This window comes from Mesoplodon densirostris, chromosome X (genome assembly GCF_025265405.1).
Source record: "Mesoplodon densirostris isolate mMesDen1 chromosome X, mMesDen1 primary haplotype, whole genome shotgun sequence".
Lineage (NCBI taxonomy): Eukaryota > Metazoa > Chordata > Mammalia > Artiodactyla > Ziphiidae > Mesoplodon > Mesoplodon densirostris.
Window position 1 is genome coordinate 45531102 of NC_082681.1, and position 72089 is coordinate 45603190.

The window sequence follows — 72089 nt, forward strand, 5'->3', positions numbered from 1 at the left end:
TGCTATTCCAAGAGACTTCATTTCTGTGGCCAGGTGATGAAGGTACAGCTAGTGCACAGCTTAGTCGCTTTAGCTGCTTCTCCTGGTGACCAGTCTCTAAAACTATAGGTCTCTATATTTTAGACCTCTAAAAAAATATAGGTCTCTATTTCCAGGTCTGATAAATTTCCCATCTGCAGTAGACTTAAAGCTCCAGGACAATGGACTTGTGGCTGTAAATGAAATACATTTCAGAACACACTTCTTTCCATACCATCTAGAATACAAGTACATTATTAACATTAAACTGTTTTTCCAAAACTAAATTTCAACAATTTTTTTCTTATTTACTTTACAAAAATAAAAAATAAAAACATGATAGATAGCCAGTGGGAAGCAGCTGTGTAGCACAGGGAGATCAGCGCGGAGCTCTGTGACCACCTAGACGGGTGGGATAGGGAGGGTGGGAGGGAGACGCAAGTGGGAAGAGAAATGGGGATATAGGTATACTATAGGTGATTCACGTTGTTATAAAGCAGAAACTAACACACCCCTGTAAAGCAATTATACTCCCATAAAGATGTTAAAAAGATAAACAAGAAATAGATTAAGGATGTAAACAAAACAAAACATAAAGCTGTCAGTAACAGGTATATGTCAGGACAGGTTGCACTATACAATAATACCTTGTATTCTCCAGAGCTGCCCTCTGCTGAGACCATATCCAGCTTCGGTCCTTCTTCTGCTTTTTCATTTCCATCCTCTTTCTCTTCCTCAGCATTTTCATAATGATATTCACTCTCTTCTTTAGTGTCGAATGATACAGTCTTTGGCATCCCAAGGTGGTGGGAAACATTTCCCGATTTAAAATCAGCAGCAGAATCTAGTTCTCTGCTCTCAGGAGGATCTGGAGAAGAGAAATATGTCAGAAAATAAATAAATAAATAAGAAGACTCGCTGGTCATGTTCCTACTGGTTGATACAGCACTTCCTTGGCCCTCACACTTCTGCTGCTTGACAGTTTTCACAACATTTTCCCCCTCTTTCCAGGAGATCTCACACACACTGTGCTGCTGATTATTTCTGGCCCTTTGGAGAAGGGATCGAAATCATTTGATCCTGAGAGCAATTTTGTATGTTTCTGCCAAAACGTCACTGGAAAACATTCACCCCATTTCAAGACAAATTCTACCGCAAACCTCATTGATTCCTCAACCACTGAAAAGTGCCGCTGTGCCATTTCATCATTTTCTCAGGTCATCCTACTAAGAATCTTAACATTTTTAGAAGCCCGTCAACCAAAAGTGAGGTACGCCATTCGTTTGCCCTTCAGTTCACAGAAGGCAGCATACTTTTTCTCAAGATCCTAAAGTTCTTTAGAGAATTGGGCTTCTATTTGTGCATATCGTGCCCGAAGGTTTTTGAGAGCTTTGACCCGCTGCTTAACCGCCAGAGGCCAGCGCTGAGTGCACCCTGGCTTTGAGGCCGATGCCCAGTCAGGGGCTGCAAGGGACAGGGGACTGGGCCGCCCCTCGCCAGCCTCGGCCCCGTCGTCGGGTCCACACGCCCCAGCCTCCCAGGACTCGGAGGCATCAGCCAGGACCTCGCACACCCACAACTCAGCCTCCACTACCGCCGCCGCAGGTTCCTCTGCCTTCTGGGATGCCGCCCCCTCTGCAGGTTCCCGCAGCTCCCAGGGCGGGGGGCCCTCTGCCTGGTACTCGCCCCCCCAGACCTCACCTGTCTCTCCCAGGTCTTCCTGACCCTGAGGAGTCGCGGCATCCTCTGCAGGGTCCGAGGGCCGTCGCGAGCAGTGACTGACCATCACGAATTCGCCGTGGGGCCTGGCCACGACACGGACGTGGTAGTGGCCGTGGGGCACAAGGCCATGGGCCACATCCCGGCGCAGGGGCTGAAACTGCGCCGCGGGCGCCCCATGGCCCGCGACCACTCCCGCGTCTCCCTGCCCATGCTCGTCCTCCTCTTCTGTCTCTTCCTCCTCCTCGACCTCTTCCTCAGTTTCCTCCCCCTATTCTGACTGGTACTCAGCCTCCTCCTGGTCCTCGATGTCTAATTCAAGCTCTTCCTCCTCCTCCTCCTCCTCCACCAGCTCTGCATTCCAGTCTTCTTCCACTGCGGCCTGGGCGGCCTCCTGCCCACCATCCTCCCCGTCAAGGGCTCTGGAGAGCCCCAGGGAAGTCAGAAGGGCTGCGTCCCCCTCGACTCCATCCATCCCTCCCGAAGGGGAGGCACGGACCCCGAGGGGACTGGGGTCGCCACCCGCCCCGCCTCCAGCTCTGTCCTGGCCACCTGGGATCGGCCCACGCTCCTCGGTGTCAGACATGGCAGGAGGGACACGCCACACACGGATCGGGCTGCAGTGATGACCACGGGGAAGATGGCGGCCACCGGGCTGGGTGTCGCTGAGGGAGGGGACACTGTTGGTAGCGGGGCCTCCGGGACGGGGTGGGGGCTGCAGAGAAGCCAGCTGCCCAGGGCACCAGAGTCGGAGAAAATGCCTCTGGGAGCCCAGCTACAGGAAGAGCGGACGGCCTGCCCGCCGAGCGCCCGGGCGAGACTGGGCCCAGGCCACTGCGCACAGGGTGGGAAAGAGCTTGATTGGCTGGTGACGGGAGGCGAAACTTAGAAGGGCCAACGAGGGGCCACTTCCTCCAGCACCGACTCTAAGCTCATTTGCCAGCAGCCAAGGATTGACAGCACCACCGTCCAATGAGTGATCAAGGTCTTCAGTTTCCCTGGAGGCCTTAAAGACCCAGCTCACCCTCAGCCTCTGTGAGCGCACAGGAATCCCTTCCTTTTCATTCCACCACTGCAAGAGCAAAACTACAATGCGCCTAAAGGGCGGCACCCTGGGGTATGGGAACCTGCATGTGTTCCCCAATTGCCACCCTGGGGCAGCTCACGCTGATACAGACACACTTAGTTCAAAAACGAGAGAGAGACAGAAGGTGTATAGATCAAATCTCAGCAACGCTTAAAACCTCCCACAGGAGACAGCAAGAGAATTTGGAGGTTTTCATGCTGTTAAGGCTCCTTAGAAAAGGACATACAGAGTCGATATGGATGCAGTGAGAATGGAGAGTGGAAGAAGCAGTAAAGACAGGAGCTGGAGAGTGTTTCATCAGGGCTCCCCAATTCAGTTGCAGCCTCCAAGAAATGAAGACAGAGAGAGGGAGGGAAGAGAGACAGAGAGAGAGAGAGAGAGAGAGAGAGAGAGAGAGAGAGAGAGAGAGAGAGAGAGAATTTCTTTTAAAGACTGGGCTGAGCACCTGCTCTGCACTGGATTCTGCACACCCCTTGCCTCCCAAATTCATACGAGAAGCCCGTCCCCAGCCCCACCCCACCCCCAGGAGATGGTATTTGGAGACTGGGTCTTTGGTAGGTCATTCAGTTTTGGTAAGGTCAGGAGGCTGGGGTCCACACATTGGGATTATTGCCCTTACAGGAAGAGACCATAGATGGTACTCTCCTCCCACCACCCCAACGTGAAGCCACAGGAAGAAGGCGGCTATCTTCAAGCCAAAACGAGGGCCCTCACCAAGAACTCCACCATGCTGGCACCCTGACTTTGGGCTTCCTAGCCTCCAGAACTGTGAGAGAATAAACTTCGGTTGTTTTAAGCCACCTGCTTTGTGGTAATTTGTTACGGTAAACCTAGGAACCTAACACCTCCCTCCGGGAGGTCTTTGTGTCTCAGGCCCCTGAGAATTCTAGTACCTTCCTCAGTCCAGATCTTACCATCCTGTTCAGTTTACCTGCAATAGTACCAAGTCAGTGAATTAAGGCTAGTTCTACTGTAGGTGTAGTTAAACGTTTCCCCCACTGCTCTAAAGCAGTGGTTCTCAAACTTTAGTGTGCTTCAGTAGCACTTGGAGGACTTGTAAAAACCTGATGGCTAGCAGCCTACCTTCAGAATATCCAATCCAGTAGGTCTGGGGCAGGGTCTGAGAATTTGCATTTCAAACAAGTTCCCAGTTGATGCTGATGCTGATGCTGATGCTGCTGCTCCATGGCAGGCCAATAGCACCATCTGGTCCCCAGGCAAGCTAGGTCATCCATCAGTTTCTTTCAATAACATATACTAGAGGCTGGGCCACCATCTCTATCATCACACAAGTTGTTTATAATCTAATATTTTAATTTATTTGAGGCTGCTATAAAAGGATGTCAAACAGGCTTACCAAATACTTGAAAGAAATCCCTTTCAATGACAGTAAGGTGGGCCGAAATAAATAGAACAAAAATACATTGGAGTCAGTGTTATTTATGTTAAAAAAATAAACCTCTGCAGCTTATTCATGTCAAACAAGCTTTTATTTTCAATGTGAACAATACTGTCAAATTTATATGTAAAAGGTAAGAATAAAGTCAGATAGCAGTTAATATCATTTTGGGATGTTGAACTTTGAAACAAAATCTGTGTTGTGGGCTAATGAAAACTAGAATCTCCGTGAAGGACAAATTCTTCTTTTCTTTCGCTGTCCACTTCTTTTTATGTCTTCCAACTGTAGGATGGGATAAGAGTCAATTAACAATTGTACACCAATAACATGCACCAGGGACTTTCTAAATATGAGTCAATACTATGTACATCTCCTGGCTCTCCAAGGAGAAAACAAAATGTTTTCTTCTTGTAACCCAGACCCTTGGTTGTCAGGGTGCACATCATTTCATCACACCAACCACATCTCTCTCTTGCCAACCACTATATATGTTAGTTTTGTTCTTGAAAGGCCTCTCTGTGATTTAAATGTCTTTCCACCTTAAGAGCCTATGCTCCTTACCAAATCATAAATCCCTTATAATCCCAGACCTTCAGTTTCCGTATCTGTATAATGAGAATGAGGCTGTTATCAAACATCCACAGGTGTGAAAATTAAGAAAGGGAGAAAGAAAGAGTGTGATACTGAGAGAGAGAGAGATGAGAGAAAGGAAAAGATGAATGGGTAGCGGAAAGAGAAACTACGATTGAATTACCAACTCAGTGATAGCCAATAATAATACTGTGGCTAATTTTCTTTCCTTTTGAATAAAACATCTAAATTGAACTAATATTTGTGAATTACTCATGAAATGCAGTCTTATTTGAAATCCTTAACTTTTTACTACTTTGTAAGGAGTCACCGTCTCAAAGGCATTGCTATTCCAAGAGACTTCATTTCTGTGGCCAGGTGATGAAGGTACAGCTAGTGCACAGCTTAGTCGCTTTAGCTGCTTCTCCTGGTGACCAGTCTCTAAAACTATAGGTCTCTATATTTTAGACCTCTAAAAAAATATAGGTCTCTATTTCCAGGTCTGATAAATTTCCCATCTGCAGTAGACTTAAAGCTCCAGGACAATGGACTTGTGGCTGTAAATGAAATACATTTCAGAACACACTTCTTTCCATACCATCTAGAATACAAGTACATTATTAACATTAAACTGTTTTTCCAAAACTAAATTTCAACAATTTTTTTCTTATTTACTTTACAAAAATAAAAAATAAAAACATGATAGATAGCCAGTGGGAAGCAGCTGTGTAGCACAGGGAGATCAGCGCGGAGCTCTGTGACCACCTAGACGGGTGGGATAGGGAGGGTGGGAGGGAGACGCAAGTGGGAAGAGAAATGGGGATATAGGTATACTATAGGTGATTCACGTTGTTATAAAGCAGAAACTAACACACCCCTGTAAAGCAATTATACTCCCATAAAGATGTTAAAAAGATAAACAAAAAATAGATTAAGGATGTAAACAAAACAAAACATAAAGCTGTCAGTAACAGGTATATGTCAGGACCGGTTGCACTATACAATAATACCTTGTATTCTCCAGAGCTGCCCTCTGCTGAGACCATATCCAGCTTCGGTCCTTCTTCTGCTTTTTCATTTCCATCCTCTTTCTCTTCCTCAGCATTTTCATAATGATATTCACTCTCTTCTTTAGTGTCGAATGATACAGTCTTTGGCATCCCAAGGTGGTGGGAAATATTTCCCGATTTAAAATCAGCAGCAGAATCTTGTTCTCTGCTCTCAGGAGGATCTGGAGAAGAGAAATATGTCAGAAAATAAATAAATAAATAAGAAGACTCGCTGGTCATGTTCCTACTGGTTGATACAGCACTTCCTTGGCCCTCACACTTCTGCTGCTTGACAGTTTTCACAACATTTTCCCCCTCTTTCCAGGAGATCTCACACACACTGTGCTGCTGAGTATTTCTGGCCCTTTGGAGAAGGGATCGAAATCATTTGATCCTGAGAGCAATTTTGTATGTTTCTGCCAAAACGTCACTGGAAAACATTCACCCCATTTCAAGACAAATTCTACCGCAAACCTCATTGATTCCTCAACCACTGAAAAGTGCCGCTGTGCCATTTCATCATTTTCTCAGGTCATCCTACTAAGAATCTTAACATTTTTAGAAGCCTGTCAACCAAAAGTGAGGTACGCCATTCGTTTGCCCTTCAGTTCACAGAAGGCAGCATACTTTTTCTCAAGATCCTAAAGTTCTTTAGAGAATTGGGCTTCTACTTGTGCATATCGTGCCTGAAGGTTTTTGAGAGCTTTGACCCGCTGCTTAACCGCCAGAGGCCAGCGCTGAGTGCACCCTGCCTTTGAGGCCGATGCCCAGTCAGGGGCTGCAAGGGACAGGGGACTGGGCCGCCCCTCGCCAGCCTCGGCCCCGTCGTCGGGTCCACACGCCCCAGCCTCCCAGGACTCGGAGGCATCAGCCAGGACCTCGCACACCCACAACTCAGCCTCCACTACCGCCGCCGCAGGTTCCTCTGCCTTCTGGGATGCCGCCCCCTCTGCAGGTTCCCGCAGCTCCCAGGGCGGGGGGCCCTCTGCCTGGTACTCGCCCCCCCAGACCTCACCTGTCTCTCCCAGGTTTTCCTGACCCTGAGGAGTCGTGGCATTCTCTTCAGGGTCCGAGGGCCGTCGCGAGCAGTGACTGACCATCACGAATTCGCCGTGGGGCCTGGCCACGACACGGACGTGGTAGTGGCCGTGGGGCACAAGGCAATGGGCCACATCCCGGCGCAGGGGCTGAAACTGCGCCGCGGGCGCCCCATGGCCCGCGACCACTCCCGCGTCTCCCTGCCCATGCTCGTCCTCCTCTTCTGTCTCTTCCTCCTCCTCGACCTCTTCCTCAGTTTCCTCCCCCTATTCTGACTGGTACTCAGCCTCCTCCTGGTCCTCGATGTCTAATTCAAGCTCTTCGTCCTCCTCCTCCTCCTCCACCAGCTCTGCATCCCAGTCTTCTTCCACTGCGGCCTGGGCGGCCTCCTGCCCACCATCCTCCCCGTCAAGGGCTCTGGAGAGCCCCAGGGAAGTCAGAAGGGCTGCGTCCCCCTCGACTCCATCCATCCCTCCCGAAGGGGAGGCACGGACCCCGAGGGGACTGGGGTCGCCACCCGCCCCACCTCCAGCTCTGTCCTGGCCACCTGGGATCGGCCCACGCTCCTCGGTGTCAGACATGGCAGGAGGGACACGCCACACACGGATCGGGCTGCAGTGATGACCACGGGGAAGATGGCGGCCACCGGGCTGGGTGTCGCTGAGGGAGGGGACACTGTTGGTAGCGGGGCCTCCGGGACGGGGTGGGGGCTGCAGAGAAGCCAGCTGCCCAGGGCACCAGAGTCGGAGAAAATGCCTCTGGGAGCCCCGCTACAGGAAGAGAGGACGGCCTGCCCGCCGAGCGCCCCGTCGAGACTGGGCCCAGGCCACTGCGCACAGGGTGGGAAAGAGCTTGATTGGCTGGTGACGGGAGGCGAAACTTAGAAGGGCCAACGAGGGGCCACTTCCTCCAGCACCGACTCTAAGCTCATTTGCCAGCAGCCAAGGATTGACAGCACCACCGTCCAATGAGTGATCAAGGTCTTCAGTTTCCCTGGAGGCCTTAAAGACCCAGCTCACCCTCAGCCTCTGTGAGCGCACAGGAATCCCTTCCTTTTCATTCCACCACTGCAAGAGCAAAACTACAATGCGCCTAAAGGGCGGCACCCTGGGGTATGGGAACCTGCATGTGTTCCCCAATTGCCACCCTGGGGCAGCTCACGCTGATACAGACACACTTAGAGAGAGAGACAGAAGGTGTATAGATCAAATCTCAGCAACGCTTAAAACCTCCCACAGGAGACAGCAAGAGAATTTGGAGGTTTTCATGCTGTTAAGGCTCCTTAGAAAAGGACATACAGAGTCGATATGGATGCAGTGAGAATGGAGAGTGGAAGAAGCAGTAAAGACAGGAGCTGGAGAGTGTTTCATCAGGGCTCCCCAATTCAGTTGCAGCCTCCAAGAAATGAAGACAGAGAGAGGGAGGGAAGAGAGACAGAGAGAGAGAGAGAGAGAGAGAGAGAGAGAGAGAGAGAGAGAGAGAGAGAGAGAGATAATTTCTTTTAAAGACTGGGCTGAGCACCTGCTCTGCACTGGATTCTGCACACCCCTTTCCTCCCAAATTCATACGAGAAGCCCGTCCCCAGCCCCACCCCACCCCCAGGAGATGGTATTTGGAGACTGGGTCTTTGGTAGGTCATTCAGTTTTGGTAAGGTCAGGAGGCTGGGGTCCACACATTGGGATTATTGCCCTTACAGGAAGAGACCATAGATGGTACTCTCCTCCCACCACCCCAACGTGAAGCCACAGGAAGAAGGCGGCTATCTTCAAGCCAAAACGAGGGCCCTCACCAAGAACTCCACCATGCTGGCACCCTGACTTTGGGCTTCCTAGCCTCCAGAACTGCGAGAGAATAAATTTCGGTTGTTTTAAGCCACCTGCTTTGTGGTAATTTGTTACGGTAAACCTAGGAAACTAACACCTCCCTCCGGGAGGTCTTTGTGTCTCAGGCCCCTGAGAATTCTAGTACCTTCCTCAGTCCAGATCTTACCATCCTGTTCAGTTTACTTGCAATAGTACCAAGTCAGTGAATTAAGGCTAGTTCTACTGTAGGTGTAGTTAAACGTTTCCCCCACTGCTCTAAAGCAGTGGTTCTCAAACTTTAGTGTGCTTCAGTAGCACTTGGAGGACTTGTAAAAACCTGATGGCTAGCAGCCTACCTTCAGAATATCCAATCCAGTAGGTCTGGGGCAGGGTCTGAGAATTTGCATTTCAAACAAGTTCCCAGTTGATGCTGATGCTGATGCTGATGCTGCTGCTCCATGGCAGGCCAATAGCACCATCTGGTCCCCAGGCAAGCTAGGTCATCCATCAGTTTCTTTCAATAACATATACTAGAGGCTGGGCCACCATCTCTATCATCACACAAGTTGTTTATAATCTAATATTTTAATTTATTTGAGGCTGCTATAAAAGGATGTCAAACAGGCTTACCAAATACTTGAAAGAAATCCCTTTCAATGACAGTAAGGTGGGCCGAAATAAATAGAACAAAGATACATTGGAGTCAGTGTTATTTATGTTAAAAAAATAAACCTCTGCAGCTTATTCATGTCAAACAAGCTTTTATTTTCAATGTGAACAATACTGTCAAATTTATATGTAAAAGGTAAGAATAAAGTCAGATAGCAGTTAATATCATTTTGGGATGTTGAACTTTGAAACAAAATCTGTGTTGTGGGCTAATGAAAACTAGAATCTCCGTGAAGGACAAATTCTTCTTTTCTTTCGCTGTCCACTTCTTTTTATGTCTTCCAACTGTAGGATGGGATAGGAGTCAATTAACAATTGTACACCAATAACATGCACCAGGGACTTTCTAAATATGAGTCAATACTATGTACATCTCCTGGCTCTCCAAGGAGAAAACAAAATGTTTTCTTCTTGTAACCCAGACCCTTGGTTGTCAGGGTGCACATCATTTCATCACACCAACCACATCTCTCTCTTGCCAACCACTATATATGTTAGTTTTTTTCTTGAAAGGCCTCTCTGTGATTTAAATGTCTTTCCACCTGAAGAGCCTATGCTCCTTACCAAATCATAAATCCCTTATAATCCCAGACCTTCAGTTTCCGTATCTGTATAATGAGAATGAGGCTGTTATCAAACATCCACAGGTGTGAAAATTAAGAAAGGGAGAAAGAAAGAGTGTGATACTGAGAGAGAGAGAGAGATGAGAGAGAGAAAGGAAAAGATGAATGGGTAGCAGAAAGAGAAACTACGATTGAATTACCAACTCAGTGATAGCCAATAATAATACTGTGGCTAATTTTCTTTCCTTTTGAATAAAACATCTAAATTGAACTAATATTTGTGAATTACTCATGAAATGCAGTCTTATTTGAAATCCTTAACTTTTTACTACTTTGTAAGGAGTCACCGTCTCAAAGGCATTGCTATTCCAAGAGACTTCATTTCTGTGGCCAGGTGATGAAGGTACAGCTAGTGCACAGCTTAGTCGCTTTAGCTGCTTCTCCTGGTGACCAGTCTCTAAAACTATAGGTCTCTATATTTTAGACCCCTAAAAAAATATAGGTCTCTATTTCCAGGTCTGATAAATTTCCCATCTGCAGTAGACTTAAAGCTCCAGGACAATGGACTTGTGGCTGTAAATGAAATACATTTCAGAACACACTTCTTTCCATACCATCTAGAATACAAGTACATTATTAACATTAAACTGTTTTTCCAAAACTAAATTGCAACAAGTTTTTTCTTATTTACTTTACAAAAAAAAATAAAAACATGATAGATAGCTAGTGGGAAGCAGCTGCGTAGCACAGGGAGATCAGCTCGGAGCTCTGTGACCACCTAGACGGGTGGGATAGGGAGGGTGGGAGGGAGACGCAAGTGGGAAGAGAAATGGGGATATAGGTATACTATAGGTGATTCACGTTGTTATAAAGCAGAAACTAACACACCCCTGTAAAGCAATTATACTCCCATAAAGATGTTAAAAAGATAAACAAAAAATAGATTAAGGATGTAAACAAAACAAAACATAAAGCTGTCAGTAACAGGTATATGTCACGACCAGTTGCACTATACAATAATACCTTGTATTCTCCAGAGCTGCCCTCTGCTGAGACCATATCCAGCTTCGGTCCTTCTTCTGCTTTTTCATTTCCATCCTCTTTCTCTTCCTCAGCATTTTCATAATGATATTCACTCTCTTCTTTAGTGTCGAATGATACGGACTTTGGCATCCCAAGGTGGTGGGAAACATTTCCCGATTTAAAATCAGCAGCAGAATCTAGTTCTCTGCTCTCAGGAGGATCTGGAGAAGAGAAATATGTCAGAAAATAAATAAATAAATAAGAAGACTCGCTGGTCATGTTCCTACTGGTTGATACAGCACTTCCTTGGCCCTCACACTTCTGCTGCTTGACAGTTTTCACAACATTTTCCCCCTCTTTCCAGGAGATCTCACACACACTGTGCTGCTGATTATTTCTGGCCCTTTGGAGAAGGGATTGAAATCATTTGATCCTGAGAGCAATTTTGTACGTTTCTGCCAGAACGTCACTGGAAAATGTTCACCCCATTTCAAGACAAACTCTACCGCAAACCTCATTGATTCCTCAACCACTGAAAAGTGCCCCTGTGCCATTTCATCATTTTCTCAGGTCATCCTACTAAGAATCTTAACATTTTTACAAGCCCGTCAACCAAAAGTGAGGTATGCCATTCGTTTGCCCTTCAGTTCGTAGAAGGCAGAATACTTTTTCTCAAGATCCTAAAGTTCTTTAGAGAATTGGGCTTCTACTTGTGCATATCGTGCCTGAAGGTTTTTGAGAGCTTTGACCCACTGCTTAACCGCCAGAGGCCAGCGCTGATTGCACCCTGCCTTTGAGGCCGATGCCCAGTCAGGGGCTGCAATGGACAGGGGACTGGGCCGCCCCTCGCCAGCCTCGGCCCCGTCGTCGGGTCCACACGCCCCAGCCTCCCAGGACTCGGAGGCATCAGCCAGGACCTCGCACGCCCACAACTCGGCCTCCACTACCACCGCCGCAGGTTCCTCTGCCTTCTGGGATGCCGCCCCTTCTGCAGGTTCCTGCAGCTCCCAGGGCGGGGGGCCCTCTGCCTGGTACTCGCCCCCCCAGACCTCACCTGTCTCTCCCAGGTCTTTCGGACCCTGAGGAGGCGCGGCATCCTCTGCAGGGTCCGAGGGCCGTCGCGAGCAGCGACTGACCATCACGAATTCGCCGTGGGGCCTGGCCACGACACGGACGTGGTAGTGGCCGTGGGGCACAAGGCAATGGGCCACATCCCGGCGCAGGGACTGAAACTGCGCCGCGGGTGCCCCATGGCCCGCGACCACTCCCGCGCCTCCCTGCCCATGCTCGTCCTCCTCTTCTGTCTCTTCCTCCTCCTCGACCTCTTCCTCAGTTTCCTCCCCCTCTTCTGACTGGTACTCAGCCTCCTCGTGGTCCTCGATGTCTAATTCAAGCTCTTCCTCCTCCTCCTCCTCCTCCACCAGCTCTGCATCCCAGTCTTCTTCCACTGTGGCCTGGGCGGCCTCCTGCCCACCATCCTCCCCGTGAAGGGCTCTGGAGAGGCCCAGGGAAGTCAGAAGGGCCGCGTCCCCCTCGACTCCATCCATCCCTCCCGAAGGGGAGGCACGGACCCCGAGGGGACTGGGGTCGCCACCCGCCCCGCCTCCAGCTCTGTGCTGGCCACCTGGGATCGGCCCACGCTCCTCGGTGTCAGATATGGCAGGAGGGACACGCCACACACGGATCGGGCTGCAGTGATGACCACGGGGAAGATGGCGGCCACCGGGCTGGGTGTCGCTGAGGGAGGGGACACTGTTGGTAGCGGGGCCTCCGGGACGGGGTGGGGGCTGCAGAGAAGCCAGCTGCCCAGGGCACCAGAGTCGGAGAAAATGCCTCTGGGAGCCCCGCTACAGGAAGAGCGGACGGCCTGCCCGCCGAGCGCCCGGGCGAGACTGGGCCCAGGCCACTGCGCACAGGGTGGGAAAGAGCTTGATTGGCTGGTGACGGGAGGCGAAACTTAGAAGGGCCAACGAGGGGCCACTTCCTCCAGCACCGACTCTAAGCTCATTTGCCAGCAGCCAAGGATTGACAGCACCACCGTCCAATGAGTGATCAAGGTCTTCAGTTTCCCTGGAGGCCTTAAAGACCCAGCTCACCCTCAGCCTCTGTGAGCGCACAGGAATCCCTTCCTTTTCATTCCACCACTGCAAGAGCAAAACTACAATGCGCCTAAAGGGCGGCACCCTGGGGTATGGGAACCTGCATGTGTTCCCCAATTGCCACCCTGGGGCAGCTCACGCTGATACAGACACACTTAGAGAGAGAGACAGAAGGTGTATAGATCAAATCTCAGCAACGCTTAAAACCTCCCACAGGAGACAGCAAGAGAATTTGGAGGTTTTCATGCTGTTAAGGCTCCTTAGAAAAGGACATACAGAGTCGATATGGATGCAGTGAGAATGGAGAGTGGAAGAAGCAGTAAAGACAGGAGCTGGAGAGTGTTTCATCAGGGCTCCCCAATTCAGTTGCAGCCTCCAAGAAATGAAGACAGAGAGAGGGAGGGAAGAGAGACAGAGAGAGAGAGAGAGAGAGAGAGAGAGAGAGAGAGAGAATTTCTTTTAAAGACTGGGCTGAGCACCTGCTCTGCACTGGATTCTGCACACCCCTTTCCTCCCAAATTCATACGAGAAGCCCGTCCCCAGCCCCACCCCACCCCCAGGAGATGGTATTTGGAGACTGGGTCTTTGGTAGGTCATTCAGTTTTGGTAAGGTCAGGAGGCTGGGGTCCACACATTGGGATTATTGCCCTTACAGGAAGAGACCATAGATGGTACTCTCCTCCCACCACCCCAACGTGAAGCCACAGGAAGAAGGCGGCTATCTTCAAGCCAAAACGAGGGCCCTCACCAAGAACTCCACCATGCTGGCACCCTGACTTTGGGCTTCCTAGCCTCCAGAACTGCGAGAGAATAAATTTCGGTTGTTTTAAGCCACCTGCTTTGTGGTAATTTGTTACGGTAAACCTAGGAAACTAACACCTCCCTCCGGGAGGTCTTTGTGTCTCAGGCCCCTGAGAATTCTAGTACCTTCCTCAGTCCAGATCTTACCATCCTGTTCAGTTTACTTGCAATAGTACCAAGTCAGTGAATTAAGGCTAGTTCTACTGTAGGTGTAGTTAAACGTTTCCCCCACTGCTCTAAAGCAGTGGTTCTCAAACTTTAGTGTGCTTCAGTAGCACTTGGAGGACTTGTAAAAACCTGATGGCTAGCAGCCTACCTTCAGAATATCCAATCCAGTAGGTCTGGGGCAGGGTCTGAGAATTTGCATTTCAAACAAGTTCCCAGTTGATGCTGATGCTGATGCTGATGCTGCTGCTCCATGGCAGGCCAATAGCACCATCTGGTCCCCAGGCAAGCTAGGTCATCCATCAGTTTCTTTCAATAACATATACTAGAGGCTGGGCCACCATCTCTATCATCACACAAGTTGTTTATAATCTAATATTTTATTTGAGGCTGCTATAAAAGGATGTCAAACAGGCTTACCAAATACTTGAAAGAAATCCCTTTCAATGACAGTAAGGTGGGCCGAAATAAATAGAACAAAGATACATTGGAGTCAGTGTTATTTATGTTAAAAAAATAAACCTCTGCAGCTTATTCATGTCAAACAAGCTTTTATTTTCAATGTGAACAATACTGTCAAATTTATATGTAAAAGGTAAGAATAAAGTCAGATAGCAGTTAATATCATTTTGGGATGTTGAACTTTGAAACAAAATCTGTGTTGTGGGCTAATGAAAACTAGAATCTCCGTGAAGGACAAATTCTTCTTTTCTTTCGCTGTCCACTTCTTTTTATGTCTTCCAACTGTAGGATGGGATAGGAGTCAATTAACAATTGTACACCAATAACATGCACCAGGGACTTTCTAAATATGAGTCAATACTATGTACATCTCCTGGCTCTCCAAGGAGAAAACAAAATGTTTTCTTCTTGTAACCCAGACCCTTGGTTGTCAGGGTGCACATCATTTCATCACACCAACCACATCTCTCTCTTGCCAACCACTATATATGTTAGTTTTTTTCTTGAAAGGCCTCTCTGTGATTTAAATGTCTTTCCACCTGAAGAGCCTATGCTCCTTACCAAATCATAAATCCCTTATAATCCCAGACCTTCAGTTTCCGTATCTGTATAATGAGAATGAGGCTGTTATCAAACATCCACAGGTGTGAAAATTAAGAAAGGGAGAAAGAAAGAGTGTGATACTGAGAGAGAGAGAGAGATGAGAGAGAGAAAGGAAAAGATGAATGGGTAGCAGAAAGAGAAACTACGATTGAATTACCAACTCAGTGATAGCCAATAATAATACTGTGGCTAATTTTCTTTCCTTTTGAATAAAACATCTAAATTGAACTAATATTTGTGAATTACTCATGAAATGCAGTCTTATTTGAAATCCTTAACTTTTTACTACTTTGTAAGGAGTCACCGTCTCAAAGGCATTGCTATTCCAAGAGACTTCATTTCTGTGGCCAGGTGATGAAGGTACAGCTAGTGCACAGCTTAGTCGCTTTAGCTGCTTCTCCTGGTGACCAGTCTCTAAAACTATAGGTCTCTATATTTTAGACCCCTAAAAAAATATAGGTCTCTATTTCCAGGTCTGATAAATTTCCCATCTGCAGTAGACTTAAAGCTCCAGGACAATGGACTTGTGGCTGTAAATGAAATACATTTCAGAACACACTTCTTTCCATACCATCTAGAATACAAGTACATTATTAACATTAAACTGTTTTTCCAAAACTAAATTGCAACAAGTTTTTTCTTATTTACTTTACAAAAAAAAATAAAAACATGATAGATAGCTAGTGGGAAGCAGCTGCGTAGCACAGGGAGATCAGCTCGGAGCTCTGTGACCACCTAGACGGGTGGGATAGGGAGGGTGGGAGGGAGACGCAAGTGGGAAGAGAAATGGGGATATAGGTATACTATAGGTGATTCACGTTGTTATAAAGCAGAAACTAACACACCCCTGTAAAGCAATTATACTCCCATAAAGATGTTAAAAAGATAAACAAAAAATAGATTAAGGATGTAAACAAAACAAAACATAAAGCTGTCAGTAACAGGTATATGTCACGACCAGTTGCACTATACAATAATACCTTGTATTCTCCAGAGCTGCCCTCTGCTGAGACCATATCCAGCTTCGGTCCTTCTTCTGCTTTTTCATTTCCATCCTCTTTCTCTTCCTCAGCATTTTCATAATGATATTCACTCTCTTCTTTAGTGTCGAATGATACGGACTTTGGCATCCCAAGGTGGTGGGAAACATTTCCCGATTTAAAATCAGCAGCAGAATCTAGTTCTCTGCTCTCAGGAGGATCTGGAGAAGAGAAATATGTCAGAAAATAAATAAATAAATAAGAAGACTCGCTGGTCATGTTCCTACTGGTTGATACAGCACTTCCTTGGCCCTCACACTTCTGCTGCTTGACAGTTTTCACAACATTTTCCCCCTCTTTCCAGGAGATCTCACACACACTGTGCTGCTGATTATTTCTGGCCCTTTGGAGAAGGGATTGAAATCATTTGATCCTGAGAGCAATTTTGTACGTTTCTGCCAGAACGTCACTGGAAAATGTTCACCCCATTTCAAGACAAACTCTACCGCAAACCTCATTGATTCCTCAACCACTGAAAAGTGCCCCTGTGCCATTTCATCATTTTCTCAGGTCATCCTACTAAGAATCTTAACATTTTTACAAGCCCGTCAACCAAAAGTGAGGTATGCCATTCGTTTGCCCTTCAGTTCGTAGAAGGCAGAATACTTTTTCTCAAGATCCTAAAGTTCTTTAGAGAATTGGGCTTCTACTTGTGCATATCGTGCCTGAAGGTTTTTGAGAGCTTTGACCCACTGCTTAACCGCCAGAGGCCAGCGCTGATTGCACCCTGCCTTTGAGGCCGATGCCCAGTCAGGGGCTGCAAGGGACAGGGGACTGGGCCGCCCCTCGCCAGCCTCGGCCCCGTCGTCGGGTCCACACGCCCCAGCCTCCCAGGACTCGGAGGCATCAGCCAGGACCTCGCACGCCCACAACTCGGCCTCCACTACCACCGCCGCAGGTTCCTCTGCCTTCTGGGATGCCGCCCCTTCTGCAGGTTCCTGCAGCTCCCAGGGCGGGGGGCCCTCTGCCTGGTACTCGCCCCCCCAGACCTCACCTGTCTCTCCCAGGTCTTTCTGACCCTGAGGAGGCGCGGCATCCTCTGCAGGGTCCGAGGGCCGTCGCGAGCAGCGACTGACCATCACGAATTCGCCGTGGGGCCTGGCCACGACACGGACGTGGTAGTGGCCGTGGGGCACAAGGCAATGGGCCACATCCCGGCGCAGGGACTGAAACTGCGCCGCGAGTGCCCCATGGCCCGCGACCACTCCCGCGCCTCCCTGCCCATGCTCGTCCTCCTCTTCTGTCTCTTCCTCCTCCTCGACCGCTTCCTCAGGTTCCTCCCCCTCTTCTGACTGGTACTCAGCCTCCTCGTGGTCCTCGATGTCTAATTCAAGCTCTTCCTCCTCCTCCTCCTCCTCCACCAGCTCTGCATCCCAGTCTTCTTCCACTGTGGCCTGGGCGGCCTCCTGCCCACCATCCTCCCCGTGAAGGGCTCTGGAGAGGCCCAGGGAAGTCAGAAGGGCCGCGTCCCCCTCGACTCCATCCATCCCTCCCGAAGGGGAGGCACGGACCCCGAGGGGACTGGGGTCGCCACCCGCCCCGCCTCCAGCTCTGTGCTGGCCACCTGGGATCGGCCCACGCTCCTCGGTGTCAGATATGGCAGGAGGGACACGCCACACACGGATCGGGCTGCAGTGATGACCACGGGGAAGATGGCGGCCACCGGGCTGGGTGTCGCTGAGGGAGGGGACACTGTTGGTAGCGGGGCCTCCGGGACGGGGTGGGGGCTGCAGAGAAGCCAGCTGCCCAGGGCACCAGAGTCGGAGAAAATGCCTCTGGGAGCCCCGCTACAGGAAGAGCGGACGGCCTGCCCGCCGAGCGCCCGGGCGAGACTGGGCCCAGGCCACTGCGCACAGGGTGGGAAAGAGCTTGATTGGCTGGTGACGGGAGGCGAAACTTAGAAGGGCCAACGAGGGGCCACTTCCTCCAGCACCGACTCTAAGCTCATTTGCCAGCAGCCAAGGATTGACAGCACCACCGTCCAATGAGTGATCAAGGTCTTCAGTTTCCCTGGAGGCCTTAAAGACCCAGCTCACCCTCAGCCTCTGTGAGCGCACAGGAATCCCTTCCTTTTCATTCCACCACTGCAAGAGCAAAACTACAATGCGCCTAAAGGGCGGCACCCTGGGGTATGGGAACCTGCATGTGTTCCCCAATTGCCACCCTGGGGCAGCTCACGCTGATACAGACACACTTAGAGAGAGAGACAGAAGGTGTATAGATCAAATCTCAGCAACGCTTAAAACCTCCCACAGGAGACAGCAAGAGAATTTGGAGGTTTTCATGCTGTTAAGGCTCCTTAGAAAAGGACATACAGAGTCGATATGGATGCAGTGAGAATGGAGAGTGGAAGAAGCAGTAAAGACAGGAGCTGGAGAGTGTTTCATCAGGGCTCCCCAATTCAGTTGCAGCCTCCAAGAAATGAAGACAGAGAGAGGGAGGGAAGAGAGACAGAGAGAGAGAGAGAGAGAGAGAGAGAGAATTTCTTTTAAAGACTGGGCTGAGCACCTGCTCTGCACTGGATTCTGCACACCCCTTGCCTCCCAAATTCATACGAGAAGCCCGTCCCCAGCCCCACCCCACCCCCAGGAGATGGTATTTGGAGACTGGGTCTTTGGTAGGTCATTCAGTTTTGGTAAGGTCAGGAGGCTGGGGTCCACACATTGGGATTATTGCCCTTACAGGAAGAGACCATAGATGGTACTCTCCTCCCACCACCCCAACGTGAAGCCACAGGAAGAAGGCGGCTATCTTCAAGCCAAAACGAGGGCCCTCACCAAGAACTCCACCATGCTGGCACCCTGACTTTGGGCTTCCTAGCCTCCAGAACTGCGAGAGAATAAATTTCGGTTGTTTTAAGCCACCTGCTTTGTGGTAATTTGTTACGGTAAACCTAGGAAACTAACACCTCCCTCCGGGAGGTCTTTGTGTCTCAGGCCCCTGAGAATTCTAGTACCTTCCTCAGTCCAGATCTTACCATCCTGTTCAGTTTACTTGCAATAGTACCAAGTCAGTGAATTAAGGCTAGTTCTACTGTAGGTGTAGTTAAACGTTTCCCCCACTGCTCTAAAGCAGTGGTTCTCAAACTTTAGTGTGCTTCAGTAGCACTTGGAGGACTTGTAAAAACCTGATGGCTAGCAGCCTACCTTCAGAATATCCAATCCAGTAGGTCTGGGGCAGGGTCTGAGAATTTGCATTTCAAACAAGTTCCCAGTTGATGCTGATGCTGATGCTGATGCTGCTGCTCCATGGCAGGCCAATAGCACCATCTGGTCCCCAGGCAAGCTAGGTCATCCATCAGTTTCTTTCAATAACATATACTAGAGGCTGGGCCACCATCTCTATCATCACACAAGTTGTTTATAATCTAATATTTTATTTGAGGCTGCTATAAAAGGATGTCAAACAGGCTTACCAAATACTTGAAAGAAATCCCTTTCAATGACAGTAAGGTGGGCCGAAATAAATAGAACAAAGATACATTGGAGTCAGTGTTATTTATGTTAAAAAAATAAACCTCTGCAGCTTATTCATGTCAAACAAGCTTTTATTTTCAATGTGAACAATACTGTCAAATTTATATGTAAAAGGTAAGAATAAAGTCAGATAGCAGTTAATATCATTTTGGGATGTTGAACTTTGAAACAAAATCTGTGTTGTGGGCTAATGAAAACTAGAATCTCCGTGAAGGACAAATTCTTCTTTTCTTTCGCTGTCCACTTCTTTTTATGTCTTCCAACTGTAGGATGGGATAGGAGTCAATTAACAATTGTACACCAATAACATGCACCAGGGACTTTCTAAATATGAGTCAATACTATGTACATCTCCTGGCTCTCCAAGGAGAAAACAAAATGTTTTCTTCTTGTAACCCAGACCCTTGGTTGTCAGGGTGCACATCATTTCATCACACCAACCACATCTCTCTCTTGCCAACCACTATATATGTTAGTTTTTTTCTTGAAAGGCCTCTCTGTGATTTAAATGTCTTTCCACCTGAAGAGCCTATGCTCCTTACCAAATCATAAATCCCTTATAATCCCAGACCTTCAGTTTCCGTATCTGTATAATGAGAATGAGGCTGTTATCAAACATCCACAGGTGTGAAAATTAAGAAAGGGAGAAAGAAAGAGTGTGATACTGAGAGAGAGAGAGAGATGAGAGAGAGAAAGGAAAAGATGAATGGGTAGCAGAAAGAGAAACTACGATTGAATTACCAACTCAGTGATAGCCAATAATAATACTGTGGCTAATTTTCTTTCCTTTTGAATAAAACATCTAAATTGAACTAATATTTGTGAATTACTCATGAAATGCAGTCTTATTTGAAATCCTTAACTTTTTACTACTTTGTAAGGAGTCACCGTCTCAAAGGCATTGCTATTCCAAGAGACTTCATTTCTGTGGCCAGGTGATGAAGGTACAGCTAGTGCACAGCTTAGTCGCTTTAGCTGCTTCTCCTGGTGACCAGTCTCTAAAACTATAGGTCTCTATATTTTAGACCCCTAAAAAAATATAGGTCTCTATTTCCAGGTCTGATAAATTTCCCATCTGCAGTAGACTTAAAGCTCCAGGACAATGGACTTGTGGCTGTAAATGAAATACATTTCAGAACACACTTCTTTCCATACCATCTAGAATACAAGTACATTATTAACATTAAACTGTTTTTCCAAAACTAAATTGCAACAAGTTTTTTCTTATTTACTTTACAAAAAAAAAATAAAAACATGATAGATAGCTAGTGGGAAGCAGCTGCGTAGCACAGGGAGATCAGCTCGGAGCTCTGTGACCACCTAGACGGGTGGGATAGGGAGGGTGGGAGGGAGACGCAAGTGGGAAGAGAAATGGGGATATAGGTATACTATAGGTGATTCACTTTGTTATAAAGCAGAAACTAACACACCCCTGTAAAGCAATTATACTCCCATAAAGATGTTAAAAAGATAAACAAAAAATAGATTAAGGATGTAAACAAAACAAAACATAAAGCTGTCAGTAACAGGTATATGTCACGACCAGTTGCACTATACAATAATACCTTGTATTCTCCAGAGCTGCCCTCTGCTGAGACCATATCCAGCTTCGGTCCTTCTTCTGCTTTTTCATTTCCATCCTCTTTCTCTTCCTCAGCATTTTCATAATGATATTCACTCTCTTCTTTAGTGTCGAATGATACGGACTTTGGCATCCCAAGGTGGTGGGAAACATTTCCCGATTTAAAATCAACAGCAGAATCTAGTTCTCTGCTCTCAGGAGGATCTGGAGAAGAGAAATATGTCAGAAAATAAATAAATAAATAAGAAGACTCGCTGGTCATGTTCCTACTGGTTGATACAGCACTTCCTTGGCCCTCACACTTCTGCTGCTTGACAGTTTTCACAACATTTTCCCCCTCTTTCCAGGAGATCTCACACACACTGTGCTGCTGATTATTTCTGGCCCTTTGGAGAAGGGATCGAAATCATTTGATCCTGAGAGCAATTTTGTACGTTTCTGCCAGAACGTCACTGGAAAATGTTCACCCCATTTCAAGACAAACTCTACCGCAAACCTCATTGATTCCTCAACCACTGAAAAGTGCCCCTGTGCCATTTCATCATTTTCTCAGGTCATCCTACTAAGAATCTTAACATTTTTAGAAGCCCGTCAACCAAAAGTGAGGTATGCCATTCGTTTGCCCTTCAGTTCGTAGAAGGCAGAATACTTTTTCTCAAGATCCTAAAGTTCTTTAGAGAATTGGGCTTCTACTTGTGCATATCGTGCCTGAAGGTTTTTGAGAGCTTTGACCCACTGCTTAACCACCAGAGGCCAGCGCTGATTGCACCCTGCCTTTGAGGCCGATGCCCAGTCAGGGGCTGCAAGGGACAGGGGACTGGGCCGCCCCTCGCCAGCCTCGGCCCCGTCGTCGGGTCCACACGCCCCAGCCTCCCAGGACTCGGAGGCATCAGCCAGGACCTCGCACGCCCACAACTCGGCCTCCACTACCACCGCCGCAGGTTCCTCTGCCTTCTGGGATGCCGCCCCTTCTGCAGGTTCCTGCAGCTCCCAGGGCGGGGGGCCCTCTGCCTGGTACTCGCCCCCCCAGACCTCACCTGTCTCTCCCAGGTCTTTCGGACCCTGAGGAGGCGCGGCATCCTCTGCAGGGTCCGAGGGCCGTCGCGAGCAGCGACTGACCATCACGAATTCGCCGTGGGGCCTGGCCACGACACGGACGTGGTAGTGGCCGTGGGGCACAAGGCAATGGGCCACATCCCGGCGCAGGGACTGAAACTGCGCCGCGGGCGCCCCATGGCCCGCGACCACTCCCGCGCCTCCCTGCCCATGCTCGTCCTCCTCTTCTGTCTCTTCCTCCTCCTCGACCGCTTCCTCAGGTTCCTCCCCCTCTTCTGACTGGTACTCAGCCTCCTTGTGGTCCTCGATGTCTAATTCAAGCTCTTCCTCCTCCTCCTCCTCCTCCACCAGCTCTGCATCCCAGTCTTCTTCCACTGTGGCCTGGGCGGCCTCCTGCCCACCATCCTCCCCGTCAAGGGCTCTGGAGAGGCCCAGGGAAGTCAGAAGGGCCGCGTCCCCCTCGACTCCATCCATCCCTTCCGAAGGGGAGGCACGGACCCCGAGGGGACTGGGGTCGCCACCCGCCCCGCCTCCAGCTCTGTCCTGGCCACCTGGGATCGGTCCACCCTCCTCGGTGTCAGATATGGCAGGAGGGACACGCCACACACGGATCGGGCTGCAGTGATGACCACGGGGAAGATGGCGGCCACCGGGCTGGGTGTCGCTGAGGGAGGGGACACTGTTGGTAGCGGGGTCTCCGGGACGGGGTGGGGGCTGCAGAGAAGCCAGCTGCCCAGGGCACCAGAGTCGGAGAAAATGCCTCTGGGAGCCCCGCTACAGGAAGAGCGGACGGCCTGCCCGCCGAGCGCCCGGGCGAGACTGGGCCCAGGCCACTGCGCACAGGGTGGGAAAGAGCTTGATTGGCTGGTGACGGGAGGCGAAACTTAGAAGGGCCAACGAGGGGCCACTTCCTCCAGCACCGACTCTAAGCTCATTTGCCAGCAGCCAAGGATTGACAGCACCACCGTCCAATGAGTGATCAAGGTCTTCAGTTTCCCTGGAGGCCTTAAAGACCCAGCTCACCCTCAGCCTCTGTGAGCGCACAGGAATCCCTTCCTTTTCATTCCACCACTGCAAGAGCAAAACTACAATGCGCCTAAAGGGCGGCACCCTGGGGTATGGGAACCTGCATGTGTTCCCCAATTGCCACCCTGGGGCAGCTCACGCTGATACAGACACACTTAGTTCAAAAACGAGAGAGAGACAGAAGGTGTATAGATCAAATCTCAGCAACGCTTAAAACCTCCCACAGGAGACAGCAAGAGAATTTGGAGGTTTTCATGCTGTTAAGGCTCCTTAGAAAAGGACATACAGAGTCGATATGGATGCAGTGAGAATGGAGAGTGGAAGAAGCAGTAAAGACAGGAGCTGGAGAGTGTTTCATCAGGGCTCCCCAATTCAGTTGCAGCCTCCAAGAAATGAAGACAGAGAGAGGGAGGGAAGAGAGACAGAGAGAGAGAGAGAGAGAGAGAGAGAGAGAGAGAGAGAGAGAGAGAGAGAGAATTTCTTTTAAAGACTGGGCTGAGCACCTGCTCTGCACTGGATTCTGCACACCCCTTTCCTCCCAAATTCATATGAGAAGCCCGTCCCCAGCCCCACCCCACCCCCAGGAGATGGTATTTGGAGACTGGGTCTTTGGTAGGTCATTCAGTTTTGGTAAGGTCAGGAGGCTGGGGTCCACACATTGGGATTATTGCCCTTACAGGAAGAGACCATAGATGGTACTCTCCTCCCACCACCCCAACGTGAAGCCACAGGAAGAAGGCGGCTATCTTCAAGCCAAAACGAGGGCCCTCACCAAGAACTCCACCATGCTGGCACCCTGACTTTGGGCTTCCTAGCCTCCAGAACTGCGAGAGAATAAATTTCGGTTGTTTTAAGCCACCTGCTTTGTGGTAATTTGTTACGGTAAACCTAGGAAACTAACACCTCCCTCCGGGAGGTCTTTGTGTCTCAGGCCCCTGAGAATTCTAGTACCTTCCTCAGTCCAGATCTTACCATCCTGTTCAGTTTACTTGCAATAGTACCAAGTCAGTGAATTAAGGCTAGTTCTACTGTAGGTGTAGTTAAACGTTTCCCCCACTGCTCTAAAGCAGTGGTTCTCAAACTTTAGTGTGCTTCAGTAGCACTTGGAGGACTTGTAAAAACCTGATGGCTAGCAGCCTACCTTCAGAATATCCAGTCCAGTAGGTCTGGGGCAGGGTCTGAGAATTTGCATTTCAAACAAGTTCCCAGTTGATGCTGATGCTGATGCTGATGCTGCTGCTCCATGGCAGGCCAATAGCACCATCTGGTCCCCAGGCAAGCTAGGTCATCCATCAGTTTCTTTCAATAACATATACTAGAGGCTGGGCCACCATCTCTATCATCACACAAGTTGTTTATAATCTAATATTTTATTTGAGGCTGCTATAAAAGGATGTCAAACAGGCTTACCAAATACTTGAAAGAAATCCCTTTCAATGACAGTAAGGTGGGCCGAAATAAATAGAACAAAGATACATTGGAGTCAGTGTTATTTATGTTAAAAAAAATAAACCTCTGCAGCTTATTCATGTCAAACAAGCTTTTATTTTCAATGTGAACAATACTGTCAAATTTATATGTAAAAGGTAAGAATAAAGTCAGATAGCAGTTAATATCATTTTGGGATGTTGAACTTTGAAACAAAATCTGTGTTGTGGGCTAATGAAAACTAGAATCTCCGTGAAGGACAAATTCTTCTTTTCTTTCGCTGTCCACTTCTTTTTATGTCTTCCAACTGTAGGATGGGATAGGAGTCAATTAACAATTGTACACCAATAACATGCACCAGGGACTTTCTAAATATGAGTCAATACTATGTACATCTCCTGGCTCTCCAAGGAGAAAACAAAATGTTTTCTTCTTGTAACCCAGACCCTTGGTTGTCAGGGTGCACATCATTTCATCACACCAACCACATCTCTCTCTTGCCAACCACTATATATGTTAGTTTTTTTTCTTGAAAGGCCTCTCTGTGATTTAAATGTCTTTCCACCTGAAGAGCCTATGCTCCTTACCAAATCATAAATCCCTTATAATCCCAGACCTTCAGTTTCCGTATCTGTATAATGAGAATGAGGCTGTTATCAAACATCCACAGGTGTGAAAATTAAGAAAGGGAGAAAGAAAGAGTGTGATACTGAGAGAGAGAGAGAGATGAGAGAGAGAAAGGAAAAGATGAATGGGTAGCAGAAAGAGAAACTACGATTGAATTACCAACTCAGTGATAGCCAATAATAATACTGTGGCTAATTTTCTTTCCTTTTGAATAAAACATCTAAATTGAACTAATATTTGTGAATTACTCATGAAATGCAGTCTTATTTGAAATCCTTAACTTTTTACTACTTTGTAAGGAGTCACCGTCTCAAAGGCATTGCTATTCCAAGAGACTTCATTTCTGTGGCCAGGTGATGAAGGTACAGCTAGTGCACAGCTTAGTCGCTTTAGCTGCTTCTCCTGGTGACCAGTCTCTAAAACTATAGGTCTCTATATTTTAGACCCCTAAAAAATATAGGTCTCTATTTCCAGGTCTGATAAATTTCCCATCTGCAGTAGACTTAAAGCTCCAGGACAATGGACTTGTGGCTGTAAATGAAATACATTTCAGAACACACTTCTTTCCATACCATCTAGAATACAAGTACATTATTAACATTAAACTGTTTTTCCAAAACTAAATTGCAACAAGTTTTTTCTTATTTACTTTACAAAAAAAAAATAAAAACATGATAGATAGCTAGTGGGAAGCAGCTGCGTAGCACAGGGAGATCAGCTCGGAGCTCTGTGACCACCTAGACGGGTGGGATAGGGAGGGTGGGAGGGAGACGCAAGTGGGAAGAGAAATGGGGATATAGGTATACTATAGGTGATTCACTTTGTTATAAAGCAGAAACTAACACACCCCTGTAAAGCAATTATACTCCCATAAAGATGTTAAAAAGATAAACAAAAAATAGATTAAGGATGTAAACAAAACAAAACATAAAGCTGTCAGTAACAGGTATATGTCACGACCAGTTGCACTATACAATAATACCTTGTATTCTCCAGAGCTGCCCTCTGCTGAGACCATATCCAGCTTCGGTCCTTCTTCTGCCTTTTCATTTCCATCCTCTTTCTCTTCCTCAGCATTTTCATAATGATATTCACTCTCTTCTTTAGTGTCGAATGATACGGACTTTGGCATCCCAAGGTGGTGGGAAACATTTCCCGATTTAAAATCAGCAGCAGAATCTAGTTCTCTGCTCTCAGGAGGATCTGGAGAAGAGAAATATGTCAGAAAATAAATAAATAAATAAGAAGACTCGCTGGTCATGTTCCTACTGGTTGATACAGCACTTCCTTGGCCCTCACACTTCTGCTGCTTGACAGTTTTCACAACATTTTCCCCCTCTTTCCAGGAGATCTCACACACACTGTGCTGCTGATTATTTCTGGCCCTTTGGAGAAGGGATTGAAATCATTTGATCCTGAGAGCAATTTTGTACGTTTCTGCCAGAACGTCACTGGAAAATGTTCACCCCATTTCAAGACAAACTCTACCGCAAACCTCATTGATTCCTCAACCACTGAAAAGTGCCCCTGTGCCATTTCATCATTTTCTCAGGTCATCCTACTAAGAATCTTAACATTTTTAGAAGCCCGTCAACCAAAAGTGAGGTATGCCATTCGTTTGCCCTTCAGTTCGTAGAAGGCAGAATACTTTTTCTCAAGATCCTAAAGTTCTTTAGAGAATTGGGCTTCTACTTGTGCATATCGTGCCTGAAGGTTTTTGAGAGCTTTGACCCACTGCTTAACCGCCAGAGGCCAGCGCTGATTGCACCCTGCCTTTGAGGCCGATGCCCAGTCAGGGGCTGCAAGGGACAGGGGACTGGGCCGCCCCTCGCCAGCCTCGGCCCCGTCGTCGGGTCCACACGCCCCAGCCTCCCAGGACTCGGAGGCATCAGCCAGGACCTCGCACGCCCACAACTCGGCCTCCACTACCACCGCCGCAGGTTCCTCTGCCTTCTGGGATGCCGCCCCTTCTGCAGGTTCCTGCAGCTCCCAGGGCGGGGGGCCCTCTGCCTGGTACTCGCCCCCCCAGACCTCACCTGTCTCTCCCAGGTCTTTCTGACCCTGAGGAGGCACGGCATCCTCTGCAGGGTCCGAGGGCCGTCGCGAGCAGCGACTGACCATCACGAATTCGCCGTGGGGCCTGGCCACGACACGGACGTGGTAGTGGCCGTGGGGCACAAGGCAATGGGCCACATCCCGGCGCAGGGACTGAAACTGCGCCGCGGGCGCCCCATGGCCCACGACCACTCCCGCGCCTCCCTGCCCATGCTCGTCCTCCTCTTCTGTCCCTTCCTCCTCCTCGACCTCTTCCTCAGTTTCCTCCCACTCTTCTGACTGGTACTCAGCCTCCTCGTGGTCCTCGATGTCTAATTCAAGCTCTTCCTCCTCCTCCTCCTCCTCCACCAGCTCTGCATCCCAGTCTTCTTCCACTGTGGCCTGGGCGGCCTCCTGCCCACCATCCTCCCCGTGAAGGGCTCTGGAGAGGCCCAGGGAAGTCAGAAGAGCCGCGTCCCCCTCGACTCCATCCATCCCTCCCGAAGGGGAGGCACGGACCCCGAGGGGACTGGGGTCGCCACCCGCCCCGCCTCCAGCTCTGTCCTGGCCACCTGGGATCGGCCCACGCTCCTCGGTGTCAGATATGGCAGGAGGGACACGCCACACACGGATCGGGCTGCAGTGATGACCACGGGGAAGATGGCGGCCACCGGGCTGGGTGTCGCTGAGGGAGGGGACACTGTTGGTAGCGGGGCCTCCGGGACGGGATGGGGGCTGCAGAGAAGCCAGCTGCCCAGGGCACCAGAGTCGGAGAAAATGCCTCTGGGAGCCCCGCTACAGGAAGAGCGGACGGCCTGCCCGCCGAGCGCCTGGGCGAGACTGGGCCCAGGCCACTGCGCACAGGGTGGGAAAGAGCTTGATTGGCTGGTGACGGCAGGCGAAACTTAGAAGGGCCAACGAGGGGCCACTTCCTCCAGCACCGACTCTAAGCTCATTTGCCAGCAGCCAAGGATTGACAGCACCACCGTCCAATGAGTGATCAAGGTCTTCAGTTTCCCTGGAGGCCTTAAAGACCCAGCTCACCCTCAGCCTCTGTGAGCGCACAGGAATCCCTTCCTTTTCATTCCACCACTGCAAGAGCAAAACTACAATGCGCCTAAAGGGTGGCACCCTGGGGTATGGGAACCTGCATGTGTTCCCCAATTGCCACCCTGGGGCAGCTCACGCTGATACAGACACACTTAGTTCAAAAACGAGAGAGAGACAGAAGGTGTATAGATCAAATCTCAGCAACGCTTAAAACCTCCCACAGGAGACAGCAAGAGAATTTGGAAGTTTTCATGCTGTTAAGGCTCCTTAGAAAAGGACATACAGAGTCGATATGGATGCAGTGAGAATGGAGAGTGGAAGAAGCAGTAAAGACAGGAGCTGGAGAGTGTTTCATCAGGGCTCCCCAATTCAGTTGCAGCCTCCAAGAAATGAAGACAGAGAGAGGGAGGGAAGAGAGACAGAGAGAGAGAGAGAGAGAGAGAGAGAGAGAGAGAGAGAGAGAGAGAGAGAGAGAGAGAATTTCTTTTAAAGACTGGGCTGAGCACCTGCTCTGCACTGGATTCTGCACACCCCTTTCCTCCCAAATTCATACGAGAAGCCCGTCCCCAGCCCCACCCCACCCCCAGGAGATGGTATTTGGAGACTGGGTCTTTGGTAGGTCATTCAGTTTTGGTAAGGTCAGGAGGCTGGGGTCCACACATTGGGATTATTGCCCTTACAGGAAGAGACCATAGATGGTACTCTCCTCCCACCACCCCAACGTGAAGCCACAGGAAGAAAGCGGCTATCTTCAAGCCAAAACGAGGGCCCTCACCAAGAACTCCACCATGCTGGCACCCTGACTTTGGGCTTCCTAGCCTCCAGAACTGCGAGAGAATAAATTTCGGTTGTTTTAAGCCACCTGCTTTGTGGTAATTTGTTACGGTAAACCTAGGAAACTAACACCTCCCTCCGGGAGGTCTTTGTGTCTCAGGCCCCTGAGAATTCTAGTACCTTCCTCAGTCCAGATCTTACCATCCTGTTCAGTTTACTTGCAATAGTACCAAGTCAGTGAATTAAGGCTAGTTCTACTGTAGGTGTAGTTAAACGTTTCCCCCACTGCTCTAAAGCAGTGGTTCTCAAACTTTAGTGTGCTTCAGTAGCACTTGGAGGACTTGTAAAAACCTGATGGCTAGCAGCCTACCTTCAGAATATCCAATCCAGTAGGTCTGGGGCAGGGTCTGAGAATTTGCATTTCAAACAAGTTCCCAGTTGATGCTGATGCTGATGCTCCATGGCAGGCCAATAGCACCATCTGGTCCCCAGGCAAGCTAGGTCATCCATCAGTTTCTTTCAATAACATATACTAGAGGCTGGGCCACCATCTCTATCATCACACAAGTTGTTTATAATCTAATATTTTATTTGAGGCTGCTATAAAAGGATGTCAAACAGGCTTACCAAATACTTGAAAGAAATCCCTTTCAATGACAGTAAGGTGGGCCGAAATAAATAGAACAAAGATACATTGGAGTCAGTGTTATTTATGTTAAAAAAATAAACCTCTGCAGCTTATTCATGTCAAACAAGCTTTTATTTTCAATGTGAACAATACTGTCAAATTTATATGTAAAAGGTAAGAATAAAGTCAGATAGCAGTTAATATCATTTTGGGATGTTGAACTTTGAAACAAAATCTGTGTTGTGGGCTAATGAAAACTAGAATCTCCGTGAAGGACAAATTCTTCTTTTCTTTCGCTGTCCACTTCTTTTTATGTCTTCCAACTGTAGGATGGGATAGGAGTCAATTAACAATTGTACACCAATAACATGCACCAGGGACTTTCTAAATATGAGTCAATACTATGTACATCTCCTGGCTCTCCAAGGAGAAAACAAAATGTTTTCTTCTTGTAACCCAGACCCTTGGTTGTCAGGGTGCACATCATTTCATCACACCAACCACATCTCTCTCTTGCCAACCACTATATATGTTAGTTTTTTTTCTTGAAAGGCCTCTCTGTGATTTAAATGTCTTTCCACCTGAAGAGCCTATGCTCCTTACCAAATCATAAATCCCTTATAATCCCAGACCTTCAGTTTCCGTATCTGTATAATGAGAATGAGGCTGTTATCAAACATCCACAGGTGTGAAAATTAAGAAAGGGAGAAAGAAAGAGTGTGATACTGAGAGAGAGAGAGAGATGAGAGAGAGAAAGGAAAAGATGAATGGGTAGCAGAAAGAGAAACTACGATTGAATTACCAACTCAGTGATAGCCAATAATAATACTGTGGCTAATTTTCTTTCCTTTTGAATAAAACATCTAAATTGAACTAATATTTGTGAATTACTCATGAAATGCAGTCTTATTTGAAATCCTTAACTTTTTACTACTTTGTAAGGAGTCACCGTCTCAAAGGCATTGCTATTCCAAGAGACTTCATTTCTGTGGCCAGGTGATGAAGGTACAGCTAGTGCACAGCTTAGTCGCTTTAGCTGCTTCTCCTGGTGACCAGTCTCTAAAACTATAGGTCTCTATATTTTAGACCCCTAAAAAATATAGGTCTCTATTTCCAGGTCTGATAAATTTCCCATCTGCAGTAGACTTAAAGCTCCAGGACAATGGACTTGTGGCTGTAAATGAAATACATTTCAGAACACACTTCTTTCCATACCATCTAGAATACAAGTACATTATTAACATTAAACTGTTTTTCCAAAACTAAATTGCAACAAGTTTTTTCTTATTTACTTTACAAAAAAAAAAATAAAAACATGATAGATAGCTAGTGGGAAGCAGCTGCGTAGCACAGGGAGATCAGCTCGGAGCTCTGTGACCACCTAGACGGGTGGGATAGGGAGGGTGGGAGGGAGACGCAAGTGGGAAGAGAAATGGGGATATAGGTATACTATAGGTGATTCACTTTGTTATAAAGCAGAAACTAACACACCCCTGTAAAGCAATTATACTCCCATAAAGATGTTAAAAAGATAAACAAAAAATAGATTAAGGATGTAAACAAAACATAACATAAAGCTGTCAGTAACAGGTATATGTCACGACCAGTTGCACTATACAATAATACCTTGTATTCTCCAGAGCTGCCCTCTGCTGAGACCATATCCAGCTTCGGTCCTTCTTCTGCTTTTTCATTTCCATCCTCTTTCTCTTCCTCAGCATTTTCATAATGATATTCACTCTCTTCTTTAGTGTCGAATGATACGGACTTTGGCATCCCAAGGTGGTGGGAAACATTTCCCGATTTAAAATCAGCAGCAGAATCTAGTTCTCTGCTCTCAGGAGGATCTGGAGAAGAGAAATATGTCAGAAAATAAATAAATAAATAAGAAGACTCGCTGGTCATGTTCCTACTGGTTGATACAGCACTTCCTTGGCCCTCACACTTCTGCTGCTTGACAGTTTTCACAACATTTTCCCCCTCTTTCCAGGAGATCTCACACACACTGTGCTGCTGATTATTTCTGGCCCTTTGGAGAAGGGATTGAAATCATTTGATCCTGAGAGCAATTTTGTACGTTTCTGCCAGAACGTCACTGGAAAATGTTCACCCCATTTCAAGACAAACTCTACCGCAAACCTCATTGATTCCTCAACCACTGAAAAGTGCCCCTGTGCCATTTCATCATTTTCTCAGGTCATCCTACTAAGAATCTTAACATTTTTAGAAGCCCGTCAACCAAAAGTGAGGTATGCCATTCGTTTGCCCTTCAGTTCGTAGAAGGCAGAATACTTTTTCTCAAGATCCTAAAGTTCTTTAGAGAATTGGGCTTCTACTTGTGCATATCGTGCCTGAAGGTTTTTGAGAGCTTTGACCCACTGCTTAACCGCCAGAGGCCAGCGCTGATTGCACCCTGCCTTTGAGGCCGATGCCCAGTCAGGGGCTGCAAGGGACAGGGGACTGGGCCGCCCCTCGCCAGCCTCGGCCCCGTCGTCGGGTCCACACGCCCCAGCCTCCCAGGACTCGGAGGCATCAGCCAGGACCTCGCACGCCCACAACTCGGCCTCCACTACCACCGCCGCAGGTTCCTCTGCCTTCTGGGATGCCGCCCCTTCTGCAGGTTCCTGCAGCTCCCAGGGCGGGGGGCCCTCTGCCTGGTACTCGCCCCCCCAGACCTCACCTGTCTCTCCCAGGTCTTTCTGACCCTGAGGAGGCGCGGCATCCTCTGCAGGGTCCGAGGGCCGTCGCGAGCAGCGACTGACCATCACGAATTCGCCGTGGGGCCTGGCCACGACACGGACGTGGTAGTGGCCATGGGGCACAAGGCAATGGGCCACATCCCGGCGCAGGGACTGAAACTGCGCCGCGGGCGCCCCATGGCCCGCGACCACTCCCGCGCCTCCCTGCCCATGCTCGTCCTCCTCTTCTGTCTCTTCCTCCTCCTCGACCTCTTCCTCAGTTTCCTCCCACTCTTCTGACTGGTACTCAGCCTCCTCGTGGTCCTCGATGTCTAATTCAAGCTCTTCCTCCTCCTCCTCCTCCTCCACCAGCTCTGCATCCCAGTCTTCTTCCACTGTGGCCTGGGCGGCCTCCTGCCCACCATCCTCCCCGTGAAGGGCTCTGGAGAGGCCCAGGGAAGTCAGAAGAGCCGCGTCCCCCTCGACTCCATCCATCCCTCCCGAAGGGGAGGCACGGACCCCGAGGGGACTGGGGTCGCCACCCGCCCCGCCTCCAGCTCTGTCCTGGCCACCTGGGATCGGCCCACGCTCCTGGGTGTCAGATATGGCAGGAGGGACACGCCACACACGGATCGGGCTGCAGTGATGACCACGGGGAAGATGGCGGCCACCGGGCTGGGTGTCGCTGAGGGAGGGGACACTGTTGGTAGCGGGGCCTCCGGGACGGGTTGGGGGCTGCAGAGAAGCCAGCTGCCCAGGGCACCAGAGTCGGAGAAAATGCCTCTGGGAGCCCCGCTACAGGAAGAGCGGACGGCCTGCCCGCCGAGCGCCTGGGCGAGACTGGGCCCAGGCCACTGCGCACAGGGTGGGAAAGAGCATGATTGGCTGGTGACGGGAGGCGAAACTTAGAAGGGCCAACGAGGGGCCACTTCCTCCAGCACCGACTCTAAGCTCATTTGCCAGCAGCCAAGGATTGACAGCACCACCGTCCAATGAGTGATCAAGGTCTTCAGTTTCCCTGGAGGCCTTAAAGACCCAGCTCACCCTCAGCCTCTGTGAGCGCACAGGAATCCCTTCCTTTTCATTCCACCACTGCAAGAGCAAAACTACAATGCGCCTAAAGGGTGGCACCCTGGGGTATGGGAACCTGCATGTGTTCCCCAATTGCCACCCTGGGGCAGCTCACGCTGATACAGACACACTTAGTTCAAAAACGAGAGAGAGACAGAAGGTGTATAGATCAAATCTCAGCAACGCTTAAAACCTCCCACAGGAGACAGCAAGAGAATTTGGAAGTTTTCATGCTGTTAAGGCTCCTTAGAAAAGGACATACAGAGTCGATATGGATGCAGTGAGAATGGAGAGTGGAAGAAGCAGTAAAGACAGGAGCTGGAGAGTGTTTCATCAGGGCTCCCCAATTCAGTTGCAGCCTCCAAGAAATGAAGACAGAGAGAGGGAGGGAAGAGAGACAGAGAGAGAGAGAGAGAGAGAGAGAGAGAATTTCTTTTAAAGACTGGGCTGAGCACCTGCTCTGCACTGGATTCTGCACACCCCTTTCCTCCCAAATTCATACGAGAAGCCCGTCCCCAGCCCCACCCCACCCCCAGGAGATGGTATTTGGAGACTGGGTCTTTGGTAGGTCATTCAGTTTTGGTAAGGTCAGGAGGCTGGGGTCCACACATTGGGATTATTGCCCTTACAGGAAGAGACCATAGATGGTACTCTCCTCCCACCACCCCAACGTGAAGCCACAGGAAGAAAGCGGCTATCTTCAAGCCAAAACGAGGGCCCTCACCAAGAACTCCACCATGCTGGCACCCTGACTTTGGGCTTCCTAGCCTCCAGAACTGCGAGAGAATAAATTTCGGTTGTTTTAAGCCACCTGCTTTGTGGTAATTTGTTAAGGTAAACCTAGGAAACTAACACCTCCCTCCGGGAGGTCTTTGTGTCTCAGGCCCCTGAGAATTCTAGTACCTTCCTCAGTCCAGATCTTACCATCCTGTTCAGTTTACTTGCAATAGTACCAAGTCAGTGAATTAAGGCTAGTTCTACTGTAGGTGTAGTTAAACGTTTCCCCCACTGCTCTAAAGCAGTGGTTCTCAAACTTTAGTGTGCTTCAGTAGCACTTGGAGGACTTGTAAAAACCTGATGGCTAGCAGCCTACCTTCAGAATATCCAATCCAGTAGGTCTGGGGCAGGGTCTGAGAATTTGCATTTCAAACAAGTTCCCAGTTGATGCTGATGCTGATGCTCCATGGCAGGCCAATAGCACCATCTGGTCCCCAGGCAAGCTAGGTCATCCATCAGTTTCTTTCAATAACATATACTAGAGGCTGGGCCACCATCTCTATCATCACACAAGTTGTTTATAATCTAATATTTTATTTGAGGCTGCTATAAAAGGATGTCAAACAGGCTTACCAAATACTTGAAAGAAATCCCTTTCAATGACAGTAAGGTGGGCCGAAATAAATAGAACAAAGATACATTGGAGTCAGTGTTATTTATGTTAAAAAAATAAACCTCTGCAGCTTATTCATGTCAAACAAGCTTTTATTTTCAATGTGAACAATACTGTCAAATTTATATGTAAAAGGTAAGAATAAAGTCAGATAGCAGTTAATATCATTTTGGGATGTTGAACTTTGAAACAAAATCTGTGTTGTGGGCTAATGAAAACTAGAATCTCCGTGAAGGACAAATTCTTCTTTTCTTTCGCTGTCCACTTCTTTTTATGTCTTCCAACTGTAGGATGGGATAGGAGTCAATTAACAATTGTACACCAATAACATGCACCAGGGACTTTCTAAATATGAGTCAATACTATGTACATCTCCTGGCTCTCCAAGGAGAAAACAAAATGTTTTCTTCTTGTAACCCAGACCCTTGGTTGTCAGGGTGCACATCATTTCATACACCAACCACATCTCTCTCTTGCCAACCACTATATATGTTAGTTTTTTTCTTGAAAGGCCTCTCTGTGATTTAAATGTCTTTCCACCTGAAGAGCCTATGCTCCTTACCAAATCATAAATCCCTTATAATCCCAGACCTTCAGTTTCCGTATCTGTATAATGAGAATGAGGCTGTTATCAAACATCCACAGGTGTGAAAATTAAGAAAGGGAGAAAGAAAGAGTGTGATACTGAGAGAGAGAGAGAGATGAGAGAGAGAAAGGAAAAGATGAATGGGTAGCAGAAAGAGAAACTACGATTGAATTACCAACTCAGTGATAGCCAATAATAATACTGTGGCTAATTTTCTTTCCTTTTGAATAAAACATCTAAATTGAACTAATATTTGTGAATTACTCATGAAATGCAGTCTTATTTGAAATCCTTAACTTTTTACTACTTTGTAAGGAGTCACCGTCTCAAAGGCATTGCTATTCCAAGAGACTTCATTTCTGTGGCCAGGTGATGAAGGTACAGCTAGTGCACAGCTTAGTCGCTTTAGCTGCTTCTCCTGGTGACCAGTCTCTAAAACTATAGGTCTCTATATTTTAGACCCCTAAAAAATATAGGTCTCTATTTCTAGGTCTGATAAATTTCCCATCTGCAGTAGACTTAAAGCTCCAGGACAATGGACTTGTGGCTGTAAATGAAATACATTTCAGAACACACTTCTTTCCATACCATCTAGAATACAAGTACATTATTAACATTAAACTGTTTTTCCAAAACTAAATTGCAACAAGTTTTTTCTTATTTACTTTACAAAAAAAAAATAAAAACATGATAGATAGCTAGTGGGAAGCAGCTGCGTAGCACAGGGAGATCAGCTCGGAGCTCTGTGACCACCTAGACGGGTGGGATAGGGAGGGTGGGAGGGAGACGCAAGTGGGAAGAGAAATGGGGATATAGGTATACTATAGGTGATTCACTTTGTTATAAAGCAGAAACTAACACACCCCTGTAAAGCAATTATACTCCCATAAAGATGTTAAAAAGATAAACAAAAAATAGATTAAGGATGTAAACAAAACAAAACATAAAGCTGTCAGTAACAGGTATATGTCACGACCAGTTGCACTATACAATAATACCTTGTATTCTCCAGAGCTGCCCTCTGCTGAGACCATATCCAACTTCGGTCCTTCTTCTGCTTTTTCATTTCCATCCTCTTTCTCTTCCTCAGCATTTTCATAATGATATTCACTCTCTTCTTTAGTGTCGAATGATACGGACTTTGGCATCCCAAGGTGGTGGGAAACATTTCCCGATTTAAAATCAGCAGCAGAATCTAGTTCTCTGCTCTCAGGAGGATCTGGAGAAGAGAAATATGTCAGAAAATAAATAAATAAATAAGAAGACTCGCTGGTCATGTTCCTACTGGTTGATACAGCACTTCCTTGGCCCTCACACTTCTGCTGCTTGACAGTTTTCACAACATTTTCCCCCTCTTTCCAGGAGATCTCACACACACTGTGCTGCTGATTATTTCTGGCCCTTTGGAGAAGGGATTGAAATCATTTGATCCTGAGAGCAATTTTGTACGTTTCTGCCAGAACGTCACTGGAAAATATTCACCCCATTTCAAGACAAACTCTACCGCAAACCTCATTGATTCCTCAACCACTGAAAAGTGCCCCTGTGCCATTTCATCATTTTCTCAGGTCATCCTACTAAGAATCTTAACATTTTTACAAGGCCGTCAACCAAAAGTGAGGTATGCCATTCGTTTGCCCTTCAGTTCGTAGAAGGCAGAATACTTTTTCTCAAGATCCTAAAGTTCTTTAGAGAATTGGGCTTCTACTTGTGCATATCGTGCCTGAAGGTTTTTGAGAGCTTTGACCCACTGCTTAACCGCCAGAGGCCAGCGCTGATTGCACCCTGCCTTTGAGGCCGATGCCCAGTCAGGGGCTGCAAGGGACAGGGGACTGGGCCGCCCCTCGCCAGCCTCGGCCCCGTCATCGGGTCCACACGCCCCAGCCTCCCAGGACTCGGAGGCATCAGCCAGGACCTCGCACGCCCACAACTCGGCCTCCACTACCACCGCCGCAGGTTCCTCTGCCTTCTGGGATGCCGCCCCTTCTGCAGGTTCCTGCAGCTCCCAGGGCGGGGGGCCCTCTGCCTGGTACTCGCCCCCCCAGACCTCACCTGTCTCTCCCAGGTCTTTCGGACCCTGAGGAGGCGCGGCATCCTCTGCAGGGTCCGAGGGCCGTCGCGAGCAGCGACTGACCATCACGAATTCGCCGTGGGGCCTGGCCACGACACGGACGTGGTAGTGGCCGTGGGGCACAAGGCAATGGGCCACATCCCGGCGCAGGGACTGAAACTGCGCCGCGGGCGCCCCATGGCCCGCGACCACTCCCGCGCCTCCCTGCCCATGCTCGTCCTCCTCTTCTGTCTCTTCCTCCTCCTCGACCTCTTCCTCAGTTTCCTCCCCCTCTTCTGACTGGTACTCAGCCTCCTCGTGGTCCTCGATGTCTAATTCAAGCTCTTCCTCCTCCTCCTCCTCCTCCACCAGCTCTGCATCCCAGTCTTCTTCCACTGTGGCCTGGGCGGCCTCCTGCCCACCATCCTCCCCGTGAAGGGCTCTGGAGAGGCCCAGGGAAGTCAGAAGGGCCGCGTCCCCCTCGACTCCATCCATCCCTCCCGAAGGGGAGGCACGGACCCCGAGGGGACTGGGGTCGCCACACGCCCCGCCTCCAGCTCTGTGCTGGCCACCTGGGATCGGCCCACGCTCCTCGGTGTCAGATATGGCAGGAGGGACACGCCACACACGGATCGGGCTGCAGTGATGACCACGGGGAAGATGGCGGCCACCGGGCTGGGTGTCGCTGAGGGAGGGGACACTGTTGGTAGCGGGGCCTCCGGGACGGGGTGGGGGCTGCAGAGAAGCCAGCTGCCCAGGGCACCAGAGTCGGAGAAAATGCCTCTGGGAGCCCCGCTACAGGAAGAGCGGACGGCCTGCCCGCCGAGCGCCCGGGCGAGACTGGGCCCAGGCCACTGCGCACAGGGTGGGAAAGAGCTTGATTGGCTGGTGACGGGAGGCGAAACTTAGAAGGGCCAACGAGGGGCCACTTCCTCCAGCACCGACTCTAAGCTCATTTGCCAGCAGCCAAGGATTGACAGCACCACCGTCCAATGAGTGATCAAGGTCTTCAGTTTCCCTGGAGGCCTCAAAGACCCAGCTCACCCTCAGCCTCTGTGAGCGCACAGGAATCCCTTCCTTTTCATTCCACCACTGCAAGAGCAAAACTACAATGCGCCTAAAGGGCGGCACCCTGGGGTATGGGAACCTGCATGTGTTCCCCAATTGCCACCCTGGGGCAGCTCACGCTGATACAGACACACTTAGTTCAAAAACGAGAGAGAGACAGAAGGTGTATAGATCAAATCTCAGCAACGCTTAAAACCTCCCACAGGAGACAGCAAGAGAATTTGGAAGTTTTCATGCTGTTAAGGCTCCTTAGAAAAGGACATACAGAGTCGATATGGATGCAGTGAGAATGGAGAGTGGAAGAAGCAGTAAAGACAGGAGCTGGAGAGTGTTTCATCAGGGCTCCCCAATTCAGTTGCAGCCTCCAAGAAATGAAGACAGAGAGAGGGAGGGAAGAGAGAGAGAGAGAGAGAGAGAGAGAGAGAGAGAGAGAGAGAGAGAGAGAGAATTTCTTTTAAAGACTGGGCTGAGCACCTGCTCTGCACTGGATTCTGCACACCCCTTTCCTCCCAAATTCATACGAGAAGCCCGTCCCCAGCCCCACCCCACCCCCAGGAGATGGTATTTGGAGACTGGGTCTTTGGTAGGTCATTCAGTTTTGGTAAGGTCAGGAGGCTGGGGTCCACACATTGGGATTATTGCCCTTACAGGAAGAGACCATAGATGGTACTCTCCTCCCACCACCCCAACGTGAAGCCACAGGAAGAAGGCGGCTATCTTCAAGCCAAAACGAGGGCCCTCACCAAGAACTCCACCATGCTGGCACCCTGACTTTGGGCTTCCTAGCCTCCAGAACTGCGAGAGAATAAATTTCGGTTGTTTTAAGCCACCTGCTTTGTGGTAATTTGTTACGGTAAACCTAGGAAACTAACACCTCCCTCCGGGAGGTCTTTGTGTCTCAGGCCCCTGAGAATTCTAGTACCTTCCTCAGTCCAGATCTTACCATCCTGTTCAGTTTACTTGCAATAGTACCAAGTCAGTGAATTAAGGCTAGTTCTACTGTAGGTGTAGTTAAACGTTTCCCCCACTGCTCTAAAGCAGTGGTTCTCAAACTTTAGTGTGCTTCAGTAGCACTTGGAGGACTTGTAAAAACCTGATGGCTAGCAGCCTACCTTCAGAATATCCAATCCAGTAGGTCTGGGGCAGGGTCTGAGAATTTGCATTTCAAACAAGTTCCCAGTTGATGCTGATGCTGATGCTCCATGGCAGGCCAATAGCACCATCTGGTCCCCAGGCAAGCTAGGTCATCCATCAGTTTCTTTCAATAACATATACTAGAGGCTGGGCCACCATCTCTATCATCACACAAGTTGTTTATAATCTAATATTTTATTTGAGGCTGCTATAAAAGGATGTCAAACAGGCTTACCAAATACTTGAAAGAAATCCCTTTCAATGACAGTAAGGTGGGCCGAAATAAATAGAACAAAGATACATTGGAGTCAGTGTTATTTATGTTAAAAAAATAAACCTCTGCAGCTTATTCATGTCAAACAAGCTTTTATTTTCAATGTGAACAATACTGTCAAATTTATATGTAAAAGGTAAGAATAAAGTCAGATAGCAGTTAATATCATTTTGGGATGTTGAACTTTGAAACAAAATCTGTGTTGTGGGCTAATGAAAACTAGAATCTCCGTGAAGGACAAATTCTTCTTTTCTTTCGCTGTCCACTTCTTTTTATGTCTTCCAACTGTAGGATGGGATAGGAGTCAATTAACAATTGTACACCAATAACATGCACCAGGGACTTTCTAAATATGAGTCAATACTATGTACATCTCCTGGCTCTCCAAGGAGAAAACAAAATGTTTTCTTCTTGTAACCCAGACCCTTGGTTGTCAGGGTGCACATCATTTCATCACACCAACCACATCTCTCTCTTGCCAACCACTATATATGTTAGTTTTTTTCTTGAAAGGCCTCTCTGTGATTTAAATGTCTTTCCACCTGAAGAGCCTATGCTCCTTACCAAATCATAAATCCCTTATAATCCCAGACCTTCAGTTTCCGTATCTGTATAATGAGAATGAGGCTGTTATCAAACATCCACAGGTGTGAAAATTAAGAAAGGGAGAAAGAAAGAGTGTGATACTGAGAGAGAGAGAGAGATGAGAGAGAGAAAGGAAAAGATGAATGGGTAGCAGAAAGAGAAACTACGATTGAATTACCAACTCAGTGATAGCCAATAATAATACTGTGGCTAATTTTCTTTCCTTTTGAATAAAACATCTAAATTGAACTAATATTTGTGAATTACTCATGAAATGCAGTCTTATTTGAAATCCTTAACTTTTTACTACTTTGTAAGGAGTCACCGTCTCAAAGGCATTGCTATTCCAAGAGACTTCATTTCTGTGGCCAGGTGATGAAGGTACAGCTAGTGCACAGCTTAGTCGCTTTAGCTGCTTCTCCTGGTGACCAGTCTCTAAAACTATAGGTCTCTATATTTTAGACCCCTAAAAAATATAGGTCTCTATTTCCAGGTCTGATAAATTTCCCATCTGCAGTAGACTTAAAGCTCCAGGACAATGGACTTGTGGCTGTAAATGAAATACATTTCAGAACACACTTCTTTCCATACCATCTAGAATACAAGTACATTATTAACATTAAACTGTTTTTCCAAAACTAAATTGCAACAAGTTTTTTCTTATTTACTTTACAAAAAAAAAATAAAAACATGATAGATAGCTAGTGGGAAGCAGCTGCGTAGCACAGGGAGATCAGCTCGGAGCTCTGTGACCACCTAGACGGGTGGGATAGGGAGGGTGGGAGGGAGACGCAAGTGGGAAGAGAAATGGGGATATAGGTATACTATAGGTGATTCACTTTGTTATAAAGCAGAAACTAACACACCCCTGTAAAGCAATTATACTCCCATAAAGATGTTAAAAAGATAAACAAAAAATAGATTAAGGATGTAAACAAAACAAAACATAAAGCTGTCAGTAACAGGTATATGTCACGACCAGTTGCACTATACAATAATACCTTGTATTCTCCAGAGCTGCCCTCTGCTGAGACCATATCCAGCTTCGGTCCTTCTTCTGCTTTTTCATTTCCATCCTCTTTCTCTTCCTCAGCATTTTCATAATGATATTCACTCTCTTCTTTAGTGTCGAATGATACGGACTTTGGCATCCCAAGGTGGTGGGAAACATTTCCCGATTTAAAATCAGCAGCAGAATCTAGTTCTCTGCTCTCAGGAGGATCTGGAGAAGAGAAATATGTCAGAAAATAAATAAATAAATAAGAAGACTCGCTGGTCATGTTCCTACTGGTTGATACAGCACTTCCTTGGCCCTCACACTTCTGCTGCTTGACAGTTTTCACAACATTTTCCCCCTCTTTCCAGGAGATCTCACACACACTGTGCTGCTGATTATTTCTGGCCCTTTGGAGAAGGGATTGAAATCATTTGATCCTGAGAGCAATTTTGTACGTTTCTGCCAGAACGTCACTGGAAAATGTTCACCCCATTTCAAGACAAACTCTACCGCAAACCTCATTGATTCCTCAACCACTGAAAAGTGCCCCTGTGCCATTTCATCATTTTCTCAGGTCATCCTACTAAGAATCTTAACATTTTTAGAAGCCCGTCAACCAAAAGTGAGGTATGCCATTCGTTTGCCCTTCAGTTCGTAGAAGGCAGAATACTTTTTCTCAAGATCCTAAAGTTCTTTAGAGAATTGGGCTTCTACTTGTGCATATCGTGCCTGAAGGTTTTTGAGAGCTTTGACCCACTGCTTAACCGCCAGAGGCCAGCGCTGATTGCACCCTGCCTTTGAGGCCGATGCCCAGTCAGGGGCTGCAAGGGACAGGGGACTGGGCCGCCCCTCGCCAGCCTCGGCCCCGTCGTCGGGTCCACACGCCCCAGCCTCCCAGGACTCGGAGGCATCAGCCAGGACCTCGCACGCCCACAACTCGGCCTCCACTACCACCGCCGCAGGTTCCTCTGCCTTCTGGGATGCCGCCCCTTCTGCAGGTTCCTGCAGCTCCCAGGGCGGGGGGCCCTCTGCCTGGTACTCGCCCCCCCAGACCTCACCTGTCTCTCCCAGGTCTTTCTGACCCTGAGGAGGCGCGGCATCCTCTGCAGGGTCCGAGGGCCGTCGCGAGCAGCGACTGACCATCACGAATTCGCCGTGGGGCCTGGCCACGACACGGACGTGGTAGTGGCCGTGGGGCACAAGGCAATGGGCCACATCCCGGCGCAGGGACTGAAACTGCGCCGCGGGCGCCCCATGGCCCGCGACCACTCCCGCGCCTCCCTGCCCATGCTCGTCCTCCTCTTCTGTCTCTTCCTCCTCCTCGACCTCTTCCTCAGTTTCCTCCCCCTCTTCTGACTGGTACTCAGCCTCCTCGTGGTCCTCGATGTCTAATTCAAGCTCTTCCTCCTCCTCCTCCTCCTCCACCAGCTCTGCATCCCAGTCTTCTTCCACTGTGGCCTGGGCGGCCTCCTGCCCACCATCCTCCCCGTGAAGGGCTCTGGAGAGGCCCAGGGAAGTCAGAAGGGCCGCGTCCCCCTCGACTCCATCCATCCCTCCCGAAGGGGAGGCACGGACCCCGAGGGGACTGGGGTCGCCACCCGCCCCGCCTCCAGCTCTGTCCTGGCCACCTGGGATCGGCCCACGCTCCTCGGTGTCAGATATGGCAGGAGGGACACGCCACACACGGATTGGGCTGCAGTGATGACCACGGGGAAGATGGCGGCCACCGGGCTGGGTGTCGCTGAGGGAGGGGACACTGTTGGTAGCGGGGCCTCCGGGACGGGGTGGGGGCTGCAGAGAAGCCAGCTGCCCAGGGCACCAGAGTCGGAGAAAATGCCTCTGGGAGCCCCGCTACAGGAAGAGCGGACGGCCTGCCCGCCGAGCGCCCGGGCGAGACTGGGCCCAGGCCACTGCGCACAGGGTGGGAAAGAGCTTGATTGGCTGGTGACGGGAGGCGAAACTTAGAAGGGCCAACGAGGGGCCACTTCCTCCAGCACCGACTCTAAGCTCATTTGCCAGCAGCCAAGGATTGACAGCACCACCGTCCAATGAGTGATCAAGGTCTTCAGTTTCCCTGGAGGCCTTAAAGACCCAGCTCACCCTCAGCCTCTGTGAGCGCACAGGAATCCCTTCCTTTTCATTCCACCACTGCAAGAGCAAAACTACAATGCGCCTAAAGGGCGGCACCCTGGGGTATGGGAACCTGCATGTGTTCCCCAATTGCCACCCTGGGGCAGCTCACGCTGATACAGACACACTTAGTTCAAAAACGAGAGAGAGACAGAAGGTGTATAGATCAAATCTCAGCAACGCTTAAAACCTCCCACAGGAGACAGCAAGAGAATTTGGAAGTTTTCATGCTGTTAAGGCTCCTTAGAAAAGGACATACAGAGTCGATATGGATGCAGTGAGAATGGAGAGTGGAAGAAGCAGTAAAGACAGGAGCTGGAGAGTGTTTCATCAGGGCTCCCCAATTCAGTTGCAGCCTCCAAGAAATGAAGACAGAGAGAGGGAGGGAAGAGAGACAGAGAGAGAGAGAGAGAGAGAGAGAGAGAGAGAGAGAGAGAGAGAATTTCTTTTAAAGACTGGGCTGAGCACCTGCTCTGCACTGGATTCTGCACACCCCTTTCCTCCCAAATTCATACGAGAAGCCCGTCCCCAGCCCCACCCCACCCCCAGGAGATGGTATTTGGAGACTGGGTCTTTGGTAGGTCATTCAGTTTTGGTAAGGTCAGGAGGCTGGGGTCCACACATTGGGATTATTGCCCTTACAGGAAGAGACCATAGATGGTACTCTCCTCCCACCACCCCAACGTGAAGCCACAGGAAGAAGGCGGCTATCTTCAAGCCAAAACGAGGGCCCTCACCAAGAACTCCACCATGCTGGCACCCTGACTTTGGGCTTCCTAGCCTCCAGAACTGTGAGAGAATAAATTTCGGTTGTTTTAAGCCACCTGCTTTGTGGTAATTTGTTACGGTAAACCTAGGAAACTAACACCTCCCTCCGGGAGGTCTTTGTGTCTCAGGCCCCTGAGAATTCTAGTACCTTCCTCAGTCCAGATCTTACCATCCTGTTCAGTTTACTTGCAATAGTACCAAGTCAGTGAATTAAGGCTAGTTCTACTGTAGGTGTAGTTAAACGTTTCCCCCACTGCTCTAAAGCAGTGGTTCTCAAACTTTAGTGTGCTTCAGTAGCACTTGGAGGACTTGTAAAAACCTGATGGCTAGCAGCCTACCTTCAGAATATCCAATCCAGTAGGTCTGGGGCAGGGTCTGAGAATTTGCATTTCAAACAAGTTCCCAGTTGATGCTGATGCTGATGCTCCATGGCAGGCCAATAGCACCATCTGGTCCCCAGGCAAGCTAGGTCATCCATCAGTTTCTTTCAATAACATATACTAGAGGCTGGGCCACCATCTCTATCATCACACAAGTTGTTTATAATCTAATATTTTATTTGAGGCTGCTATAAAAGGATGTCAAACAGGCTTACCAAATACTTGAAAGAAATCCCTTTCAATGACAGTAAGGTGGGCCGAAATAAATAGAACAAAGATACATTGGAGTCAGTGTTATTTATGTTAAAAAAATAAACCTCTGCAGCTTATTCATGTCAAACAAGCTTTTATTTTCAATGTGAACAATACTGTCAAATTTATATGTAAAAGGTAAGAATAAAGTCAGATAGCAGTTAATATCATTTTGGGATGTTGAACTTTGAAACAAAATCTGTGTTGTGGGCTAATGAAAACTAGAATCTCCGTGAAGGACAAATTCTTCTTTTCTTTCGCTGTCCACTTCTTTTTATGTCTTCCAACTGTAGGATGGGATAGGAGTCAATTAACAATTGTACACCAATAACATGCACCAGGGACTTTCTAAATATGAGTCAATACTATGTACATCTCCTGGCTCTCCAAGGAGAAAACAAAATGTTTTCTTCTTGTAACCCTGACCCTTGGTTGTCAGGGTGCACATCATTTCATCACACCAACCACATCTCTCTCTTGCCAACCACTATATATGTTAGTTTTTTTCTTGAAAGGCCTCTCTGTGATTTAAATGTCTTTCCACCTGAAGAGCCTATGCTCCTTACCAAATCATAAATCCCTTATAATCCCAGACCTTCAGTTTCCGTATCTGTATAATGAGAATGAGGCTGTTATCAAACATCCACAGGTGTGAAAATTAAGAAAGGGAGAAAGAAAGAGTGTGATACTGAGAGAGAGAGAGAGATGAGAGAGAGAAAGGAAAAGATGAATGGGTAGCAGAAAGAGAAACTACGATTGAATTACCAACTCAGTGATAGCCAATAATAATACTGTGGCTAATTTTCTTTCCTTTTGAATAAAACATCTAAATTGAACTAATATTTGTGAATTACTCATGAAATGCAGTCTTATTTGAAATCCTTAACTTTTTACTACTTTGTAAGGAGTCACCGTCTCAAAGGCATTGCTATTCCAAGAGACTTCATTTCTGTGGCCAGGTGATGAAGGTACAGCTAGTGCACAGCTTAGTCGCTTTAGCTGCTTCTCCTGGTGACCAGTCTCTAAAACTATAGGTCTCTATATTTTAGACCCCTAAAAAATATAGGTCTCTATTTCTAGGTCTGATAAATTTCCCATCTGCAGTAGACTTAAAGCTCCAGGACAATGGACTTGTGGCTGTAAATGAAATACATTTCAGAACACACTTCTTTCCATACCATCTAGAATACAAGTACATTATTAACATTAAACTGTTTTTCCAAAACTAAATTGCAACAAGTTTTTTCTTATTTACTTTACAAAAAAAAAATAAAAACATGATAGATAGCTAGTGGGAAGCAGCTGCGTAGCACAGGGAGATCAGCTCGGAGCTCTGTGACCACCTAGACGGGTGGGATAGGGAGGGTGGGAGGGAGACGCAAGTGGGAAGAGAAATGGGGATATAGGTATACTATAGGTGATTCACTTTGTTATAAAGCAGAAACTAACACACCCCTGTAAAGCAATTATACTCCCATAAAGATGTTAAAAAGATAAACAAAAAATAGATTAAGGATGTAAACAAAACAAAACATAAAGCTGTCAGTAACAGGTATATGTCACGACCAGTTGCACTATACAATAATACCTTGTATTCTCCAGAGCTGCCCTCTGCTGAGACCATATCCAGCTTCGGTCCTTCTTCTGCTTTTTCATTTCCATCCTCTTTCTCTTCCTCAGCATTTTCATAATGATATTCACTCTCTTCTTTAGTGTCGAATGATACGGACTTTGGCATCCCAAGGTGGTGGGAAACATTTCCCGATTTAAAATCAGCAGCAGAATCTAGTTCTCTGCTCTCAGGAGGATCTGGAGAAGAGAAATATGTCAGAAAATAAATAAATAAATAAGAAGACTCGCTGGTCATGTTCCTACTGGTTGATACAGCACTTCCTTGGCCCTCACACTTCTGCTGCTTGACAGTTTTCACAACATTTTCCCCCTCTTTCCAGGAGATCTCACACACACTGTGCTGCTGATTATTTCTGGCCCTTTGGAGAAGGGATTGAAATCATTTGATCCTGAGAGCAATTTTGTACGTTTCTGCCAGAACGTCACTGGAAAATGTTCACCCCATTTCAAGACAAACTCTACCGCAAACCTCATTGATTCCTCAACCACTGAAAAGTGCCCCTGTGCCATTTCATCATTTTCTCAGGTCATCCTACTAAGAATCTTAACATTTTTACAAGCCCGTCAACCAAAAGTGAGGTATGCCATTCGTTTGCCCTTCAGTTCGTAGAAGGCAGAATACTTTTTCTCAAGATCCTAAAGTTCTTTAGAGAATTGGGCTTCTACTTGTGCATATCGTGCCTGAAGGTTTTTGAGAGCTTTGACCCACTGCTTAACCGCCAGAGGCCAGCGCTGATTGCACCCTGCCTTTGAGGCCGATGCCCAGTCAGGGGCTGCAAGGGACAGGGGACTGGGCCGCCCCTCGCCAGCCTCGGCCCCGTCGTCGGGTCCACACGCCCCAGCCTCCCAGGACTCGGAGGCATCAGCCAGGACCTCGCACGCCCACAACTCGGCCTCCACTACCACCGCCGCAGGTTCCTCTGCCTTCTGGGATGCCGCCCCTTCTGCAGGTTCCTGCAGCTCCCAGGGCGGGGGGCCCTCTGCCTGGTACTCGCCCCCCCAGACCTCACCTGTCTCTCCCAGGTCTTTCTGACCCTGAGGAGGCGCGGCATCCTCTGCAGGGTCCGAGGGCCGTCGCGAGCAGCGACTGACCATCACGAATTCGCCGTGGGGCCTGGCCACGACACGGACGTGGTAGTGGCCGTGGGGCACAAGGCAATGGGCCACATCCCGGCGCAGGGACTGAAACTGCGCCGCGGGCGCCCCATGGCCCGCGACCACTCCCGCGCCTCCCTGCCCATGCTCGTCCTCCTCTTCTGTCTCTTCCTCCTCCTCGACCTCTTCCTCAGTTTCCTCCCCCTCTTCTGACTGGTACTCAGCCTCCTCGTGGTCCTCGATGTCTAATTCAAGCTCTTCCTCCTCCTCCTCCTCCTCCACCAGCTCTGCATCCCAGTCTTCTTCCACTGTGGCCTGGGCGGCCTCCTGCCCACCATCCTCCCCGTGAAGGGCTCTGGAGAGGCCCAGGGAAGTCAGAAGGGCCGCGTCCCCCTCGACTCCATCCATCCCTCCCGAAGGGGAGGCACGGACCCCGAGGGGACTGGGGTCGCCACCCGCCCCGCCTCCAGCTCTGTCCTGGCCACCTGGGATCGGCCCACGCTCCTCGGTGTCAGATATGGCAGGAGGGACACGCCACACACGGATCGGGCTGCAGTGATGACCACGGGGAAGATGGCGGCCACCGGGCTGGGTGTCGCTGAGGGAGGGGACACTGTTGGTAGCGGGGCCTCCGGGACGGGGTGGGGGCTGCAGAGAAGCCAGCTGCCCAGGGCACCAGAGTCGGAGAAAATGCCTCTGGGAGCCCCGCTACAGGAAGAGCGGACGGCCTGCCCGCCGAGCGCCCCGGCGAGACTGGGCCCAGGCCACTGCGCACAGGGTGGGAAAGAGCTTGATTGGCTGGTGACGGGAGGCGAAACTTAGAAGGGCCAACGAGGGGCCACTTCCTCCAGCACCGACTCTAAGCTCAATTGCCAGCAGCCAAGGATTGACAGCACCACCGTCCAATGAGTGATCAAGGTCTTCAGTTTCCCTGGAGGCCTTAAAGGCCCAGCTCACCCTCAGCCTCTGTGAGCGCACAGGAATCCCTTCCTTTTCATTCCACCACTGCAAGAGCAAAACTACAATGCGCCTAAAGGGCGGCACCCTGGGGTATGGGAACCTGCATGTGTTCCCCAATTGCCACCCTGGGGCAGCTCACGCTGATACAGACACACTTAGTTCAAAAACGAGAGAGAGACAGAAGGTGTATAGATCAAATCTCAGCAACGCTTAAAACCTCCCACAGGAGACAGCAAGAGAATTTGGAAGTTTTCATGCTGTTAAGGCTCCTTAGAAAAGGACATACAGAGTCGATATGGATGCAGTGAGAATGGAGAGTGGAAGAAGCAGTAAAGACAGGAGCTGGAGAGTGTTTCATCAGGGCTCCCCAATTCAGTTGCAGCCTCCAAGAAATGAAGACAGAGAGAGGGAGGGAAGAGAGACAGAGAGAGAGAGAGAGAGAGAGAGAGAGAGAGAGAGAGAGAATTTCTTTTAAAGACTGGGCTGAGCACCTGCTCTGCACTGGATTCTGCACACCCCTTTCCTCCCAAATTCATACGAGAAGCCCGTCCCCAGCCCCACCCCACCCCCAGGAGATGGTATTTGGAGACTGGGTCTTTGGTAGGTCATTCAGTTTTGGTAAGGTCAGGAGGCTGGGGTCCACACATTGGGATTATTGCCCTTACAGGAAGAGACCATAGATGGTACTCTCCTCCCACCACCCCAACGTGAAGCCACAGGAAGAAGGCGGCTATCTTCAAGCCAAAACGAGGGCCCTCACCAAGAACTCCACCATGCTGGCACCCTGACTTTGGGCTTCCTAGCCTCCAGAACTGCGAGAGAATAAATTTCGGTTGTTTTAAGCCACCTGCTTTGTGGTAATTTGTTACGGTAAACCTAGGAAACTAACACCTCCCTCCGGGAGGTCTTTGTGTCTCAGGCCCCTGAGAATTCTAGTACCTTCCTCAGTCCAGATCTTACCATCCTGTTCAGTTTACTTGCAATAGTACCAAGTCAGTGAATTAAGGCTAGTTCTACTGTAGGTGTAGTTAAACGTTTCCCCCACTGCTCTAAAGCAGTGGTTCTCAAACTTTAGTGTGCTTCAGTAGCACTTGGAGGACTTGTAAAAACCTGATGGCTAGCAGCCTACCTTCAGAATATCCAATCCAGTAGGTCTGGGGCAGGGTCTGAGAATTTGCATTTCAAACAAGTTCCCAGTTGATGCTGATGCTGATGCTCCATGGCAGGCCAATAGCACCATCTGGTCCCCAGGCAAGCTAGGTCATCCATCAGTTTCTTTCAATAACATATACTAGAGGCTGGGCCACCATCTCTATCATCACACAAGTTGTTTATAATCTAATATTTTATTTGAGGCTGCTATAAAAGGATGTCAAACAGGCTTACCAAATACTTGAAAGAAATCCCTTTCAATGACAGTAAGGTGGGCCGAAATAAATAGAACAAAGATACATTGGAGTCAGTGTTATTTATGTTAAAAAAATAAACCTCTGCAGCTTATTCATGTCAAACAAGCTTTTATTTTCAATGTGAACAATACTGTCAAATTTATATGTAAAAGGTAAGAATAAAGTCAGATAGCAGTTAATATCATTTTGGGATGTTGAACTTTGAAACAAAATCTGTGTTGTGGGCTAATGAAAACTAGAATCTCCGTGAAGGACAAATTCTTCTTTTCTTTCGCTGTCCACTTCTTTTTATGTCTTCCAACTGTAGGATGGGATAGGAGTCAATTAACAATTGTACACCAATAACATGCACCAGGGACTTTCTAAATATGAGTCAATACTATGTACATCTCCTGGCTCTCCAAGGAGAAAACAAAATGTTTTCTTCTTGTAACCCAGACCCTTGGTTGTCAGGGTGCACATCATTTCATCACACCAACCACATCTCTCTCTTGCCAACCACTATATATGTTAGTTTTTTTCTTGAAAGGCCTCTCTGTGATTTAAATGTCTTTCCACCTGAAGAGCCTATGCTCCTTACCAAATCATAAATCCCTTATAATCCCAGACCTTCAGTTTCCGTATCTGTATAATGAGAATGAGGCTGTTATCAAACATCCACAGGTGTGAAAATTAAGAAAGGGAGAAAGAAAGAGTGTGATACTGAGAGAGAGAGAGAGATGAGAGAGAGAAAGGAAAAGATGAATGGGTAGCAGAAAGAGAAACTACGATTGAATTACCAACTCAGTGATAGCCAATAATAATACTGTGGCTAATTTTCTTTCCTTTTGAATAAAACATCTAAATTGAACTAATATTTGTGAATTACTCATGAAATGCAGTCTTATTTGAAATCCTTAACTTTTTACTACTTTGTAAGGAGTCACCGTCTCAAAGGCATTGCTATTCCAAGAGACTTCATTTCTGTGGCCAGGTGATGAAGGTACAGCTAGTGCACAGCTTAGTCGCTTTAGCTGCTTCTCCTGGTGACCAGTCTCTAAAACTATAGGTCTCTATATTTTAGACCCCTAAAAAATATAGGTCTCTATTTCCAGGTCTGATAAATTTCCCATCTGCAGTAGACTTAAAGCTCCAGGACAATGGACTTGTGGCTGTAAATGAAATACATTTCAGAACACACTTCTTTCCATACCATCTAGAATACAAGTACATTATTAACATTAAACTGTTTTTCCAAAACTAAATTGCAACAAGTTTTTTCTTATTTACTTTACAAAAAAAAAATAAAAACATGATAGATAGCTAGTGGGAAGCAGCTGCGTAGCACAGGGAGATCAGCTCGGAGCTCTGTGACCACCTAGACGGGTGGGATAGGGAGGGTGGGAGGGAGACGCAAGTGGGAAGAGAAATGGGGATATAGGTATACTATAGGTGATTCACTTTGTTATAAAGCAGAAACTAACACACCCCTGTAAAGCAATTATACTCCCATAAAGATGTTAAAAAGATAAACAAAAAATAGATTAAGGATGTAAACAAAACAAAACATAAAGCTGTCAGTAACAGGTATATGTCACGACCAGTTGCACTATACAATAATACCTTGTATTCTCCAGAGCTGCCCTCTGCTGAGACCATATCCAGCTTCGGTCCTTCTTCTGCTTTTTCATTTCCATCCTCTTTCTCTTCCTCAGCATTTTCATAATGATATTCACTCTCTTCTTTAGTGTCGAATGATACGGACTTTGGCATCCCAAGGTGGTGGGAAACATTTCCCGATTTAAAATCAGCAGCAGAATCTAGTTCTCTGCTCTCAGGAGGATCTGGAGAAGAGAAATATGTCAGAAAATAAATAAATAAATAAGAAGACTCGCTGGTCATGTTCCTACTGGTTGATACAGCACTTCCTTGGCCCTCACACTTCTGCTGCTTGACAGTTTTCACAACATTTTCCCCCTCTTTCCAGGAGATCTCACACACACTGTGCTGCTGATTATTTCTGGCCCTTTGGAGAAGGGATTGAAATCATTTGATCCTGAGAGCAATTTTGTACGTTTCTGCCAGAACGTCACTGGAAAATGTTCACCCCATTTCAAGACAAACTCTACCGCAAACCTCATTGATTCCTCAACCACTGAAAAGTGCCCCTGTGCCATTTCATCATTTTCTCAGGTCATCCTACTAAGAATCTTAACATTTTTAGAAGCCCGTCAACCAAAAGTGAGGTATGCCATTCGTTTGCCCTTCAGTTCGTAGAAGGCAGAATACTTTTTCTCAAGATCCTAAAGTTCTTTAGAGAATTGGGCTTCTACTTGTGCATATCGTGCCTGAAGGTTTTTGAGAGCTTTGACCCACTGCTTAACCGCCAGAGGCCAGCGCTGATTGCACCCTGCCTTTGAGGCCGATGCCCAGTCAGGGGCTGCAAGGGACAGGGGACTGGGCCGCCCCTCGCCAGCCTCGGCCCCGTCGTCGGGTCCACACGCCCCAGCCTCCCAGGACTCGGAGGCATCAGCCAGGACCTCGCACGCCCACAACTCGGCCTCCACTACCACCGCCGCAGGTTCCTCTGCCTTCTGGGATGCCGCCCCTTCTGCAGGTTCCTGCAGCTCCCAGGGCGGGGGGCCCTCTGCCTGGTACTCGCCCCCCCAGACCTCACCTGTCTCTCCCAGGTCTTTCTGACCCTGAGGAGGCGCGGCATCCTCTGCAGGGTCCGAGGGCCGTCGCGAGCAGCGACTGACCATCACGAATTCGCCGTGGGGCCTGGCCACGACACGGACGTGGTAGTGGCCGTGGGGCACAAGGCAATGGGCCACATCCCGGCGCAGGGACTGAAACTGCGCCGCGGGCGCCCCATGGCCCGCGACCACTCCCGCGCCTCCCTGCCCATGCTCGTCCTCCTCTTCTGTCTCTTCCTCCTCCTCGACCTCTTCCTCAGTTTCCTCCCCCTCTTCTGACTGGTACTCAGCCTCCTCGTGGTCCTCGATGTCTAATTCAAGCTCTTCCTCCTCCTCCTCCTCCTCCACCAGCTCTGCATCCCAGTCTTCTTCCACTGTGGCCTGGGCGGCCTCCTGCCCACCATCCTCCCCGTGAAGGGCTCTGGAGAGGCCCAGGGAAGTCAGAAGGGCCGCGTCCCCCTCGACTCCATCCATCCCTCCCGAAGGGGAGGCACGGACCCCGAGGGGACTGGGGTCGCCACCCGCCCCGCCTCCAGCTCTGTCCTGGCCACCTGGGATCGGCCCACGCTCCTCGGTGTCAGATATGGCAGGAGGGACACGCCACACACGGATCGGGCTGCAGTGATGACCACGGGGAAGATGGCGGCCACCGGGCTGGGTGTCGCTGAGGGAGGGGACACTGTTGGTAGCGGGGCCTCCGGGACGGGGTGGGGGCTGCAGAGAAGCCAGCTGCCCAGGGCACCAGAGTCGGAGAAAATGCCTCTGGGAGCCCCGCTACAGGAAGAGCGGACGGCCTGCCCGCCGAGCGCCCGGGCGAGACTGGGCCCAGGCCACTGCGCACAGGGTGGGAAAGAGCTTGATTGGCTGGTGACGGGAGGCGAAACTTAGAAGGGCCAACGAGGGGCCACTTCCTCCAGCACCGACTCTAAGCTCATTTGCCAGCAGCCAAGGATTGACAGCACCACCGTCCAATGAGTGATCAAGGTCTTCAGTTTCCCTGGAGGCCTTAAAGACCCAGCTCACCCTCAGCCTCTGTGAGCGCACAGGAATCCCTTCCTTTTCATTCCACCACTGCAAGAGCAAAACTACAATGCGCCTAAAGGGCGGCACCCTGGGGTATGGGAACCTGCATGTGTTCCCCAATTGCCACCCTGGGGCAGCCCACGCTGATACAGACACACTTAGTTCAAAAACGAGAGAGAGACAGAAGGTGTATAGATCAAATCTCAGCAACGCTTAAAACCTCCCACAGGAGACAGCAAGAGAATTTGGAGGTTTTCATGCTGTTAAGGCTCCTTAGAAAAGGACATACAGAGTCGATATGGATGCAGTGAGAATGGAGAGTGGAAGAAGCAGTAAAGACAGGAGCTGGAGAGTGTTTCATCAGGGCTCCCCAATTCAGTTGCAGCCTCCAAGAAATGAAGACAGAGAGAGGGAGGGAAGAGAGACAGAGAGAGAGAGAGAGAGAGAGAGAGAGAGAGAGAGAGAGAGAGAGAGAATTTCTTTTAAAGACTGGGCTGAGCACCTGCTCTGCACTGGATTCTGCACACCCCTTGCCTCCCAAATTCATACGAGAAGCCCGTCCCCAGCCCCACCCCACCCCCAGGAGATGGTATTTGGAGACTGGGTCTTTGGTAGGTCATTCAGTTTTGGTAAGGTCAGGAGGCTGGGGTCCACACATTGGGATTATTGCCCTTACAGGAAGAGACCATAGATGGTACTCTCCTCCCACCACCCCAACGTGAAGCCACAGGAAGAAGGCGGCTATCTTCAAGCCAAAACGAGGGCCCTCACCAAGAACTCCACCATGCTGGCACCCTGACTTTGGGCTTCCTAGCCTCCAGAACTGCGAGAGAATAAATTTCGGTTGTTTTAAGCCACCTGCTTTGTGGTAATTTGTTACGGTAAACCTAGGAAACTAACACCTCCCTCCGGGAGGTCTTTGTGTCTCAGGCCCCTGAGAATTCTAGTACCTTCCTCAGTCCAGATCTTACCATCCTGTTCAGTTTACTTGCAATAGTACCAAGTCAGTGAATTAAGGCTAGTTCTACTGTAGGTGTAGTTAAACGTTTCCCCCACTGCTCTAAAGCAGTGGTTCTCAAACTTTAGTGTGCTTCAGTAGCACTTGGAGGACTTGTAAAAACCTGATGGCTAGCAGCCTACCTTCAGAATATCCAGTCCAGTAGGTCTGGGGCAGGGTCTGAGAATTTGCATTTCAAACAAGTTCCCAGTTGATGCTGATGCTGATGCTGATGCTGCTGCTCCATGGCAGGCCAATAGCACCATCTGGTCCCCAGGCAAGCTAGGTCATCCATCAGTTTCTTTCAATAACATATACTAGAGGCTGGGCCACCATCTCTATCATCACACAAGTTGTTTATAATCTAATATTTTATTTGAGGCTGCTATAAAAGGATGTCAAACAGGCTTACCAAATACTTGAAAGAAATCCCTTTCAATGACAGTAAGGTGGGCCGAAATAAATAGAACAAAGATACATTGGAGTCAGTGTTATTTATGTTAAAAAAATAAACCTCTGCAGCTTATTCATGTCAAACAAGCTTTTATTTTCAATGTGAACAATACTGTCAAATTTATATGTAAAAGGTAAGAATAAAGTCAGATAGCAGTTAATATCATTTTGGGATGTTGAACTTTGAAACAAAATCTGTGTTGTGGGCTAATGAAAACTAGAATCTCCGTGAAGGACAAATTCTTCTTTTCTTTCGCTGTCCACTTCTTTTTATGTCTTCCAACTGTAGGATGGGATAGGAGTCAATTAACAATTGTACACCAATAACATGCACCAGGGACTTTCTAAATATGAGTCAATACTATGTACATCTCCTGGCTCTCCAAGGAGAAAACAAAATGTTTTCTTCTTGTAACCCAGACCCTTGGTTGTCAGGGTGCACATCATTTCATCACACCAACCACATCTCTCTCTTGCCAACCACTATATATGTTAGTTTTTTTCTTGAAAGGCCTCTCTGTGATTTAAATGTCTTTCCACCTTAAGAGCCTATGCTCCTTACCAAATCATAAATCCCTTATAATCCCAGACCTTCAGTTTCCGTATCTGTATAATGAGAATGAGGCTGTTATCAAACATCCACAGGTGTGAAAATTAAGAAAGAGAGAAAGAAAGAGTGTGATACTGAGAGAGAGAGAGAGATGAGAGAAAGGAAAAGATGAATGGGTAGCAGAAAGAGAAACTACGATTGAATTACCAACTCAGTGATAGCCAATAATAATACTGTGGCTAATTTTCTTTCCTTTTGAATAAAACATCTAAATTGAACTAATATTTGTGAATTACTCATGAAATGCAGTCTTATTTGAAATCCTTAACTTTTTACTACTTTGTAAGGAGTCACCGTCTCAAAGGCATTGCTATTCCAAGAGACTTCATTTCTGTGGCCAGGTGATGAAGGTACAGCTAGTGCACAGCTTAGTCGCTTTAGCTGCTTCTCCTGGTGACCAGTCTCTAAAACTATAGGTCTCTATATTTTAGACCCCTAAAAAATATAGGTCTCTATTTCCAGGTCTGATAAATTTCCCATCTGCAGTAGACTTAAAGCTCCAGGACAATGGACTTGTGGCTGTAAATGAAATACATTTCAGAACACACTTCTTTCCATACCATCTAGAATACAAGTACATTATTAACATTAAACTGTTTTTCCAAAACTAAATTGCAACAAGTTTTTTCTTATTTACTTTACAAAAAAAAATAAAAACATGATAGATAGCTAGTGGGAAGCAGCTGCGTAGCACAGGGAGATCAGCTCGGAGCTCTGTGACCACCTAGACGGGTGGGATAGGGAGGGTGGGATGGAGACGCAAGTGGGAAGAGAAATGGGGATATAGGTATACTATAGGTGATTCACTTTGTTATAAAGCAGAAACTAACACACCCCTGTAAAGCAATTATACTCCCATAAAGATGTTAAAAAGATAAACAAAAAATCGATTAAGGATGTAAACAAAACAAAACATAAAGCTGTCAGTAACAGGTATATGTCACGACCAGTTGCACTATACAATAATACCTTGTATTCTCCAGAGCTGCCCTCTGCTGAGACCATATCCAGCTTCGGTCCTTCTTCTGCTTTTTCATTTCCATCCTCTTTCTCTTCCTCAGCATTTTCATAATGATATTCACTCTCTTCTTTAGTGTCGAATGATACGGACTTTGGCATCCCAAGGTGGTGGGAAACATTTCCCGATTTAAAATCAGCAGCAGAATCTAGTTCTCTGCTCTCAGGAGGATCTGGAGAAGAGAAATATGTCAGAAAATAAATAAATAAATAAGAAGACTCGCTGGTCATGTTCCTACTGGTTGATACAGCACTTCCTTGGCCCTCACACTTCTGCTGCTTGACAGTTTTCACAACATTTTCCCCCTCTTTCCAGGAGATCTCACACACACTGTGCTGCTGATTATTTCTGGCCCTTTGGAGAAGGGATTGAAATCATTTGATCCTGAGAGCAATTTTGTACGTTTCTGCCAGAACGTCACTGGAAAATGTTCACCCCATTTCAAGACAAACTCTACCGCAAACCTCATTGATTCCTCAACCACTGAAAAGTGCCCCTGTGCCATTTCATCATTTTCTCAGGTCATCCTACTAAGAATCTTAACATTTTTAGAAGCCCGTCAACCAAAAGTGAGGTATGCCATTCGTTTGCCCTTCAGTTCGTAGAAGGCAGAATACTTTTTCTCAAGATCCTAAAGTTCTTTAGAGAATTGGGCTTCTACTTGTGCATATCGTGCCTGAAGGTTTTTGAGAGCTTTGACCCACTGCTTAACCGCCAGAGGCCAGCGCTGATTGCACCCTGCCTTTGAGGCCGATGCCCAGTCAGGGGCTGCAAGGGACAGGGGACTGGGCCGCCCCTCGCCAGCCTCGGCCCCGTCGTCGGGTCCACACGCCCCAGCCTCCCAGGACTCGGAGGCATCAGCCAGGACCTCGCACGCCCACAACTCGGCCTCCACTACCACCGCCGCAGGTTCCTCTGCCTTCTGGGATGCCGCCCCTTCTGCAGGTTCCTGCAGCTCCCAGGGCGGGGGGCCCTCTGCCTGGTACTCGCCCCCCCAGACCTCACCTGTCTCTCCCAGGTCTTTCTGACCCTGAGGAGGCGCGGCATCCTCTGCAGGGTCCGAGGGCCGTCGCGAGCAGCGACTGACCATCACGAATTCGCCGTGGGGCCTGGCCACGACACGGACGTGGTAGTGGCCGTGGGGCACAAGGCAATGGGCCACATCCCGGCGCAGGGACTGAAACTGCGCCGCGGGCGCCCCATGGCCCGCGACCACTCCCGCGCCTCCCTGCCCATGCTCGTCCTCCTCTTCTGTCTCTTCCTCCTCCTCGACCTCTTCCTCAGTTTCCTCCCCCTCTTCTGACTGGTACTCAGCCTCCTCGTGGTCCTCGATGTCTAATTCAAGCTCTTCCTCCTCCTCCTCCTCCTCCACCAGCTCTGCATCCCAGTCTTCTTCCACTGTGGCCTGGGCGGCCTCCTGCCCACCATCCTCCCCGTGAAGGGCTCTGGAGAGGCCCAGGGAAGTCAGAAGGGCCGCGTCCCCCTCGACTCCATCCATCCCTCCCGAAGGGGAGGCACGGACCCCGAGGGGACTGGGGTCGCCACCCGCCCCGCCTCCAGCTCTGTGCTGGCCACCTGGGATCGGCCCACGCTCCTCGGTGTCAGATATGGCAGGAGGGACACGCCACACACGGATCGGGCTGCAGTGATGACCACGGGGAAGATGGCGGCCACCGGGCTGGGTGTCGCTGAGGGAGGGGACACTGTTGGTAGCGGGGCCTCCGGGACGGGGTGGGGGCTGCAGAGAAGCCAGCTGCCCAGGGCACCAGAGTCGGAGAAAATGCCTCTGGGAGCCCCGCTACAGGAAGAGCGGACGGCCTGCCCGCCGAGCGCCCGGGCGAGACTGGGCCCAGGCCACTGCGCACAGGGTGGGAAAGAGCTTGATTGGCTGGTGACGGGAGGCGAAACTTAGAAGGGCCAACGAGGGGCCACTTCCTCCAGCACCGACTCTAAGCTCATTTGCCAGCAGCCAAGGATTGACAGCACCACCGTCCAATGAGTGATCAAGGTCTTCAGTTTCCCTGGAGGCCTTAAAGACCCAGCTCACCCTCAGCCTCTGTGAGCGCACAGGAATCCCTTCCTTTTCATTCCACCACTGCAAGAGCAAAACTACAATGCGCCTAAAGGGCGGCACCCTGGGGTATGGGAACCTGCATGTGTTCCCCAATTGCCACCCTGGGGCAGCTCACGCTGATACAGACACACTTAGTTCAAAAACGAGAGAGAGACAGAAGGTGTATAGATCAAATCTCAGCAACGCTTAAAACCTCCCACAGGAGACAGCAAGAGAATTTGGAAGTTTTCATGCTGTTAAGGCTCCTTAGAAAAGGACATACAGAGTCGATATGGATGCAGTGAGAATGGAGAGTGGAAGAAGCAGTAAAGACAGGAGCTGGAGAGTGTTTCATCAGGGCTCCCCAATTCAGTTGCAGCCTCCAAGAAATGAAGACAGAGAGAGGGAGGGAAGAGAGACAGAGAGAGAGAGAGAGAGAGAGAGAGAGAGAGAGAGAGAGAGAGAGAGAATTTCTTTTAAAGACTGGGCTGAGCACCTGCTCTGCACTGGATTCTGCACACCCCTTTCCTCCCAAATTCATACGAGAAGCCCGTCCCCAGCCCCACCCCACCCCCAGGAGATGGTATTTGGAGACTGGGTCTTTGGTAGGTCATTCAGTTTTGGTAAGGTCAGGAGGCTGGGGTCCACACATTGGGATTATTGCCCTTACAGGAAGAGACCATAGATGGTACTCTCCTCCCACCACCCCAACGTGAAGCCACAGGAAGAAGGCGGCTATCTTCAAGCCAAAACGAGGGCCCTCACCAAGAACTCCACCATGCTGGCACCCTGACTTTGGGCTTCCTAGCCTCCAGAACTGTGAGAGAATAAATTTCGGTTGTTTTAAGCCACCTGCTTTGTGGTAATTTGTTACGGTAAACCTAGGAAACTAACACCTCCCTCCGGGAGGTCTTTGTGTCTCAGGCCCCTGAGAATTCTAGTACCTTCCTCAGTCCAGATCTTACCATCCTGTTCAGTTTACTTGCAATAGTACCAAGTCAGTGAATTAAGGCTAGTTCTACTGTAGGTGTAGTTAAACGTTTCCCCCACTGCTCTAAAGCAGTGGTTCTCAAACTTTAGTGTGCTTCAGTAGCACTTGGAGGACTTGTAAAAACCTGATGGCTAGCAGCCTACCTTCAGAATATCCAATCCAGTAGGTCTGGGGCAGGGTCTGAGAATTTGCATTTCAAACAAGTTCCCAGTTGATGCTGATGCTGATGCTCCATGGCAGGCCAATAGCACCATCTGGTCCCCAGGCAAGCTAGGTCATCCATCAGTTTCTTTCAATAACATATACTAGAGGCTGGGCCACCATCTCTATCATCACACAAGTTGTTTATAATCTAATATTTTATTTGAGGCTGCTATAAAAGGATGTCAAACAGGCTTACCAAATACTTGAAAGAAATCCCTTTCAATGACAGTAAGGTGGGCCGAAATAAATAGAACAAAGATACATTGGAGTCAGTGTTATTTATGTTAAAAAAATAAACCTCTGCAGCTTATTCATGTCAAACAAGCTTTTATTTTCAATGTGAACAATACTGTCAAATTTATATGTAAAAGGTAAGAATAAAGTCAGATAGCAGTTAATATCATTTTGGGATGTTGAACTTTGAAACAAAATCTGTGTTGTGGGCTAATGAAAACTAGAATCTCCGTGAAGGACAAATTCTTCTTTTCTTTCGCTGTCCACTTCTTTTTATGTCTTCCAACTGTAGGATGGGATAGGAGTCAATTAACAATTGTACACCAATAACATGCACCAGGGACTTTCTAAATATGAGTCAATACTATGTACATCTCCTGGCTCTCCAAGGAGAAAACAAAATGTTTTCTTCTTGTAACCCAGACCCTTGGTTGTCAGGGTGCACATCATTTCATCACACCAACCACATCTCTCTCTTGCCAACCACTATATATGTTAGTTTTTTTCTTGAAAGGCCTCTCTGTGATTTAAATGTCTTTCCACCTGAAGAGCCTATGCTCCTTACCAAATCATAAATCCCTTATAATCCCAGACCTTCAGTTTCCGTATCTGTATAATGAGAATGAGGCTGTTATCAAACATCCACAGGTGTGAAAATTAAGAAAGGGAGAAAGAAAGAGTGTGATACTGAGAGAGAGAGAGAGATGAGAGAGAGAAAGGAAAAGATGAATGGGTAGCAGAAAGAGAAACTACGATTGAATTACCAACTCAGTGATAGCCAATAATAATACTGTGGCTAATTTTCTTTCCTTTTGAATAAAACATCTAAATTGAACTAATATTTGTGAATTACTCATGAAATGCAGTCTTATTTGAAATCCTTAACTTTTTACTACTTTGTAAGGAGTCACCGTCTCAAAGGCATTGCTATTCCAAGAGACTTCATTTCTGTGGCCAGGTGATGAAGGTACAGCTAGTGCACAGCTTAGTCGCTTTAGCTGCTTCTCCTGGTGACCAGTCTCTAAAACTATAGGTCTCTATATTTTAGACCCCTAAAAAATATAGGTCTCTATTTCCAGGTCTGATAAATTTCCCATCTGCAGTAGACTTAAAGCTCCAGGACAATGGACTTGTGGCTGTAAATGAAATACATTTCAGAACACACTTCTTTCCATACCATCTAGAATACAAGTACATTATTAACATTAAACTGTTTTTCCAAAACTAAATTGCAACAAGTTTTTTCTTATTTACTTTACAAAAAAAAAATAAAAACATGATAGATAGCTAGTGGGAAGCAGCTGCGTAGCACAGGGAGATCAGCTCGGAGCTCTGTGACCACCTAGACGGGTGGGATAGGGAGGGTGGGAGGGAGACGCAAGTGGGAAGAGAAATGGGGATATAGGTATACTATAGGTGATTCACTTTGTTATAAAGCAGAAACTAACACACCACTGTAAAGCAATTATACTCCCATAAAGATGTTAAAAAGATAAACAAAGAATAGATTAAGGATGTAAACAAAACAAAACATAAAGCTGTCCGTAACAGGTATATGTCACGACCAGTTGCACTATACAATAATACCTTGTATTCTCCAGAGCTGCCCTCTGCTGAGACCATATCCAGCTTCGGTCCTTCTTCTGCTTTTTCATTTCCATCCTCTTTCTCTTCCTCAGCATTTTCATAATGATATTCACTCTCTTCTTTAGTGTCGAATGATACGGACTTTGGCATCCCAAGGTGGTGGGAAACATTTCCCGATTTAAAATCAGCAGCAGAATCTAGTTCTCTGCTCTCAGGAGGATCTGGAGAAGAGAAATATGTCAGAAAATAAATAAATAAATAAGAAGACTCGCTGGTCATGTTCCTACTGGTTGATACAGCACTTCCTTGGCCCTCACACTTCTGCTGCTTGACAGTTTTCACAACATTTTCCCCCTCTTTCCAGGAGATCTCACACACACTGTGCTGCTGATTATTTCTGGCCCTTTGGAGAAGGGATTGAAATCATTTGATCCTGAGAGCAATTTTGTACGTTTCTGCCAGAACGTCACTGGAAAATGTTCACCCCATTTCAAGACAAACTCTACCGCAAACCTCATTGATTCCTCAACCACTGAAAAGTGCCCCTGTGCCATTTCATCATTTTCTCAGGTCATCCTACTAAGAATCTTAACATTTTTAGAAGCCCGTCAACCAAAAGTGAGGTATGCCATTCGTTTGCCCTTCAGTTCGTAGAAGGCAGAATACTTTTTCTCAAGATCCTAAAGTTCTTTAGAGAATTGGGCTTCTACTTGTGCATATCGTGCCTGAAGGTTTTTGAGAGCTTTGACCCACTGCTTAACCGCCAGAGGCCAGCGCTGATTGCACCCTGCCTTTGAGGCCGATGCCCAGTCAGGGGCTGCAAGGGACAGGGGACTGGGCCGCCCCTCGCCAGCCTCGGCCCCGTCGTCGGGTCCACACGCCCCAGCCTCCCAGGACTCGGAGGCATCAGCCAGGACCTCGCACGCCCACAACTCGGCCTCCACTACCACCGCCGCAGGTTCCTCTGCCTTCTGGGATGCCGCCCCTTCTGCAGGTTCCTGCAGCTCCCAGGGCGGGGGGCCCTCTGCCTGGTACTCGCCCCCCCAGACCTCACCTGTCTCTCCCAGGTCTTTCTGACCCTGAGGAGGCGCGGCATCCTCTGCAGGGTCCGAGGGCCGTCGCGAGCAGCGACTGACCATCACGAATTCGCCGTGGGGCCTGGCCACGACACGGACGTGGTAGTGGCCGTGGGGCACAAGGCAATGGGCCACATCCCGGCGCAGGGACTGAAACTGCGCCGCGGGCGCCCCATGGCCCGCGACCACTCCCGCGCCTCCCTGCCCATGCTCGTCCTCCTCTTCTGTCTCTTCCTCCTCCTCGACCTCTTCCTCAGTTTCCTCCCCCTCTTCTGACTGGTACTCAGCCTCCTCGTGGTCCTCGATGTCTAATTCAAGCTCTTCCTCCTCCTCCTCCTCCTCCACCAGCTCTGCATCCCAGTCTTCTTCCACTGTGGCCTGGGCGGCCTCCTGCCCACCATCCTCCCCGTGAAGGGCTCTGGAGAGGCCCAGGGAAGTCAGAAGGGCCGCGTCCCCCTCGACTCCATCCATCCCTCCCGAAGGGGAGGCACGGACCCCGAGGGGACTGGGGTCGCCACCCGCCCCGCCTCCAGCTCTGTGCTGGCCACCTGGGATCGGCCCACGCTCCTCGGTGTCAGATATGGCAGGAGGGACACGCCACACACGGATCGGGCTGCAGTGATGACCACGGGGAAGATGGCGGCCACCGGGCTGGGTGTCGCTGAGGGAGGGGACACTGTTGGTAGCGGGGCCTCCGGGACGGGGTGGGGGCTGCAGAGAAGCCAGCTGCCCAGGGCACCAGAGTCGGAGAAAATGCCTCTGGGAGCCCCGCTACAGGAAGAGCGGACGGCCTGCCCGCCGAGCGCCCGGGCGAGACTGGGCCCAGGCCACTGCGCACAGGGTGGGAAAGAGCTTGATTGGCTGGTGACGGGAGGCGAAACTTAGAAGGGCCAACGAGGGGCCACTTCCTCCAGCACCGACTCTAAGCTCATTTGCCAGCAGCCAAGGATTGACAGCACCACCGTCCAATGAGTGATCAAGGTCTTCAGTTTCCCTGGAGGCCTTAAAGACCCAGCTCACCCTCAGCCTCTGTGAGCGCACAGGAATCCCTTCCTTTTCATTCCACCACTGCAAGAGCAAAACTACAATGCGCCTAAAGGGCGGCACCCTGGGGTATGGGAACCTGCATGTGTTCCCCAATTGCCACCCTGGGGCAGCTCACGCTGATACAGACACACTTAGTTCAAAAACGAGAGAGAGACAGAAGGTGTATAGATCAAATCTCAGCAACGCTTAAAACCTCCCACAGGAGACAGCAAGAGAATTTGGAAGTTTTCATGCTGTTAAGGCTCCTTAGAAAAGGACATACAGAGTCGATATGGATGCAGTGAGAATGGAGAGTGGAAGAAGCAGTAAAGACAGGAGCTGGAGAGTGTTTCATCAGGGCTCCCCAATTCAGTTGCAGCCTCCAAGAAATGAAGACAGAGAGAGGGAGGGAAGAGAGACAGAGAGAGAGAGAGAGAGAGAGAGAGAGAGAGAGAGAGAGAGAGAGAGAGAGAGAGAGAATTTCTTTTAAAGACTGGGCTGAGCACCTGCTCTGCACTGGATTCTGCACACCCCTTTCCTCCCAAATTCATACGAGAAGCCCGTCCCCAGCCCCACCCCACCCCCAGGAGATGGTATTTGGAGACTGGGTCTTTGGTAGGTCATTCAGTTTTGGTAAGGTCAGGAGGCTGGGGTCCACACATTGGGATTATTGCCCTTACAGGAAGAGACCATAGATGGTACTCTCCTCCCACCACCCCAACGTGAAGCCACAGGAAGAAGGCGGCTATCTTCAAGCCAAAACGAGGGCCCTCACCAAGAACTCCACCATGCTGGCACCCTGACTTTGGGCTTCCTAGCCTCCAGAACTGCGAGAGAATAAATTTCGGTTGTTTTAAGCCACCTGCTTTGTGGTAATTTGTTACGGTAAACCTAGGAAACTAACACCTCCCTCCGGGAGGTCTTTGTGTCTCAGGCCCCTGAGAATTCTAGTACCTTCCTCAGTCCAGATCTTACCATCCTGTTCAGTTTACTTGCAATAGTACCAAGTCAGTGAATTAAGGCTAGTTCTACTGTAGGTGTAGTTAAACGTTTCCCCACTGCTCTAAAGCAGTGGTTCTCAAACTTTAGTGTGCTTCAGTAGCACTTGGAGGACTTGTAAAAACCTGATGGCTAGCAGCCTACCTTCAGAATATCCAATCCAGTAGGTCTGGGGCAGGGTCTGAGAATTTGCATTTCAAACAAGTTCCCAGTTGATGCTGATGCTGATGCTCCATGGCAGGCCAATAGCACCATCTGGTCCCCAGGCAAGCTAGGTCATCCATCAGTTTCTTTCAATAACATATACTAGAGGCTGGGCCACCATCTCTATCATCACACAAGTTGTTTATAATCTAATATTTTATTTGAGGCTGCTATAAAAGGATGTCAAACAGGCTTACCAAATACTTGAAAGAAATCCCTTTCAATGACAGTAAGGTGGGCTGAAATAAATAGAACAAAGATACATTGGAGTCAGTGTTATTTATGTTAAAAAAATAAACCTCTGCAGCTTATTCATGTCAAACAAGCTTTTATTTTCAATGTGAACAATACTGTCAAATTTATATGTAAAAGGTAAGAATAAAGTCAGATAGCAGTTAATATCATTTTGGGATGTTGAACTTTGAAACAAAATCTGTGTTGTGGGCTAATGAAAACTAGAATCTCCGTGAAGGACAAATTCTTCTTTTCTTTCGCTGTCCACTTCTTTTTATGTCTTCCAACTGTAGGATGGGATAGGAGTCAATTAACAATTGTACACCAATAACATGCACCAGGGACTTTCTAAATATGAGTCAATACTATGTACATCTCCTGGCTCTCCAAGGAGAAAACAAAATGTTTTCTTCTTGTAACCCAGACCCTTGGTTGTCAGGGTGCACATCATTTCATCACACCAACCACATCTCTCTCTTGCCAACCACTATATATGTTAGTTTTTTTCTTGAAAGGCCTCTCTGTGATTTAAATGTCTTTCCACCTGAAGAGCCTATGCTCCTTACCAAATCATAAATCCCTTATAATCCCAGACCTTCAGTTTCCGTATCTGTATAATGAGAATGAGGCTGTTATCAAACATCCACAGGTGTGAAAATTAAGAAAGGGAGAAAGAAAGAGTGTGATACTGAGAGAGAGAGAGAGATGAGAGAGAGAAAGGAAAAGATGAATGGGTAGCAGAAAGAGAAACTACGATTGAATTACCAACTCAGTGATAGCCAATAATAATACTGTGGCTAATTTTCTTTCCTTTTGAATAAAACATCTAAATTGAACTAATATTTGTGAATTACTCATGAAATGCAGTCTTATTTGAAATCCTTAACTTTTTACTACTTTGTAAGGAGTCACCGTCTCAAAGGCATTGCTATTCCAAGAGACTTCATTTCTGTGGCCAGGTGATGAAGGTACAGCTAGTGCACAGCTTAGTCGCTTTAGCTGCTTCTCCTGGTGACCAGTCTCTAAAACTATAGGTCTCTATATTTTAGACCCCTAAAAAAATATAGGTCTCTATTTCCAGGTCTGATAAATTTCCCATCTGCAGTAGACTTAAAGCTCCAGGACAATGGACTTGTGGCTGTAAATGAAATACATTTCAGAACACACTTCTTTCCATACCATCTAGAATACAAGTACATTATTAACATTAAACTGTTTTTCCAAAACTAAATTGCAACAAGTTTTTTCTTATTTACTTTACAAAAAAAAAATAAAAACATGATAGATAGCTAGTGGGAAGCAGCTGCGTAGCACAGGGAGATCAGCTCGGAGCTCTGTGACCACCTAGACGGGTGGGATAGGGAGGGTGGGAGGGAGACGCAAGTGGGAAGAGAAATGGGGATATAGGTATACTATAGGTGATTCACTTTGTTATAAAGCAGAAACTAACACACCCCTGTAAAGCAATTATACTCCCATAAAGATGTTAAAAAGATAAACAAAAAATAGATTAAGGATGTAAACAAAACAAAACATAAAGCTGTCAGTAACAGGTATATGTCAGGACCGGTTGCACTATACAATAATACCTTGTATTCTCCAGAGCTGCCCTCTGCTGAGACCATATCCAGCTTCGGTCCTTCTTCTGCTTTTTCATTTCCATCCTCTTTCTCTTCCTCAGCATTTTCATAATGATATTCACTCTCTTCTTTAGTGTCGAATGATACGGACTTTGGCATCCCAAGGTGGTGGGAAACATTTCCCGATTTAAAATCAGCAGCAGAATCTAGTTCTCTGCTCTCAGGAGGATCTGGAGAAGAGAAATATGTCAGAAAATAAATAAATAAATAAGAAGACTCGCTGGTCATGTTCCTACTGGTTGATACAGCACTTCCTTGGCCCTCACACTTCTGCTGCTTGACAGTTTTCACAACATTTTCCCCCTCTTTCCAGGAGATCTCACACACACTGTGCTGCTGATTATTTCTGGCCCTTTGGAGAAGGGATTGAAATCATTTGATCCTGAGAGCAATTTTGTACGTTTCTGCCAGAACGTCACTGGAAAATGTTCACCCCATTTCAAGACAAACTCTACCGCAAACCTCATTGATTCCTCATCCACTGAAAAGTGCCCCTGTGCCATTTCATCATTTTCTCAGGTCATCCTACTAAGAATCTTAACATTTTTAGAAGCCCGTCAACCAAAAGTGAGGTATGCCATTCGTTTGCCCTTCAGTTCGTAGAAGGCAGAATACTTTTTCTCAAGATCCTAAAGTTCTTTAGAGAATTGGGCTTCTACTTGTGCATATCGTGCCTGAAGGTTTTTGAGAGCTTTGACCCACTGCTTAACCGCCAGAGGCCAGCGCTGATTGCACCCTGCCTTTGAGGCCAATGCCCAGTCAGGGGCTGCAAGGGACAGGGGACTGGGCCGCCCCTCGCCAGCCTCGGCCCCGTCGTCGGGTCCACACGCCCCAGCCTCCCAGGACTCGGAGGCATCAGCCAGGACCTCGCACGCCCACAACTCGGCCTCCACTACCACCGCCGCAGGTTCCTCTGCCTTCTGGGATGCCGCCCCCTCTGCAGGTTCCTGCAGCTCCCAGGGCGGGGGGCCCTCTGCCTGGTACTCGCCCCCCCAGACCTCACCTGTCTCTCCCAGGTCTTTCTGACCCTGAGGAGGCGCGGCATCCTCTGCAGGGTCCGAGGGCCGTCGCGAGCAGCGAATGACCATCACGAATTCGCCGTGGGGCCTGGCCACGACACGGACGTGGTAGTGGCCGTGGGGCACAAGGCAATGGGCCACATCCCGGCGCAGGGACTGAAACTGCGCCGCGGGCGCCCCATGGCCCGCGACCACTCCCGCGCCTCCCTGCCCATGCTCGTCCTCCTCTTCTGTCTCTTCCTCCTCCTCGACCTCTTCCTCAGTTTCCTCCCCCTCTTCTGACTGGTACTCAGCTTCCTCGTGGTCCTCGATGTCTAATTCAAGCTCTTCCTCCTCCTCCTCCTCCTCCACCAGCTCTGCATCCCAGTCTTCTTCCACTGTGGCCTGGGCGGCCTCCTGCCCACCATCCTCCCCGTGAAGGGCTCTGGAGAGGCCCAGGGAAGTCAGAAGGGCCGCGTCCCCCTCGACTCCATCCATATCTCCTGAAGGGGAGGCACGGACCCCGAGGGGACTGGGGTCGCCACCCGCCCCGCCTCCAGCTCCGTCCTGGCCACCTGGGATCGGCCCACGCTCCTCGGTGGCAGACATGGCAGGAGGGACACGCCACACACGGATCGGGCTGCAGTGATGACCACGGGGAAGATGGCGGCCACCGGGCTGGGTGTCGCTGAGGGAGGGGACGCTGTTGTCAGCGGGGCCTCCGGGACGGGGTGGGGGCTGCAGAGAAGCCGGCTGCCCAGGGCACCAGAGTCGGAGAAAATGCCTCTGGGAGCGCCGCTTCGGGAAAAGCAGACGGCCTGCCTGCCGAGCGCCCCGGCGAGACTGGGCCCAGGCCACTGCGCACAGGGTGGGAAAGAGCTTGATTGGCTGGTGACGGGAGGCGAAACTTAGAAGGGCCAACGAGGGGCCACTTCCTCCAGCACCGACTCTAAGCTCAATTGCCAGCAGCCAAGGATTGACAGCACCACCGTCCAATGAGTGATCAAGGTCTTCAGTTTCCCTGGAGGCCTTAAAGGCCCAGCTCACCCTCAGCCTCTGTGAGCGCACAGGAATCCCTTCCTTTTCATTCCACCACTGCAAGAGCAAAACTACAATGCGCCTAAAGGGCGGCGCCCTGGGGTATGGGAACCTGCATGTGTTCCCCAATTGCCACCCTGGGGCAGCTCATGCTGATACAGACACACTTAGTTCAAAAACGAGAGAGAGACAGAAGGTGTATAGATCAAATCTCAGCAACGCTTAAAACCTCCCACAGGAGACAGCAAGAGAATTTGGAGGTTTTCATGCTGTTAAGGCTCCTTAGAAAAGGACATACAGAGTCGATATGGATGCAGTGAGAATGGAGAGTGGAAGTAACAGTAAAGACAGGAGCTGGAGAGTGTTTCATCAGGGCTCCCCAATTCAGTTGCAGCCTCCAAGAAATGAAGACAGAGAGAGGGAGGGAAGAGAGACAGAGAGAGAGAGAGAGAGAGAGAAAGAGAGAGAGAGAGAGAGAGAGAGAGAGAGAGAGAGAGAATTTCTTTTAAAGACTGGGCTGAGCACCTGCTCTGCACTGGATTCTGCACACCCCTTGCCTCCCAAATTCATACGAGAAGCCTGTCCCCAGCCCCACCCCACCCCCAGGAGATGGTATTTGGAGACTGGGTCTTTGGTAGGTCATTCAGTTTTGGTAAGGTCAGGAGGCTGGGGTCCACACATTGGGATTATTGCCCTTACAGGAAGAGACCATAGATGGTACTCTCCTCCCACCACCCCAACGTGAAGCCACAGGAAGAAGGCGGCTATCTTCAAGCCAAAACGAGGGCCCTCACCAAGAACTCCACCATGCTGGCACCCTGACTTTGGGCTTCCTAGCCTCCAGAACTGTGAGAGAATAAATAACTGTCTTGTTTTAGCCGCCCAGCCTATGGCATTTTACTAGGGCAGCTTGAGCAGACTAATACAGCATTGCAGACCTTAACAGCACAGGCTTCCTAGAATCATTTCTCAGTCAACAGTCCGAGACTTTTTGTTGTACTCAGCCCCACTTAGCTGAGTTGTCAAAGGTAACAAATGCTGAAAATGAGGAAGAAATCGACAACTATTTTATGCTAATCCCAGTTACTACTGTGGATGGGCATAGAAGCAAGACTGGGTGTTAGCTGTAACTTCACGTTCAGGAGAACATAAGGTATGTGCCTTACTTCCATAAGCACACCGCATTGGGATCCAGGACATCTAATTTGACAGATCCTAACGTTTCGCAGATGGGAAGCACACATCCTGCAGTGCGCTCCTGGGAAGGCTGAGGAGAAGAGCTGTTGTGGCCACCCTGAGTCACTATGGACTCCTCCTATCCCAAGTTGGGTTCAACGGTCAATAGGTCTGCTGACACCACACACACACACACACACACACACACACACACACACACACACACACTACCGAGACGCGATGCAAAGTGTATTCCTTACGTGAGGAGGCTTCTGGGGGGAGAGCAGGGCAGCCTTTTCAAGCTGCTCCAAAATAGACTTCAGAGAGTCAGGAAAGGAAGAAATTGCTTTGGGAGTTCTACTGTGACTAGTGGATGGGGCCAGCATGACAGTTCCCTTGTGCTGGCAGTAGCTAGTGTCGTTTGCTGCCCACTCCTCCTGCCCTCCACCCTACAACCGTGCCAAAGGAGAGAGTGGAGGGTGGGGCACTGGGGAAGAGGGAGGGTTGACGTTTAAAAGCCCTCAGCAGTCAAACATCAAAGGATGCAGTCAGACCCTATACTATAATTCACCTCTGGCGTGTGACAGGCGACAGAAACGTGCCATTTTTGTGTAATGGAATCTGAACTTGTGGAAGTAAGCCACTCTGGAACTCTGAGTCCTGCAGCCTAAGGCCGGGTAGGCAGGCAAAAGGTCCACTGAAGGCCGTTCAAGAGCCCAGTGTGGTGTATCCTGAGAAGTAAAATGCATGCCTCGGTCACCATCAATAAGGCCCGGAACTCCAAAGCCCATAAGGAGGGTCTTGGCGAAGCCCTGCGTAGTAGTTTTAGTATATGTAGAGACACGTGTGACCAGGATTTATAATTTGGGAGTCTGTGGGCCAAGAGATTCCCAAGGCTCTTTACCCCAAAGGGGACAGTTTTACACAAGGAAACGTCGCTGCCGCCATGGGCCGGACCAGACAGCCAGACCGACGACAACGGCCTGATTGTCTATGAAAATGTGCAGATGGTGCTAACTGTTGGCCAGAGCATCCAGCGCTAAGGTGACTGCCTGAAGTTCACTCACTGGTGCTGTCTTTTCGTTGAACAGTTTTATCTATGGTTATTGTATTGATTACTGACAAGGAAAGAGTTTTCCTGACATTTTCCTATTTATTTTCCACATGTCAGTCGTTTTTTGTTCCTTCACTCCTCAATTACCGTATTTTCTGTTATTAATTACAGTTTCATAGTGTACAAGGTGATCCTTCATCACCCCTTTTGCTGTACTTTTTTAGTTTTTTTTTTAGTGCTGGAGCTTTTTGTGGGGTAGTGTCGGTGGTTACACTGGGAGCTACAATTAGTATCTTAGCTTTATAATAATCAAGTTTGTATTAATATGGAGATAGTTGCCATAGTATTCAAAACCTCTGCTTTTCCCTAGCTCTGCCACATTTCTTTATTTAATTATGGTGACACACGGCATGTTTGTATATTTGGTGCCCATTAACAGAGATTTATAGTTAATGCTTTATACATTTGTATTTTAAATCATATATGAGAACAAAAAGAGGAGATATAAACCAAAAGTGCAGCAATACTCGCTTCTGCGTTTACCTGTGTAG